Here is a 72,089-nt window from a genome sequence, read left to right on the forward strand (position 1 = left end):
ATGCAAACGGTCCCGGCTAAGGTATGGCTGCAGCCGTGGAGTTAACCGTGCGTGAGACCGCAAAGAGATGCAATGTGTTACAGGCTGGATACCTATGACTTAGGATCGGGGCCCCGACAGAATCCTCGGGTACTGTCCATACTAACATCAATCTAGGGGAGTCTTGTTTTACAGTTATGTTTTCGGTTTAAGCGTGGAACTGGGCATTCCAATTACCGGCCCCTTTATCGTGAATGATAGTGAATAAACACATGTCGACGATAACACACCTAGCATGGAAGATACCAATAGCCCTCTGTCACCACATGAGTGGTTCGGGCATGCAAAACAGATTATTTCTTGGAGGTTTAGAGAGTGGCACATACAAATTTACTTGGAACGGCAGGTAGATACCGCAAAATAGGTAGGTATGGTGGACTCTCATGGAAAAAAATTTGGGTTTATGGAAGTGGATGCACAAGCAGTATTCCGCTTAGTACAAGTGAAGGCTAGCAAAAGACTGGGAAGCGACCAACTAGAGAGCGACAACAGTCATCAAGATGCAGTGAGTTTGACTAACATTAAATGCAAGCATGAACAGGATATAAATCACCATGAACACGAACATCATAGAGTCTATGTTGATTTTGTTTCAACTACATGCATGAACATGCGCCAAGTCAAGCCACTTGACACATTCAAAGGAGAATACCATCCTATCATACTACATCATAGTCATCTCAAAATCTATGTTGGCATTCAAGACAAACCATTATAAGCGCCTAGCTAAATAAGCATGGCATCAGAAACTCTGATCTCTAAGTTGTCATTCCAAACATGGTTCTCTCACAACAAACCTGAATCTGAGTCGACAAGCTAGTCATATTTACAAAAACAGAATAGATAGAGTTCATACCAGCTTTTCAGTCTCAGTCACTTCATCATATATCATCATTATTGCCTTTTATTTGCACGACCGAACGTTGTGAACAATAATAAGGGTGCTCGTGCATTGGACTAAGCTGAATCTATAGGCAAACACAAAGGAGAAGACAAAGTAATATGGCTCTTCGAAAGCTAAACATGCATGCATGCAAGAGGCACTAAACATTGAAACCAATATCTTCTACCTTGACCCAAAGAAAAAGAAAACTATTTACACAGGAAAGCTCCTAACAAGCAAAAGAAGAAAGAATAATCTTTTTGGGTTTTCTTAAAAGGACACAAAACAAGAAAACAAGAAAATGAAAATAATCTAGCATGGATAATACAGTGGCAAAGTGTAAACACCGGCTAACAAAGTGAAAGCATAAGCATGAATGTAAAGTCGGTGAGAACACGTACTCCCCCAAGCTTAGGTTTTTGGCCTAGCTTGGTCTACTCCCATGGATGGTCCTGGCGAAACCCAAAATAAAATTGGGTGCTATACGGGAGTGCGGTAGCCACTGCATGAATAGCTTCCTCGCAAAGTCGAGCAGTCGTCGCCTACCTCTCATACTCCTCTGCCTCTCCTATGGTTATGTAGTATATTCGTTTTACCTGAAATTCAAAGAAAGCAGGAGCAGGAAGGGTAATATGGAAAACACGCTGCCGGTTAAATATCAAGCGATATAGGAGGGATCCATGATCTCTCTCAAGGAACTGGTAGCGTGTTAGAGCGACACGATCAAGGTAGGCTGTACGGAGAGGAGGTTCTTCTAAACGGTTGGATATTCCTAGAAAATTTGCTAAGCGTGTAGCATAAACTCCACCAAAGAAATCCCACTCACTGGCATTTTTATTCTGACTCCTTGCTATTATAGCTCCCATAGTGAAGCTCCTGTCACCTGTTACTACGCTCTTAAGGATACTAAGGTCAGAAGCGCATAGGTGACAATGTGCACCCTTGCCGTTAATGCAGCTACCTATGAAGAGGGCAAAGTAGTGCAAGGCAGGGAAATGGATGCTTCCTATGGTGGCTTGCGTGATATCTCTGGTTTCTCCAACAGTTATACTGGAGACAAAGTCTGTGACCGAAGACTTAGAAGGATCATTAATACTACCCCCATCGGGTATCTTGCAAATACTATTGAGATCCTCCAGATCCATGGCAGAGGATTTATCGTACAAATCAAATAGTATGGATGAGTCACGGCCAACTGAAAATTTAAATCTAGACACGAAAGAGGCAGTGAGCATAGCAGACAAGTGCATCAAACTCATCCTTGAAACCTGCTTCGATCATGAACTCATCGGAAGGCCATTCACATGGTTGCACCGGTGCGTCCCTTAGTTCAAAAGGTCCGGGCTCCCGAAAATAAAGATGGGGACCCTTCTTACTTGAGGAACCACCATGAAACTTCCTCCTGAACATAATTTCCTTTTGCTAAATTTTTTGAAGTTCAAGAGAAAAGTGAATGAATACCAACCACACCTTCCAGCAACTACTCCTGCTAGTGCCTAGAGACCGTATCACGCGCTAAAACTACTTGGGACCAGTTAAAATCAACCTTTCTAGCTCAAGAACAGAGTCACCAAGGTAGCAAGAATACGCAAAAGATAAAGCACTAGAGCAAAAACTAATTGGAGTAATGGATGAGTCACTTACCAAGGAATAATTTCCCTAAAACGGTTCGGAGAATGGTGCTTTGAGAAAGGAGATCGAAAATAACAGCCAAATGAGCAAGAACACGGGTTTGAGCTGCGAAACAATTTTTTCTGGAGGGTGGAAGAAGAGACTAGGAGCTGTAATGAGTGGAGGGGGTCCCTGTGGGCCCCACAAGCTTGCTCTCCACCACCAGGGGGTGGCGGTGGCAGGGCTTGTGGCCCACTGGTATGGCCCCCAGGCCAGCTAACAGGCCCAGTAATTTTCAAATATTCCAGAAAAAATCATACTAAATTTTTAGGACCATAGGTATGTGACTCTTTGATTCATCCATTTCATGGTCATCGAAAGAAATCCGTCAATAGGATTGATCAAGTCCTCGTGACAAAACCTTCTCGAATCTCAAGAGAGAATGGAGAATTTTCGAATAGCCACTAAGTCACCTCAATGGGGATATGTATATCCCCAACAAGAAAATCATACTTCATCTTGACACGAGGAATAGGGCATTCCAAGCTCCCAATAAGAATCGATGAAGTCTTTTCGATAGCATTGATGCAATGTACTTGATATCGTTTCTTTGGAAAGTGCACTGTGTGCTCATTACCATTGACATGGAAAGTGACATTGCCTTTGTTGCAATCTATAACAGCCCCTGCAATGTTTAAAAAGGGTCTTCCGAGGATGACAGCCATGGCATCGTCCTCGGGAATATCCAAGATAACAAAGTCTGTTAAGATAGTGGTGTTAGCAACCACAACAGGCACATCCTCGCAAATGCCGATAGGGAAAGAAGTTGATTTGTCGGCCATTTCCAGAGAAATTTCAGTGGGTGTCAACTTATCTAACTCAAGTCTACGATAAAGAGAGAGCGACATAACACTAACTCTGGCTCCAAGGTCACATAAGGCAGTTCTTATGTAGTTTCCTTTAATGGAGCAAGGTATAGTGGGCACTCTAGGATCACCAAGTTGCTTAGGAGTTCCACCTTTGAAAGTGTAATTGGCAAGCATGGTGGAGATCTCAAGTTCTGGTATCTTCCATTTATCAGTCACGATATCTTTCATGTACTTGGCATACGGAGACATCTTGAGCATATCAGTTAACCGCATCTACAGAAAGATGGGTCTTATCATTTCAACAAAGTGCTCAAAATATTCATCATACTTTTTCTTGGATGGCGTAGGAGGAAAGGGCATAGATCTTTGAACCCATGGATCCCTTTCTTTACCATGCTTCCTAGCAGTGAAGTAATTCTTATCGTATCTCTTAGGTTGTGGGTTATCAGGATTAACCGAAGGTTCAATCTCCACATCCTCATCATTGCTAGGTTGAGCATTATTATGAACATCACTGTCCATATTGTCACCAGGTTCGTGTTCATCACCAGATTGTGTTTGTGCATCAGACGCAGAAATATCATTAGGTTCTTCAGGTGCGACAGTATTTGGTGAACTGGCATGTAGGTTTCTATCATCCTTCTTCTTCTCCTTAGGATGACTAGGTGTATCAGCATTGATTCCTTTAGAATCTTGATCAATTCTCTTAGGATGACCTTTAAGATACAAAGGTTCCTGAGTCATTTTGCCTCCTCTAGTAATGGCTCTGACAAAGTTGTCATTTAATTCATTGAGCTGGTCATTCTGAGCTTAAAGTACTTGTTCTACCTGAGTAGTAATCATAGAGGCATGTTTACTCAGAAGCTTCAGATCATTGACATTTCTGTCTACACAAGCACTTAAATGGCTAAGCATACGAGTACTTTGTTCCTAGTGTCTGCTAACATAATCATTGAAACTCTGTTGTTTGGCAACAAAGTTCTCAAATTCATCAAAGCATAGGCTAGTAGGTTTGTGAAAAGGAATATCACTCTCATCAAACATACGCAGAGAATTCACTTCTACTACCTGTATCGGCTTATCGAGACCATGGATCTCTTCGATAGGTGGTAGATTTTTCACATCTTCAGATCTAATGCCTTCCTCTTGCATAGATTTCTTGGCTTCTTGCATATCTTCGGGACTAAGGAATAGAATAACTCTTTTCTTAGGAGTTGGCTTAAGGAGGTGGTTCGGGAATAGTCGAAGCATTATCGTTGATCAAGATGTTATTTAGTAGGGTCTCAGCTTGTTCTACAGTTTGTTCCCTAAAAACACAACCGGCACAACCATCTAGGTGGTCTCTAGAGGCATCGGTAAGTCCGTTATAGAGGATATCAAGTATCTCGTTCTTCTTAAGAGGGTGATCAGGCAAAGCATTCTGTAGCTGGACGAGCCTCCCCCAAGCTTGTGGGAGACTCTCTTCTTGGAGTTGAGAAAAGTTGTATATTTCCTGCAAGGCAGCTTGCTTCTTATGGGCAGGGAAATATTTCTCACAGAAGTAATAGACCATATCCTGGGGACTACTCACACAACCAGGAGCAACAGTGTAACGAGCAACAGTAGTGGCAAGGAACACCAGTAGTGACAGTAGTAGCAAGTAGCAACAGTAGCAAGTGACAATAGTAGCAACAGTAGCAGCAGGGCAAGACAAGTAACAGCATCAGAGCAAGACAAGTAAACGCAGCAGTGCAAGACAAGTAACAGCAGCAGTAGGACAAACTCGTCGGCAATGGGTCAGTGATTTGTTTGGATGATATTCGTCATGCAACAGTTATAACACGAAGAGATATGTGGCTAGCTCCCGTTTGTCAATGTGATGTAGGCATGCATTCCGTGTGTCGTCATACGTGCTTAGGGAAAAGAACTTGCATGACATCTTTTGTCCATCCCTCCCGTGGCAGTGGGGTCCAAAAGGAAACTACGGGGTATTAAGGTTCTCCTTTTAATAAAGAACCGGGCCAACGCATTAGCACTTTGTGAACACATGAACTCCTCAAACTATGGTCATCACCGGGAGTGGTTCTGGTTATTGTCACTCCGGGGTTGCCGGATCATAACACATAGTAGGTAACTACAACTTGCAAGATCGGATCTAAAACACACATATATTGGTGGCAACATAATAATTTCAGATCTGAAGTCATGGCACTCGGGCCCTAGTGACAAGCATTAAGCATGGCAAAGTAGTAGCAACATCAACCTCAGAACATAGTGGATACTAGGGATCAATCCCCATCAAAACTAACTCGATTACATGATAGATCTCATCCCACTCATCACCGCCCAGTGAGCCTACGAATAGATTACTCACGAACGACGAAGAGCTTCATGGAATTGGAGAGGGAAGAAGGTTGATGATGACGATGGCGACGATTTCCCCTCTCCGGAGCCCAAAACGGACTCCAGATCTGCCCTCCAGATGAACAACAGGTTGTGGCGGCGCCTCCGTATCGCAAACGCGACGAAATCTTCTCTTTTTATTTTTTCTGGGAGGAAAGTGAACTTATAGAGGTGAGATTGGGGGCGGTGGAGCTGTGTGGGCCCCACAAGCTTGCCCACCGCCACCAGGGGGTGGCGGTGGCAGGGCTTGTGGCCCACTGGCCCACCCCTTCAAGTGGATCTTTGCGTAGGTATTTCTTATATTTTCCAAAAATGCTCCCAATGAATTTTCAGGACGTTCGGAGAACTTTGATTTCTGCACAAAAACAACACCAAGGCAATTTTGCTGAAAACTGCGTCAGTCCAGGTTAGTTCCTTTGAAATCATGCAAATTAGAGTCCAAAACAAGGGCCAAAGAGTTTGGAAAAGTAGATACGATGGAGACGTATCAGGGATCCGACCCGAGGCACAGAAACAGCGGCGAGGCGACTCGTCGTAGGTCCTGTCGCTCAAGCTCCTTCCGGAGAAGGTATTGCTGCCGTTGGAGGATCATCACCCACCATCGGAGATGGGCTCGTCTACCGAACCGCCATGCCCGGCATCCTCCGGGCAGCAACCGACGCGATCGCCCTCGACTCAAAGATCTTGACGACGAGTGTCGCCTCCCCGTCGTACTTGAAGAGGAGGTGGCGCCTCCCCTTCAGGCCTCTGGCGCGGGCCAAGGTCTGCCACCCGCGGTTCAGATACACGTAACCGTCGGGGGTGACCTCGACCTCCACCCAGGATGCTCTGCTGCAACAGCCGTCAGCCTGCAACCAGAGACCCCAAGGTCCGCTGGCCGGCATAGCCTTCGCTAAGAAGTTCGGCAGCTGCAGCAAAGCGATTTCTGACCGGTCCACCCACGTCATCAACTTCATCACCGTATCGGCCGAGTGGAGCCGTGGGCGAGGCGGCCGGGTGGCCATCACCGACTTCCCACTCCGGCCGCTACGGGCACCCGCTCCAGTCTACACCACACCATTACCGCCGATGGAGATCCCCGGGCGGGCGGAACCACGACCGCGCCCGCTAGAGGCCGCTGCCGGCCTCGCCGCATACTTCCGGGGGCGGCCTCGCCCCCTCTTGGTAGGTGGAGCAGTAGGACCTCCGCCAGGGGCCTTCCCCTTGTCGGTAGCAGAGAATCTCCTCATCGACGCCATGCTGAGGGAACGAAGGGCTCAAGGTGGGAGGCAAAGAAGACAGGGTGACGCAAGCCTTATCACCCTCGCCGGGTTAAATAGGCAGCCCAAAGCAGGATGGCGTCCCTTCGCATCCCCGGGCCCACACAATTCGCGAGGGGACGCGCCCGCATGGTGGGCGTACAGGCGTCACCCCCAAGGAACAATGATGGCCAGTGTTGCACCCAGGCGTCACATCAATTTGACCAGGCGAGCCTCTTGGCGCCTCGGGAACTGGAGTGTTGCCATCAGGCTACGTGTCACGCGTGAAGTATGACCCGCAGACATTTAGGGCCTGTGACACTTTGGACTTCCTCCAAGGCTTCGCCACGAAGCCAGCCCGGGCACGCCTTGGGCCCAAGGCTACTGTTGGCGTTTTGGGAACGGGGTACCCAGACTCGCCTGTCTGCGGCTTAGGGCTCGCCCACTCCATTGACCAAGCATCGACAGGCTTGACAAGGCCCTGTGAGGGGCCAGGCCTCATGAGGAGGAACGACATCAAGACCCGCAGGAGGCCTCCTCAGGACCCCTTCGAAGTGGCGGACTTTCTGAGGCAAGGCCCAGCCTCGGGATTCAAGGGTGACGCCAGGAAAAGACAGTCGAGCAGCAGATGGCAGAGCGAGGCAGTTTCCCCTTTGGTGCAACGGAGGCGGGAGCATGCAGGGGCTTCAAAGGCATCTTCCAAAGGTTTCCCTTCTGGTGCAACGAAACTACCGTCGCCCGCTAGTAGGGGAAACGTCATCCTCGGGCCCGTCTCTGATGGAGCGAATAGTTACTTTGCAGGCGAAGACCACCTTTGGGCAGGGGAGCATGTTCCCCCGTTCATCTTCAAAATTCGCCCCTGTGGGATCCCTTCCCGTCGAAGCTATGAGGGAAGAGGACCCGGGCCTCCGCTATAAATAGAGAGGGTAAGATACTTGAGAAGAGGGTCACTCGAACGGTAGAACAAGACACCTAGCCACTTGGCCTCTGGAGGCTCGAGAGCACTTTACTATCTCATCCACCACCTCCGCGAGAGGCAATCCACCAAAAGCAGGAGTAGGGTTTTACGCGTCGCAGCGGCCTGAACCTGGGTAAACTACCGTGTTTCCGGTCTCCCTCACCGTCGTGTGAGTTCTTAGCCTGACGCATCGAGTGACGAGCCTGGTCAATCGAATCTGTTGAGTGGCCTCTGTGCGCACTCCTGAGTTTGAATCCTTAGGGTTTTGGGGAGCCTAAATTCTGACAAAATACAAAGCAAACACATGCATCACGATGCATGACATGGCAATATGCAGTGCTAGAGATGATCTAACATAGTGCTACATGTTGCAGACGGAGTGGGAAAATATCTGTGGATATTTCTCGGGTCTTCGGCAATTATCACACATACGATCCGGAGGGGAAAGTTCCTTGGTCATCGTGCTGGATGCATGTGCCACATGAACGGTTTGCATATTTATATTCGTTGTATTTTTCTAAGCAACTTTCATATATAAATTATTTTCATCCGACTTAAAAATTAATATATATGAATTTTTTAAGTTTTAAAACATTTTCTGAAATTTATTGGATTTATTTTAATTCGAAAAATTGCTTTACTGCATCAGCATGATGTCAACTGTCGGTAGTGAGTGGTCAAAGTAACCACGGGGTCCAATTGCCATAGACACAATAGCTAGCTTTGTTAAATTTCAATAACTAAATTAACTAATTAGCAAGTAGGACCCACTTGTTAGTGCCCCATTCGGTTAAACTAATTAAATTAATTAATGTCTAGTTAAATTAGTGGGTGGCCCATCGATGAGTGATTGTGTTGCCCAGTCAGCATAGCTGACCGAGGTTAACGGTTAGATGGGCCCTCTAGGACCCACTAGCAGTGACCCAGGCCGGCCACATTGACGGTGGCGCCGGCATTAGCACTGACGACCAAAAATAATGGCGAAGGGCCTCATGTCTCACCGTAAATTGCCTACAGGCGGCGATTTGGCACGGGTTTGGCCGCATTCGAACAGGGCCTCGACAACACGTCGACTTGTGGTGGTGGCGTAGTCGTATGTGGCCATAAATGACGCCAGTGATGAGCAGGGCAGAGGCCGTAGGTGGGGTTTGTCGGGTGTGTGGTTGCGAGACGCGGGAGGACGAGCGGTTGCGTGTTGGGCTCCATGGAACCCCAAGAGATCGATGGTGAGCTCAGGCGCGGGCTGCGGCTGATGACGAGTTGGTGGAACTATACTTCTTGTCCCTCGTTGGTTACCCCAAGTGGAAGGTTGAGATGTAGTCAGCAGCAGATTTCCCTTACACGGGGACTGTAAGGTTAATTGAACCAGGAGGACTCCAAGGATCAACAAGTAGGTGTCTGCTGCTCTGGCGCTAGCAGAAGACGTGGACCTGCACACACACAACAAATAACTTTGCTCCCAATGAGTTCAGAGAGGTTTTCAATCTCTCCGGGCATGTCGTTTGCAAAGGATCAAATACAAGCGGGAATAGAGATGGTGATTGCAACGGGAAAGTAAATAAAACCTGTAAATGGTGGAGGTGTAAACAGTGGTGGAAATATGGACCAGAGTCCCATGATGTTTACTAGTGATATCTATCTCCCAAAAGACGATAAACAACTATGATGGGTAAACAAATTACGGCTGGGCAATTGACAGAATTATAAATGCACAACAATGCTAATCATGCTACAAGAAAGTTAGAGGCTCATAAGAATGGGCAGTAAGCCAAGACAAGTAGACCGTTTATCCATCAGCATCTACTCACTAATCATCCACCTTGAGATATCTATCCAGAACATCTCGCTGGTATTAAGTTACGAGCACCACCCAAACTGTAAACTCAAAGCAATGGACAACAACATTAACAAACTTTGCGTAAGGTAAATAATCCTTGCAACCAAGGTTACAAGCACCATTGTTTTCTCCCTGCTGGCAACAACACATCCCCTAGTCTCATGTTTCTGTCACTCAAGCTACACATGAGTGGGCATGAACCCACAATCATGCATAATGCTCCCTCTTGGAGTTATAATCTACTACTTGGCCAAAGCAATATAAAGCAACGGGGAACATGCATGAAATACTCAAGAACAAAATATAAAAGGACAACCAAATATATAACTCATCACAATCTAAACAAAATCTTGTAATCCATCGGATCCCAGCAAACTAAGCGTAGCAACAACAGGTAAATTACATAGATGCCTTGATCATGTAGGGCAGCTCACAAGGGCTAAGCATTGAAGCACAAGATTGGAGAGAAGACATCACATAGCTACTGGTCATGGACCCATGGTCCAAGGTGGAGTACTCATGGAACGTCCGGGAAGCGTCCATGGTGGTGGAGAAGCTCCAAGACGTCAATCGTCCATCTGGCAGGGTGCGTGGAAGAGTCTCCTGGCGCTCCCGATCTTGGAACTGCTACAATGGCGGAATGGTGGTGAAATTCACGATGCAGGATATATCCTTTGGGTTTTCGCTTCGGGAAGTAAATATAGGCCAAAGGAGGGCGCAAGGGGGTGGACCCGCTACCCAGGCAACCTGGTGGCGCGGCCAGGAGGAGGCCCACGCCAGGTGGCCGCCTGGGCGAGGCCTGGCTCCCCTCTGGCCCACCTTGGTGCTTCCTAAAGCTTCCGTCATGTTGATTTTTATATATTTTTCTTGGGATTTTTTGGGCTGTGAAAATTGGGGTAAATTTCCTGCAATTAAAAGACATCAGCAAAGAGAAACTGGCATTGGGTGCACTTAGTTAGTAGGTTAGTCCAATATGTGTAAAAAGGTATGAAAGTGTGGCAAAACACATAACAATGTCACCCAAAAGAGCACTACTAGAAAAAGGTTGTTAGAGGCGCACCTATTTTGGCTATTAATGGCGCACTATAGGTGCGCCACTATTATCACGCCACTACCAATAAATAGTAATGGCGCACGCCAGGTGCGCCACTGTTAATCTACATAACAGTGGTACACCACCTGGTGTGCCATTACTATCCCAGACACTAATGGCGCAACTAAAGTGTGCCATTACTAGGCCCAGAAGTGCGCCACTACTGTTACTCCAAGGAGCCATGTGTACCTTGTGCTCTGGGTTACTAATGGCGCACTTTTAGATAATGCGCCACTGGGATGTTTATTTATGTGCGCCAATAAAGTGCAATATGGTGCGCCCCTACTATGATTATTAGGATTTTTTTTGCTTTTCTGATATTTGCAAAGGTTACAAAATACATTACAACACAGAATATAAACAAAACAACATATAAACAGCAGATTTATCGAATGCTATAGAAGATTAGTCTCCGAATACAATTCATCATATTAGTCTCCGAATTCAAAATACCAAACAAAGTTAGAACATTACAAGTCTCGAGACCGCGAGTAGCGAGTTTGTCTTCACATTACAAGTCGATATCTGAACTACCATCACACAGAAGAGGGTTGCGGTCATGGTGAGCATCATCGCGATGAGACTGATCACGATGAGGTATTCCACAATATCTTTTACACCGATAGTACTCCTCATGAGCCATCCTAAGTTGACGTCGGAGATTGGCCATTGTTTTATCATCTGTATCATAGTCCATATCATTTTCACCTAATCTACCACCAGAAGGCTTGAAAGATGGATCATCCCACAGCTGAAATAACATACAATCACAAGTTACCGTATTTAATCTCCGGGTTTGAAATTCAACTACAAGTAGTACTAATAATTGCTTTGGTACCATTTGAGCAACCATTCGGTCAATAATATCCGTATAAGGTCTTAAGAGGTCACACTTTGACATTTTATTTCAAGTGGCTTGAGCAACCTGGAAAAGGAACAACACTTCAGCAAATGGCAAGTTGGCAATGAGTACGGATATTATTAAGGATTTACAAATGCACTTACAACAATAGAATTTGAATACTCTTGATGAGCATTATCAAGCTTTACAACCATCTTGGCAACTCTATCAAAAAGTACTTTTTGGCAGTGAGTCCAGTCTGCGTTTTTCCACATGTTTCTTGGAATTTCACTCAATCCAAAACCAAGAAGAAAAGCACCAGTCACCAGTCCAAAGGTATTTGAGCAAGCCATTAAAAACCCCACAAGACCTCCATCCCTGTTAAAAATATTTATTTCAGGTCAAGAGCCAAGACTGCACATTACACAAGTTTAAATGGCAACGATTTTCAGAAAACTAATTTGTCAGAACTACAAGCAACACGAATGGTTAGTGCAATGGAAGTACTCCCTCTATGAACTAATATAAGAGTGTTTAGATCAATACTTTAGTGATCTAAACACTTTTATATTAGTTAACAGAGGGAGTAGTATTTTGCAGTAGTTAAGATTACATCATGTTTCTTTACCAATCAAAGCTGACTGTCCTAAACATGTAGCTTGTTCAATATTGAAATATCAAAAATGTTTCTGTAAAATATTTCATAGGTTATTGAACGACAGCTATAAAGAAAGAGCTGAAATGACTTAGTAACTAAAATGTAAAAAATATCAACATATTACACAAGGTTATTCACATATCGGGTGACGCATGGAACATGGAAGCTGAAGGGGAGATTAAAACATACCAAGCTCTATGCATGACAAAAAGAAGTATGAGTCCAAAGAGGCCAATAGCTCCCACAATTGAATAAAAGAGCAGGTTCATGTGAATACTAGTTTTTCGCCTTTCATGTGAATAATAGTGAAATCTCCAACATCTTCATAGCCTTGAATAGTAGGAACTACAGCCCTGTTTAGGGACATAGACACAAGCCTTGTGTTAGAGATAAAAATGCCAATGTAAATGACGAGTATAAAATTTATTGCATCCCATGAAAAATAATATATATGAATTGATAACTAAAGTAGTACCCTCAAAAGCTGAAAATACACTAGGTTATCAACTGTTCTACTAGAAATAGAGTAAGCCACGTCATAGTAACATCAAATCCTTAAAAACTTGAAGCCAAACAGTAAAAAAGTGTTAGGCACATAAGGGAGGTCATGACTTTTCCAGTATTTTTCCATTTACAAACCATGATTTTTCTTTTCCAAGCACAGACCTAGTAAGTTCAGCTGAAGCTGAAAGACCTGCATTGATATGCAAACAATACGTTGCTAAATCACTAATCTAGGGGAGATGAAGCACGGTACAAAATGAAGCTTTTTTGTCTTTTGAAAGTAGAGCTGACATTTTACTGTAAGAAACATCTATTATGCTAGGGCATGTGCACCAACAGTAGTCCTAGATGCCACTAAACAATCAGGAATGTTATACCCATAGCAGAAAGCAATGCAAGACATGTTGATGATGATAGTTTCATACCATGTTAGGATAATTGTACTCCAATAAGACCAGCTCTATAAAAAACCAATCCCACCTTTATCAAAGCCAGTTAATGTATGCAGGTGAGGTGTTGTAGGAGTTTAGACCGAATAAGTAAATGAAGATCATTTGACAGCACAATGCACAGATAAAGTTTGCGATAAAGGGCCTGCACTATTTATTGCCCATGTATATGTTAATATATTACATTTTTAACTTTTCAACAGTTGTTCACTTGTGCTTAAACGAATTTAAATAAAGAGGCTAAATAGCAGGATTGTTCCGTTTGGCCACAACTTTGCTCATACAGATGAATACACCAACATATATGTGAAGTAGTAGAGGGAGTGAGTGACCCATAGCCCCATACCCGAATAAGCATGGCAACAATGGAACATGTGTCTACAAATATTCAAGGCATGCTGATGTAGCTGACCTAGGATTCTTTCTAGCAAAATACTAAACCTTCTTTATAGACGCTTCGCCTGCACCTGATCTCTATGCTTTGTGGAGGTAACCAAGTTCATGCTTGGACTTTTTGCAGCTATACTTCTATAGCATTCATTCAGACTGAAGATGCATGTGAAGCTGGACTATGTAATCTGACTAAGTGTGTGATTTTGATGTCTGGGTAACATTACATCTCATCGTCTCATTCTTAGTTGCCTTGAGCTAACAGTTGCTGCTAAAGTCGTGTAAGCCGTCAACTAGACAGGACAAAATTTTTCCACCTTATGTCCTATATTCCTATTAATATAACATAATGGTGAATCCACGAATGTCCTGTGTGAACTGATGACTTGCTTGGAAAGTACGAAAACAAGCAGTACAAAAAGTTTGTCGAAGGGGGGCAAGGCTAGACAATGGAACGTTGCTACGGCTATTAGCCACAAAGGGTAAAATAGTGACTTCTCAGAAGTTAATTGGAGTCAAGCAGACCATATACAAACAACTTATGATGCCAATTTAGTTCGTCCATGTTGTTTATGCTGAATTTCTTAGAACTATAAACTAACTAATTAGTAGTAGTAATAAATAGATGTCCTCTCTAATTGACGCAGGGGCGACCCTAATACCCTGTCACCTAGACCTCATTCCGGGGACCAGAAGCAGCAACTCGAATGTAAGATTCGCCAAGCAATCTCCCCTCAAGCACCCGATACTCCACGCACTAACAGCTTCTATTACAAATTTATGTCCTAATCCCCCAAATACATCCTAATTGGCGCAAAACTAGAGCAGGTAATTAGCTCAGCCCGGGGCGGATCTCGGTGCGCCGAGGTACCGACACCGAAACCGGGTGGGATCACGAGCACGACGAGGATCGCAATTGAGGGGTCGGGCGATGCAGAGGGATACGAGATCTGACCATCTAGATGTCGGCGGGGACGAGAATGATGACGGAGAGGGAGCAGAACCAGGCGTAGCCGACGGTGGCCTGGACGTAGCGCGGCATGCCCGGGCCGGTGAAGTAGTGCAGCGTGACGACGAACATGCTCAGCGTCAGGGGCAGCGATATCAGGTAGAAGAGCCACATCTTACCGCCCTCTGCCTCGACCTAGCCGCGGCGCCGCGCCGGTCGGGAGGAGGGGGTCCGGCGGGTGAGGCGGTGGGGGCGGGGGCTGGGGCGGGGGTGGAGGAGTCCGACAGGCTGAGGAAGCTTCTCGTCACCGCGTGGAGGCGGGGTTGGGGGCACGGGAGATCAAGCAAGGTCTTTTTTGTTTCCCTGGAGAAGTGGTGGGGGAGAAAGAAGGAAAGGGAGGAAGATGGTTGCTGGTGGGCTCGGTGTTATTAGTGGCGCACCGTGGATGTGGTGCGCCATTACTAGTTAAAATTAGTAATGGCGCACTTTCCCCTGGTGCGTCACTGCTATGTCTCGGAAAGGTGTGGGGCCAGGACAAAACTAGTAATGGCGCACCACACACCAGGTGCGCCATTAGTAATATGGCCATTAATGGCGCACCTATATCTGGTGCGCCACTGCTATATAGCAGTTGCGCACCACATACATGGTGCGCCATTAATGTCCATATTAGCTATAGCCATTTTTCTAGTAGTGGAGCATGGAACAAACATAAATTATAGATACTTTTGGGACATATCAACATCCTCAAGCTTAATTCCTGCTCGTCCTCGAGTATGTAAATGATAACACAAATAATTTTTTTGGTGAAATGCTAACACACATATAAGAACTTAAAAGTAAAGCATGTAAGATATGCAACTCAATTTAAGACTATAACAAGCAAGAGTCTATATCTAGTATTGAAATTAGCAAAGTAAGAACATAAAGGTGCAAGAGCTCTTGCTGTCGGTGACTCGAATGTCTCCAAATGGTGTTTGCGTGCAAGAAGTGGGAGATGGGGTTAGAGCATAAAAATACTATATAGTTTAATTGAGAACTCAATCTACTAAAACTTCACACTTGGTCTCCTTCGGAATCTTATTTTGACTCATCCCCAGACCACTAGTCAGGTACAAGTCAAAATGATCCTCTCCCTTTTCACTTTGAGCACTCATGCAATGGATGAGCACGAGCAAGATATATTGGCACTTAGGATGGCAAAGAGAATAAAGATGGGGAAGGAAGACAAAAAAGGTGTGAAAGGCTCACATAAATGAGGACAACCATAGGCGAGAGAAAGCGAAATGATAGATATGATGTGAGGAGTAGGGATTTCCATGCAACGGATTAACATATGAGCTAAGGTAAGCTCTCCAATGGAACTAGTGGGGGTGCGTCCAACTTGCTTTCTCATGAAGACCTAGAGCTCATTTGAGGAGGCTCATCATTGGAATATACAAGCCAAGTTCTATAGTGTAAGAGTCCCCACAGACATATGAATGAATGATAATCTGTATGGAGTACAAATAAAACAATGGAGTACGAGTGTGGATCTTTCAAAAGGAATAGTAGTGTTGCCCCCTTCTCTCTTTTTTTCTTTTTTTTCTTTTTTTTCTTTCCTTTTTTATTTTTGTGGCCCCTTTGGCTCTTTCTATTTATCTCTCATTTGTCCTCTTTGGGATCTTTTCATGTGTCCTCTGTGGGATCTTTTAATTTTTGCTCTTCGAGATCTTTTCCTCACTTAAGGGCAACACTCTATATTTTACAAGAAATAAAAAAAGATCTTCACACTTTATAAGAAGTACTCAACATAAAGATAAATGAAAACTATCATGATGTATGCAAATATATGCCTCTGCCAGTGTAGCAGGATAATCAATAATACTTGCGCGTCATGTAGAAATAATATGGGCAAAGCCCAACTAGCATGCGTCTCCTCGATCAAGCAAAAGCATGTCTGACATGAAGATCAAGTCATGAGATGGTGGATGTTTCAACGACCGGATGGGTCACACTACGAGTCAAACCAAACCTTGAGTTGCCTCGCGGTGGCCTTGTAGTCTGCCCATTTGGACCAAACTCTTGAGGAGCACTGGCTCGCGTTGTTGATTAATTATCCTCGGGGTAATTATTCCCTATGCATTTTAGTATTAAGTTGTTAGCAAATGTAGTACCAAAGTTGGGCCTTGCCAGACAAGTCTTAAGCCTAAACGATTTACCAAGGGAGTCCCGATAACAACCTCGAGCGTGTTAGGAGTTCTCAATTATGGAATAAAACACCAGTAACCGAAACTAGGGGCAAAAGCGGAACAAAACATAGAGCAAAAGGCCAAGCCTTCCGTCTTTTATGAAGTTTATAGGTGCATTAATTAAATAGCATTAAATAAGATGATAATCAAGATGCCCATGTTATCACATGGACCAACCTGTACCTATAACTAGCAATGCTATAAGATGGTTGAGCAAGCGCTATCTTAGATGATCAATGTTTTGCTAGGAGGTGAAGCGTTAGAGGTTTTCATGGCAATGTTTGAAGGCTTAATATTTAGGTGGTAGGTGATAACCCACAAGTATAGTATAGGGGATCGCAATAGTTTTCGAGGGTAGAGTATTCAACCCAAATTTATTGATTCGACACAAGGGGAGCCAAAGAATATTCTCGAGTATTAGCAGCTGAGTTGTCAATTCAACCACACCTGGAACACTTAATATCTCCAGCAAAGTATTTAGTAGCAAAGTAGTATGGAAGTAACGATAACGGTGGCAAACGAAACAGTAGCAGTTTTGTAGTGATCGTAACAATAGCAATGGAAAAGTAACTTAGCAAAGACCAATAAGTGGAAAGATCGTAGGCAATGGATGAGTGATGGATAATTATGTTGGATGCCATTCATCATGCAACAGTCATAACATAGGATGATAAAGAACTAGCTCCAATTCATCAATGTAATGTAGGCATGTATTCCATATACAGTCATACGTGCTTATGGAAAAGAACTTGCATGACATCTTTTGTCCTAGGCTCCCGTGGAAGCGGGGTCCTAATGGAAACTAAGGGATATTAATGCCTCCTTTTAATAGAGAACTGGACCAAAGCATTAGCACTTAGTGAATACATAATCTCCTCAAATTTCAGTAATCACCGGAAATAATCCCAGTTATTGTCACCCTCGGGGATGCGGATCATAACTCATAATAGGTGTCTACAACTTGCAAGATAGGATCAAGAACACATATATATTCATGAAAACATAATAAGTTCAGATCTGAAATCATGGCACTCGGGCCCTAGTGACAAGCATTAAGCATAGCAAAGTCATAGTAACGTCAATCTCAGAACATAGTGGATACTAGGGATCAAACCCTAACAAAACTAACTCGATTACATGGTAGATCTCATCCAACCCATCACGTGTCTAGCAAGCCTATGATGGAATTACCGACGAACGATTGAGAGCATCATGAAATTGGTGATGAAGGATGGTTGGTGATGACGACGACATTGATTTCCCCTCTCCGGATCCCAAATCAGACTCCATAACTGCCCTCCCGAGGAAGAACAGGATGTGGCGGCGGCTCGGTATTGTAAAATGTGATGAATTCTTACTTTTGATTTTTTTTCTCCACAGATGGGAATATATAGGAGTGGAAAATAGGTCGGTGGAGCTTCAGAGGCCCCACAAGCCCAGGAGGCGCGACCTAGGGGGGTTGTAGGCTTGTGGCCTGGGGGTGGCCCCTCTCTGGTAGATTCTTTCGCCGGTATTTTTTATTAAATACAAAAATATTCTCCGTAAATTTTCAGGTCAATGTGAGAACTTTTATTTCTGCCCAAAAATAATACCAAGGCAATTCCACTGAAAACAATGCCAGTCCGGGTTAGTTCCATTCAAATCATGCAAATTAGAGTCCAAAACAAGGGTAAAAGAGTTTGGAAAAGTAGATACTTTGGACATGTATCAACTCCCCCAAGCTTAAACTTTTGCTCGTACACAAGCAATTCAGTTGATAAACTAAAAGTGATAAACAAAAACTTTTACAAACTCTGTTTGATCTTGTTGTTGTAAATATGTCTAACTTATGTTCAGATTTTCAGCTCAAATTATGGACTAACCACATTCACAATAATATTTAGGTCTCATGTGTACTTATATCAATGGCATAATCAACTAGCGAGCAATAATAATAAGTCTCGGATGTCAACAATTTTATCAAAACAATCATAATACAATATGATAAACTAGTATCTCGCTAGCCCTTTCTGAGACCGCAAAACATAAATGCAGAGCACCTCCAAAGAGCAAGGACTGACTAGACATTGTAATTCATGGTAAAAGAGATCCAGTCATACTCATACTCAATATCAATTAATAGCAAAGCATATAGATAACGAGGGTGCTCTCTAACTGGTGCATTTTAAAAGAAGAGGATGACTCAGCAATAAAGTAAAATAGATAGGCCCTTCGCAGAGGGAAACATTGATTTGCAGAGGTGCTAGAGCTCGAGCTTTTAAAACAGAGATGAATCAAAATTTTGGGTGGTATGCTTTCATTGTCAATGTAACAACTAAGAGTTATCAATATCTTCCATGCTAAATACATTATAGGCGGTTCCCTAACAGAATAGTGAAGTTTTTACTCTCCCTCCACCAACCAATCACATTCCACGGCGGGCCGCATCCACAGGTACCGTCCATAGAAACAACAATCCTGGGGGAGTTTTGTTTCGTTATATTTGATTTGACTTTTGAGCATGGAACTGGGCATCCTGATTACTAGCCACTTTCTTGTGAATGATAGTGAAAGAACACATATCTTGAGAATAACCCACCTAGCATGGAAGATACTGATAGCCCCTAGCCACCACATGAGCGATTCGGGCATACAAAACAAAATATTTATTTGAAGGTTTAGAGTCTGGTACATACAAATTTACTGAGGACGACAGGTGAATACCGCATATAGGTAGGTTTGGTGGACTCATATGGAATAACTTTGGGTTTATGAGGATGGATGCACAAGCAGTATTCCCGCTTAGTACAAGTGAAGGCTAGCAGAAGACTGGGAATCGACCAACTAGAGAGCGACAACAGTCATAGACATGCTTTGAGATTAAGCAACATTGAATGCAAGAATGAGTAGGATATAAATCACTATGAACATAAACATCGTAGAGGCTATGTTGATTTTGTTTCAACTACATGCGTGAACATGTGCCAATTCAAGCCACTCGAATCATTCGGAGGAGGATACCATTCTATCATACTACATCACAACCATTTTAATATGTATGTTGGCACTCGAGACAAACCATTATTCACTCCTAGATTATTAAGCATGTCATAAGTAACTATAATGTCTAATTGTCATTGCAAACATGCTCAATCCATAACGAACTAAATTCAGAACGATGAGCTAGTCATATTTACAAAAACAAAATAGGTTGAGTTCATACCAGCTTTTCTCCATCTCACTCACTTCATGATATATCCTCGTTATTTCCTTTCACTTGCACGAACGAACGATGTGAAAAAATAATAATAAGAGTGCGTGTGCATTGGACTAAGCTGGAATCCGCAAGCAATAATTCAAAGGAGCAGACAAGGTAATATGGACTCTCTGATAGATAAATGATAATAAATATGAGAGCCACTCAACATGTCATTGTGGTCTTCTCCTTTTGACCCAAAGAAGAATGAAAAACTATTTACACGGGGAAGGCCCCAACAAGCAAAAGAAGAATGAAAAATCTTTCTGGGTTTTCTTTTAACACTACGACTAAACAACTAGAAGGTGAAGCTAAACTATTTTTTTGGATTTTCTCAAGGTTAATGAAACTCGCAAAAAGAAGAAATAAACTACTATGGATAGTACAATGAAAAAGTATGAACACCGACAACTGGAATGTGTGTGGGAACATGAATATAATGTCGGTGAGAAATACGTACTCCCCCAAGCTTAGGCTTTTGGCATAAGTTGGTCTAAGGCCATGGTTGGAAATAACCCTATCTTGGATACTCCGGACAATACTGAGGGTTCCATTGGTTTACGAGCTCCTGCGGCTCCCACTGAAAAACTGGAACTTGATACGGATCGAGGGCTGGTGCAGGCTCAGGTGATGGGGGTTGTGACAGCCCCCAATATTCGTAAATGTCCTCGGGCATACTAGTGTACTTTCCTGCATGGATATCGGACAAAGAAGGAGTAGGCAAAGTAATAATCTCACAGGTACCCTGACTAAATACTAAGTTATACAACAACCTCCTACTATTATCTTTCTTGAAAACATCATGTGCTACCATCATATCATAATCTAAATATCTCGTAGGCAGCCACATTTCCTCTTCCTTGTTAATCCTAATAGGTATTTCAAAGTGTTTAGCTAAATGAGATGCATAGATACCTCCGAATATAATTCCCTTCGAATGGTTTAAATTCAATAGTCGAGCCACTATAGCGCCCAGGCTAAAAGTTCTATAAGCAAGTAAAGCGTGGCGCATAATAGTGAGGTCGGGAGCACTCAAGCTTCCACTCTCACCGTGACCAACTAAACATCTCCCTGCAAATAATGAATAATAACGTAGAACGGGAAAACATAAGTTGGCCGCTCTTCCTTTGACACCCCTCTTTCTTCTCCTATAGTGATTACGGGAATAAAATCCTCCATGTCTCTAGGACATGGTTCACTGATGCTGCTCCCAAAAGGTAATTTGCAAACATTGCAAAAATCATAAAGTGACATTTCCTTAGGCACATCATATAAATGAAATGTTATCATGGGAGGATTCTTCCTAGGATGAAAGTGAAAATTTTGCACGAAAGTATTAGTAAGTAGGAGATACTGGTCACACTTATCGTTGAGGAAGTCGATGATGCCTGCATTTTCTGCTAGATAGTAAAAATATTCATAAATTTCGGCCGCCCTCAAGAATGCCTCACTTGGCCATTCACATGGTCGAACTTCCACAGTGCGAGGGATATTGTATCTAGGCTTCTCATTTTCATTTTTTTTAGAACCCCGGCTTGAAGAGCATCTTAACAATTTCCTCATCTTTTCTTTTTCTGAAAAAATAAATCTGAAATTTTTAGTAACTCCAAATAAAAATGAATAAACTCAATCAAAACTTATAGCAACTACTCCCACAAGTGCCTAGAAGCTATATCATGCATGAAAGCTACTTGGGACCCTACAAATTTGACATGCAAGCTCAACAACAAGGTCACTATAGCAGCAAGATTATGCAATATATAAAGCACTAGAAGAAAAACTAACTAGACCATTGGAGGAGTCACATACCGATGAACAATCCCCTAAAATAGTTTTGCAAATGAAGCTTTGAGCAAGGAGATCGAAAATGGCAGCACGATGAGCTAAAACACGGGTTTGAGCAATGGTGAGATTTTGTCTGGAGGAAGAACGAGTGGATGGGTACTCGGATAAGTGAAGGAGCCCCACATCGGACCCACAAACCAGGGGTGTGCCTAGGGGGGGTGGCCGCGCCATGCAGGCTTGTGGCCCACTGGTGCAGCCCCCTCAGGTGTTCTTAGTACCAGAAATTCTTAAATATTCCAGAAAAAATCATACTTAATTTCCAGGGAGCTGTGAGAACTTCTATTTTTCAGGATATTTTCTATTGTAGGATAAAACAGGAAATAGGGAAATAATATTTTTTTTACTAAAATGATACTAAGCAACATAAAAAATAAAAAGTTCATACAAAAGGTTGTGCTTTCTAAATTCATCCATGTCATGCTCGTCAAAAAGAATCCATCAATAAGGTTGATCAAGTCTCATTGACAAACTTTTTTAGAATGACATGGAACCGGAGAACTTTCGAATAACACTAGGTTACCTCAATGAGGATATGCATGTCCCCAACAATAAGTATATCATATTTCTTCTTGGTAGTAGAAAGAGGGAATTCAACGTCTCCAATAATGAACGTTGGAATTTTTTCAGTGGAGTTAATCCTATGAACTTGAGATTGTTTCTTTGGAAAATATACCGTATGATGATTACCATTGACATGAAAAGTAACAATGCCTTTGTTGGTATCAATAACAACCCCTGCAGTATTCAGAAAGGGTCTACCAAGGATGATCAACAAACTGTCATCCTTGGGAATATCAAGAATAACAAAGTCCGTTAAGATAGTAATGTTTGCAACCACAACAGGCACATCGTCACAAATACCGATAGGTAAAGTAGTTCATTTATCAGCCATTAGAAGAGATATTTTAGTAGGTGTAAACTTATTCAAGTCAAGTCTACGATATAAACAGAACGACATAACTTCAAAACCAGCTCCAAGGTCACATAAAGCAGTTTTAACATAATTTCCTTTAATGGAGCATGGTATAGTAGGTACTGTGGGATCTCCTAATTTCTTTGGTATTCCACCCGTAAAATTATAATTAGCAAGCATGGTGGAAATCTCAGCTTTAGGTATCTTTCTTTTATTAGTAAGAATATCTTTCATGTACTTAGCATAGGGAGACATTTTCAGAATATCAGTTAAGCGCATACGTAAGAAAACATGTCTCAACATTTCAGTAAAGTGCTCAAAACCCTCATCATCCGTTTTTTTGGATGGTTTAGGAGGAAAGGACATGGGTTTCTGAACCTGTGGTTCACTTTCTCTACCATGCTTCCTAGCAACAAAATCTCTTTTATCATATCTTTTATTCTTAGGTTGTGGCTTATCAAGATCAACAGCAGGTTCAATCTCCACATCATTTCATTACTAGGTCTAACATCAACATGAACATCATCATTAATATTATCAATAGGTCCATGTTCATTACCATATTGTGTCTCAGCAAATCAATTATCAAAGATTAACATTACTAGGTTTAACATTATCACTAGGTTAATGTTACTAGCATCAACATTAACATCATCATCATTATCAAAGATTTTTCCTTCCACTTGCATAGAAATTTCTATAGATAATCTCTATCATTACAAGCAAGAAAGTCCCTAGCTACTTCTCCTTCCATAACATAACCCTCGGGTACATTAGGCAATTCATATCTAGGAGAGCTAGGTCTAGTAGGTGAATCATAGTGTTCAATTTCATCAGATTGAGCAATATTATCAGTTTCAACATTTACTCTAGCAATTTGTTCATCAAGAAATTCACCAAGTGGCACTGTAGTATAAAGAAAAATATCATCATAAGCATCATGCCTATAAAAAGTAGCATCATCAATTACTTGCGACATATCAGATTCAGTAGTAGGTGGTGGTGTTGTAAGTTTACTCATAGCAGACGGTGAATCAAGTGCAGAGCTAGATGGCAGTTCCTTACCTACCCTCGTAGTTGAGGGGTAGATCTTGGTTTTAGCGTCTTTCAGATTCATCGTAGTGATCAATAGATATAAATTCCAAGTGACACAGAGAAAAGAGCTATGATCCACGACAACGGCACCAGAAAAAGGTCTTGATAACCCACAAGTATAGGGGATCGCAACAATTTTCGAGGGTAGAGTATTCAACCCAAATTTATGGATTCGACACAAGGGGAGCCAACGAATATTCTCGACTATTAGCAGGTGAGTTGTCAATTCAACCACACCTGAAAAACTTAATATCTGCAGTAAAGTATTTAGTAGCAAAGTAGTATGGAAGTAACGGTAACGGTGGCAAACGTAAGAGTAGCAGTTTTGTAGTGATCGTAACAATAGCAATGGAAAAGTAACTTAGCAAAGACCAATAAGTGGTAAGCTCATAGGTAGTGGATGAGTGATGGATAATTATGATGGATAATTATGTTCATCATGCAACAGTCATAACATAGCGTGATACAAAACTAGCTCCAATTCTTCAATGTAATGTAGGCATGTATTGCATATACAGTCATACGTGCTTATGGAAAAGAACTTGCATGATATCTTTTGTCCTACCCTCCCGTGGCAGTAGGGTCCTAAGGGAAACTAAGGGATATTAAGGCCTCCATTTAATAGAGAACCGGACCAAAGTATTAGCACTTAGTGAATACATGAACTCCTCAAATTACGGTAATCACCGGAAAGAACCCAGTTATTGTCGCCTTGGGAGATGCGGATCATAACTCATAATAGGTGCCTACAACTTGCGAGATCGGATCATGAACACATATATATTCATGAAAACATAATAGGTTCAGATCGGAAATCATGGCACTCGGGCCCTAGTGACAAGCATTAAGCATAGCAAAGTCATAGCAACCTCAATCTTAGAACATAGTGGATACTAGGGATCAAACTCTAACAAAACTAACTCGATTACATGATAGATCTCATCCAACCCATCACCTATCGAGCAAGCCTATGATGGAATTACTCACGAACAATGGAGAGCATCATGAAATTGGTGATGAAGGATGGTTGGTGATGATGACGGCGTCGATTTCCCCTGTCCGGAGACCAAATCAGACTGCAGATCTGCCCTCTCGAGGAAGAACAAGAGGTGGTGGCGGCTCCGTATCGTAAAACGTGATGAATTGTTATCCACTAGTAGGAAAATACTTATAGGCAGGACCTCAGTAGTAGAGCTGGAAAAAAGAAAGTGCTGCTGCTAATTAGTAGTAGCGCTGATCCGATTAAGCGCTACTACTAACACCTTAGCAGTAGCGCTGGATATATACCCAGCGCTACTGCTAAAGGAGGCCCAACTAGGTGCACCGATGGTAGCATTAGTAGCAGCGCGCGCTTGTGTAAAGCGCTACTGATAAGTTGAATAGCAGTAGCGCTTGCCTTAAATGAGCGCTACTGGTAAGTATATCTACTCCACCTTATCCAACCGACCGCCCCTCCTACTCCCCACTCCACTCCAATTCAATCTCCCGCCGCACCCGCCGTCGTTCGCCGCCGCCGTCATTGTCGTTGCCCGTCGTCTGCCGTCGCCACCATTCCCGTCGCCCATTCTCCGCCGCCGCCGCCGCTCCTGGTGCTCCACCTCCCTCCTCCCTCCTCCTCCTCTCTCCTCCCTCCTCCCTCCTCCTCCTCTCCTCCCTCCTCCCACCCACCGTCGTTCAAGTTCATCAATGTTTTATGGAAAATTTAGAAATCCAAATGTTCATCTAAATGTTCCTATGACCAGAATGATGCAGAAGGGATGAGAAGGTCGCTCCCTGTGGTCTCTCGGACTCTCTGTTTGCGTCTGTCCATCCAAATGTTCTGTTTCAGAATGTGCATTTGATTTATTGTTTATTTGGTCATTTAGGACATAAACCAGAATAGCAGTTAGGGAAGGAATGACTAATGAGATGACCCAGGATGTAGTAGTTTCACTGTGTAGATGAGGCAGCAATATGGGAAAATTCACTTTGGCACATGGGAGCATATGGTCCTACGACCGGTAAAAACTTGTTAAATGGTCAAAAAAATTCAAACAAAAAATTGGCGCGTACATCTCAACATTCCACGTGCGCACACCAACTTTCATGAAAAACCGATGTTTTTTGTGCCCTGTCTCATGAAAAGCTCACCACATAGAAATGTGACACGCATCTGATGTCTTGTACATATCTAGAGATTTTTCATGTGTAGATTTTTCTTGTATATTCATTCGTGTGTTGCTCAAGTAGGTACTAGTTTCTCAAGTTTATCAGGTTCTTGTGTTGCTCAAGTGTTCCTGACATGGGTTGGGTGGATGGGTGGATGGGTGAATTAATACATATATCTAGCAATGAAACATTAGTAATTTTTGTCTACTGATTAAGTCGATTGATGCAAGGTGTTCATACTTTTTGCACAAAGTTACCTGCAAAGATAGCACAAGTCAGATGAACATATGTGTGTGATTGTACTGATCTTTTCCATTCTAGTTGCTTAATTTTTAGCATTAGTTGTCTACAATACAAGTAAAGTTTCTGCAAATCTGCAACCTGGAATCAGTGTTTTTTCTTGGAGATTGTACTCATCTTTTCCATTCTAATTGCTTCACATTTTAGCCACAAGTAGTTTATTTCCTTGTGCGACATTATATTTCAGTACAAATATAATGTAGTTTTTTACTGTTTTTAGCAAGTGTTTAATAGAAATAGTTTATTTAGTAAAAATAGTTTAATCAGTGAGGGAGTGTCCACCATATATGAGAGAAGAAGAATGCCAACTGTTGTCGTGGGGGTCGCTTCTCCTCCTTCCCCTTGTGCTAGATATTTGTTATGCACTAGGGGAAGTAGGAGTAGCGACCATCATCGATGGTCGAAAAATCGGTGAGGGAGTGTCCACCATATATGAGAGAAGAAGAATGTCGACTGTTGTCGTGCGGGTCGCTTCTCCTCCGTCTCCTTGTGCTAGATATTTGTTATGCACTAGGGGAAGTAGGACTAGCGACCATCATCGACGGTCGAAAAATCGGTGTGGGAGTGTCCACCATATATGAGAGAAGAGTCTCCATCATATGTCGTTTATTTAAGTTCCTCAACCATATTATTAAGTAATTTATGTCATTTATTTACAAATATTTGACAACTAATTTCTATTGACAACTTATTTCCATCCCCTCTCGGCGATTCTCATTCTCCTATGGTTATCGCCGCCGCCTCCGGCCACCTCCGGCGTCGCCACCAGCCACCTTCAACGTCGCCCCCGGCCACCTCCGACCCTGCCCCCACACGGTACTACCATGCTCTCGCTCCCCTCTAGTTCATACTACCTCAAACTTGCAAACATGCACAATCATTATTTACAATTGATATAAAAAAGGTGGGCAAGTAGTACATTGCACTGTGTTGTTGACTAGAGGATCATGCTTATGCATCCATGAATCAAGAAGAAAATCTTGTGTTTGGGTTTGGGTTACCTACCTAAGCGTTGATCCCCTGAACATGAGCTAATTAGTTTTTTTCATATGAACTTGGTTAATTTGTCATATGATGTTGCCATGTTTTCTTGAGATAGCCTATGTCATATTTGGTTAATTTGTCATTTGATGTTTCCATGTCATATTTGGTTGAAACATTAAACAATAAGAAAAAATTCTCAGAGGAATTTGTCTCGGCTTCAACAATGCCCGACCCGCATCCTCGTCGTCGAGTGGTCGTCGAGAGCCTGCTTGATAGGCACCATGTCCGGGATTGGGCTCCGTTGGGCTGGCACTGGGAGGTGCTACCTTCCAGGGGGCGCACCTTTGTGCGGAATCCGGGTCTCATCGTTGACCAGGGGCTTCTTTGGTGGCGATCATGTGGGCCATTATCGGTGCCGAGGAAGCCGGCCCCCACGGAGGTGGTACATCGTCGTGTTAGGGATGAGGATGAGCACGTCCGTCGCTACATGGCTGCGTTGGATGACAGGTTCTCCAATACCTGGCAGGTTCTCCAGGGACATCACCCGAGCTATGATCCGGTGATGGTTCCTTATCTTTGGGTTGCCACGGCCTGCACCGTGAGACGTCAACTGGATTATTATTAGTGAAGGGTTTAGGGTTTAGTGATATTGTATGATATTTAGCTACTCATAATATTCGAGATGTATTAGTGATAATATCGGTTATCTTTCGGTTTGTCGTTGCTCCTTGTATGACTTTCTTGAGTTGTTATGTAACACCCTGGTTTTCGCTCCCTGATTTTTCTCATTTGCGGGATTTAACCCCCGTCTTTTTTTCTCGGTGTTATCGGATTTGTTTCACCCTGGGAATGTGAAGATGGTCATCTAGTCTTGCCTTCCCTATCCAACCAAAGATTCTCCCCAGTCTAGCCTCTCCACCCAAGACCTTTTCTCAGGGTTTTGACCCTACCTTCGGAATTGCCGAAAGGGAAACCCTCATCTCTCCTGTTTCAAAGGAACCCCAATTTCTTTTGCCCTGTTGCCTCCCAAACCTTTTCCTAGTGATCATCCCTTATTTTTAAACCCTGGATATGCCAACAATATTGCTAAGTCATTTGCAATATTTTTTATTTATAATTAATTCCTTTTTCTGCTAGTTGAAGGAATTAAATCCAAAAAATAGCTATCCATCTCCAAAGCTTATGCAAACTTGTGGAGGTATTCTTTGTGATCATATTGAGCTCCCATAAAATATTGGTGATCATAGAATAAAGGAAAATGGTATTTTCCTATTTAATGCCAATATTGCATTTTGGGCACTTTCTAAAGTAACTACCATTTTGGTAGCCAGGAAAAAACCCAAATAATTTGACCACAACATCAAATTGCAAATTCTGTCCATATATTCCCCAATTCCATCAAGATCCCAAGCCCCATAGTTCATATTTTGAGCACAACATCAAATTGCAAATTCTGTCCAGTTGGGAGATTTGCAAAGGAAGTGCTCTATTCCTTGATCTCCTTGAGCTGAAACTTTTCATGGTGGTTTATATTCTTAAATCACTAGTGAATACCAAAAATCAGCTCAATCCATGTTATCAATGTTGTCTAGGAAATTCCCCTAAGTTTGTGCCTATTTGGAAACTCTATGAAGGAAGTACCATGTAGGCATTCCTAAATGAGCTTAAATTTATCCAAGATCTCCACATATTCAAATTAACCCTCTCCACCAAATTTGAGCCAAATAAATGTAGCCATTTGAGCCCATCTTCAAATTCTAGTTTCTGGACCAATTTTTGGTTTGTGAAGGAAGTGTAAGCAAACAGGGTCTAGATGACTTCAAATTTTGCAAGCTTATACTCCTTCCCATCATATTCCATTATGACAAAGATTGAGCTCCTCTCTTATCTTCCATTCCTCGAGAAACAACCACAAACATCTTGCTCCCAGAAGCTTCTTCAACAAGTTTCCCTCACCCAGAGCCTTCCTGTGGACTCCAATCTCATGTATCATCCTTTTGAGCAGTGAGGCACCTGTTGGACAAGGTGTGACAAGCGGACACGGGCCAGAGCGTGATGTGCCGTCGTGACCACGCAGGGAACAGACCAAAACACCGCTCTGCGCACTGTCCACCATGCCCGACCCCCTCTGGTCAGTCCCCGGCCGTGTGGTCGTGTCCATAGGCCCCACAACACTTCTTGTCACCGCAAACCGCCAGCCACGACCACCCCAAGCTCCAGAGCACGGATAATCTCGCCGTCGTGGCCGAGCTTATCCGGCAAGCTTGGCCGACTAAATATAGCTTAGCCCGAAGCTTCCCCGAGCACATGTGCATCCCCAGCCTCCTGTCCATCATCTCTGTAGCCTCCCCTGCCTCTCCGTCGAGCGTGAGGATGCCCCCTGCCCTCAACCGCCACCATGGCCGCCGCCACTCCTCTGCGAAATTCGCAGAATGCCGGCCCCCTCTCCCTATTCTGCCATCTTTAGCAGCCCCACCGGACCTCGGCGGAGCTCTCCCCCACCTTCGTCTTATCTTCCCACCAACGAAATGACGAGGCCATCGCTGCAGTAGCTGCCATCTGGTGCGGCCGTGGGCGCGCACCTTCGCGGGCTTCCGGAGCTGCACCTCCCACCGGGATCGATTCAACACGTCACACTGATCTCTGCGGTGGCTGGAGCATCGTCGGAGGTGGACGGAGCCCTCCTGGAGACCGTCGGTACCGACAGCCCTCCTCTGCTCTGCGTGCAGCGTCGAGAGGTGGAAGAAGGAGAGACATGAGAGAGAGAGGGACCCGACAGGTGGGTCCCGACGACCCACCTGTCGGTGAGAGAGAGAACGCCAGCATGGATAAGTGGAGCCGGAATCCGTGAGAGTACGTGTTCGCTTGAAAGGAAAGGTATTTCTAGGAAAGACGCGAGCGGCTGCGCTCTCAGGGACCAGATTGCAGTTATTTGAATTACAGATTGGTCCCTAATCTTCTTTCGTCCGTATCTTTTTAATCGTGAATTCGATCGAGGTGAAACCAACGCTCATGTCTTCGTCTCGTCGAGCCCCTCATGTTGGTATCATTTTCACAAGGTGGTTACACTGTGAAAATGATCGTTTTGCCGTTGTTTCCAATAAGCCTCCTTCGAGAGAGAGCGGTATCCAGCGATCCTTTCTGCGGACTTTCCGCACCTCTTCCAGGAGTATTCTTCAACCTCAGACAAGCTGACCACCTGGCATATGCCCTAAAGTTTTGCTCTGTGTTGTTCCTGCATTTTTAATTAATAAGCTTATGATTGTATGTATAGTAACGTGTGGTACGTGACTCTGACGAACCCTTGCTCGCATTTCCTTCAGTGGCGGCACCACACCCGAGTCTGAGCTGCTTTCGGCCATCCGGGGTGGATGCCGACCTTATAATTTTCTCATCGACAGCTAGCTCGTGTTTTGAGCTGCTTTTCGGCCATCGCGGGCAGCTGTTGAATTTCTTTCCGTGGCAGTGACTGGTACGTCTCAAACGTATCTATAATTTTTTATGGTTTCATGCTGTTATCTTGTCCTCTTTGGATGTTTTATGTATCTTTTATATATTTTTGGGACTAACTTATTAATTCAGTGCCAAGTGCAAGTTCCTGTTTTTCTGTGTTTTTGGCTCTTTTCAGATCTGATTTTGGAACGGAGTACAAACGGAATAAAATCCCCAAAATAAATTTTTCCCGAGTGGAAGAAGATCAGGGGGCTTCAGGGCCAAGGCAGGAGAGCTACACGGGGCCCACAAGCCCTGTAGCCGCCACCAGGGGGCGGCTACCAGGCTTGTAGCCTCCCTGGCTCCCCCCTGACCTAGCTCCTTCGCCTATATATTCGCTAAAATACAGAAAAAAAATCAGGGAATCCACGAAAACACTTTTCCGCCGCTGCAAGCTTCCGTTTCCACGAGATCTCATCTAGAGACCCTTCCCGGTGCCCCGCGGGAGGGGACTTTGGAGTTGGAGGGATTCTACATCAACATCATCGCCCCTCCAATGACTCGTGTGTAGTTCACTTCAGACCTACGGGTCTGTAGTTAGTAGCTAGATGGCTTCTTCTCTCTCTTCACTACAAGGAATATGCTAGTACACGACGCTATTTTTTCGTCGCTACATTGTCACGGTTTTTCATTTATGACGATCGCACGACGAAAAACCAAGCGTCGAAAACGGAGCGTCAGAAATGAACAGCAACGACGTTTTGGTCAAAATCTTCGTAACTTTACGACGATTCCTGGATTGTCGTAACCTTTAAGACGATCCTAAATCATCGCTGACAATTAAACCCAGTCCTACATGGCAAAATTACGACGAAATCAAAACGTCATGGCTGAAATCAGCCCAACCCATTTCAATTGATCACATGGGCTCATTTTATTTTTTTGGGCTTTTCTTATTGGGCTTCTTTTGGGCCTTGGCCTATTTTCAGCCACTTTTAGTTTTTCTTTTTCGAATTTTTTTGGGCCCTAGCCTTTTAGTGCCCAAATACATTTGGTCCAGTTTCAGTTTTGGCCTTTTTTTCATTTTTGAATTCAGCAACTTTTTTTCAAGAACTTGGTTTCATTTCTATTATTGGGCCTTTTCAACCAATTATTTGTCCAATATTAAATGCAGCACTATTTCATATTCAAATTAAGAAAACTCCAAGTCGAATTAAAATCATCCATCATATAACATCACATAATACATCTCCCAGGTTTACATAACACAATAACTCATCTGGTTCACAGTTGACAATCAGATACGAGTTTTCACAGCTGAAGCATCAAGCCAAAAGAATCTCAAAAGAAAATACAGAAATTAGCACTCGCTGTGAAGAAGTCATCCTGCTCTTGCTTCCCCACTCCTAGTTTTGCATCCCTGATACCAACTTTTATGTGCTCTTGTATACCTACATCCAAACAAAGTAATGTATTGTTGAGGCGCAGGAACTAGATGGCAATGCTAAATTGTAAAACGTCTTTCGAAGAACAAAATGTCATCTAAAGTGAAACTGTAGCGTAAGTTTAAACAAAATATGAGGTAGAAATAAAAGAAAATGTCCAGATCTTCAGTAATATGAAGTAACAGATATACTCTCGTTACCAAAGTTGCCGAGAAAACTGCTGCAGATTAATCTTCTCTGGGTTCTTTTAGAGTAGAATAAAGCTACATTAATTAATTTTAGAGTAGAATAAAGCTACAGTATGCGTACACAGCAGCACTACACCAATTAATTTGTAAGCATTGTCTGCTATTGGACTGATAGCCACTATTAGATTGATAGCCACTACAAATTAATTTGTACTACAAAAAAAAACTAGGCTCATACAGGACCTCCACGGGTAGGAACCACCCATCCATCATATGCGAACTAAAGGATTTCGTCATGCAAAACATTGTCTATCCAACACCAAGCAAATTTATTTTAGGTAACAATAACAGTGAGTAGCTAGATGAGGTGCAAGCTAGCTGAAACACCATTCGTTAAGTACCAAAACTACTCCCTTGGATAATAAGTGACCACCAGGAACTACCCATACATATATTCAGCAAGTTTGCATCAGGTAGGCCAGTGTTAGCAAACATGGTAAGCAGAAAAACGAGCAAACTTAAAAACAAATAGTGGCATGATGATTATAAAAGGACTCTAGTAGCCTAACCAGACAGCCAGGGAACGATGGCCATAGACCCACACCATAACCGTGGCTCGAAGGCCACGAGGATCATCAGAGCAACCGGGGACAGGAGGCACGGAGCAGAGGAGGGAGAGGAGCTCACCGTGCCGATGCCAAACAGCGTCGCCGGCAGTAGCTGGGCAATCCAATGGAAGACGCGGAAGTTGAGCCTACCTCCATGCACCTTGCCTGTAAGAGATGGTAAAGTAGTTTCAGATATCACATTATCGAATTGCTTGCAGTGCGACAAGAGCTAGCCAAAAGTTTGTAAGGGACTAAAAAGTTTTAGGAGTCTAGAATCATATATGCCCCTAGCATGCATCTCACAAATAGTTAATTAATCAGACTTGCACTGTTGTACTAACAAGCATGAGCGTTTAATTTGTACTCAAAACTGAACCTAGAGGATATATATGATAAATCTCACTCACATCTAGCCAAATAAACAACTAGAAATTGGTAGTGTGCTATTTAGAAGGTGAACAATGAAGACATGTTTGTGTCTTTCAAAAGAAACATGTGTACGTGTGGTGTTTTTCCCAACAAGATATAATTAAGCGGTCCAAGTAAATATACTGAAGAAATAATTCTCTGAAAAAATGATGTTTTCCTGCTGCACTTAGCCTCATTGTACAAAAACAAATGTGACTGAGAGAAGTAGGAGAAGTAGGCTGTGATCCTATAGGAATGATCTCAACTTCAAATATGGCAACACAGACCATCCATCCATCCATCATAAACACTAGAAATCAGGGAATCAGTGCTACAAAATTGAACAAAAAGGTGCCTCTCCAGGACGTCACTTTAACTCGGGTGCTAAGCTAGGAAACAAAAATTCCTACTCTCCAGGACCGTTATCCGGTACGAGCATTTCATTTGTACTTTGGATTAAACCTGGAGCACAAATCTGAGACTAGCCGGGTCAACAATACTTGTTAACTAGCAATAAATGGTGATGTGGTACAATATGTTCTCTCCTAGATGAAAGAATTAACTAAAAGTTGATTCAGGAAAATATCTACTAAGATGAAATATCTTGGTGTGATCAAGTGAACCTATATATAAGATTAACTTTGCGAACACTCCATGTCTATAAGTAAATAGACTTCAAGAATTTATAATGTTATCTTTCAGAAATATAAGATTTTAGGTATTCCGGGCTTTTTCTGATCTTAGGACCGGGCTTCACGCAGAAAACTGGAGCCCAGGCAAGGCTTAAGCTCCAGCCTTCGGCTTCGGCCCGTTGGGTGTCCATGCCAGGATTCAAAATATTAACGAAATTTCGGTTGGTGTGCTTAAAGCTCGAAATTTCAGGCTAGATTCGAACCAAAGTTATGCTGGGGAAAAAGATTCATTAAAATACGGTGAATTCTGACCAGCATACTTGCCGAACAGTGGGGTCCTGATCAGAGAGCACCAGAATCTCGATTAAGTACCTAATGGAGGAAAGGGTAACCATGGGGGTGGTCTGCGGGTGGCTGGCCCTGCAGACCGGCGACGATGGTGGTGAAGGAGCGCACGATCTCTGGGTCCTCGCTGTAGCTCTCGTAGCATCTCCCCCACCTCAAATCCCTACATACCTATACATACATCACCCACCACCAGACATCAGTTCTTTTTCTTGCAGCTCAAGGGACAGCCGGCCGGAAGGTTTCTGAGTTTGACTCACGGCGACGCAGGGGGCGAAGGTCCAGTGCATGCCGGTGGCCCGAACCTCGAGCGCCGTCGCCTCGCCAATATTTCGGACAAGCTCCGGATCCCTGCATCAATTCAACGTAGTATGCATGTAGGCCTTGCCACTACTAAAATGTGAACATGGTCGATTGGGATGTAAATGTAACGTGCGTGGAAGCTCCGAGGCCAACGTTGTGGGGGAAGATGGTGGCGCCGATGACGTTATTGTGGCCGTGGACGACATCGACGCCGTAGATGATGGGGAGGGAGAGACGGGACGAGAGGGCGAGGCGCTGCATGCTGTCGACTATGCCGGCCCAGTCGGACGGCGAGGCGCCCTCGAAGGGCGGCATGCCGCCGCCGTTGAGGAGGCTGCCGACGCCGAGCTCCGCGAGGGCGCGGGGCGACGCCACGGAGAGCCCGATCTGGGCCATCTGGCCCGCCTTCTCCTGCAGCGTCATGCGGCCGAGCAGGTCACGCACGTACCGCTGGCGCACCACCTCCGGTGACTTCGCGCTTGGTATCGTGTCGAACTCCTGGTCTAGCTCCTCCCTGTCAGGCGCCTCCACTATGGACGCTGGCACGCACGGGTGCGGCGCCGGCGCGTGCGGCCTATGCTGGTACTTCCAGATGCCGACGGGCGCGACGTGGAGCGTGAGCGTCGGCACGATGAGATCCGGGTGCCACGCCATGAGCACGAGCACGGCGTGCGCCATGGTCGTAGCCGTCGGGTTCCGCTGGTGGGTAAGGGAGGGCCATGGGGGAGGCCATGGGTAAGAGGAGGAGGACGGTGGCGAGCTCGTGACGGCGTGGATCTGGAAGGGAGGTGGTGGCGCGGATCTAGAAGGGGGGGGGTTTGTGGGGAGGGAGACTGGGAGAGGGAGGGGTTGGGTTGACCCCGTACACTCCTCGCTGACCGGTGGGCCGGGCTAGGATCTGTGGTGGATGTGGGGTGTGGATCTGTCCGCCACGTCATCGATCCAGGAGAGTTCTATTCCATCTAATAGGAAAGCTTCAAATAATTTGTGTTTGTTTAGACTATTAATTTTATCAAAATAAACATGTTAAAAATTAGTAAAAAAATTCACAAATTTTCCACGCCTTCTAGAGACTATAAACCAATACCACACCAAATTTCATAAACATGAGAGCTTGTTTACATTTTCAAATAATATGAATGGGCATACCCGTCATTTTGACCGCATTTTGAAATTGCCATTTTGACCGCAGTCGCGCCGGTTAAGCCGCCTCCGGTTGTCGCGCCCGTGTCCGTGTCGCCGCCCGTCGTAACGCCTCCTCCCGTGTCACCACCGCCCGTGAAGGCGCCTCCTCCCGTGACGCCGCCACCAGTCACCGCGCCTCCGCACGCGACGCCGCCACCATTATTTTTTGTTAGAGAAGAGCGGCAGCAACTAATGGCGATCGAATGAACGTTTCTGAATTTGTTCTTGGTGCAGAGCGGGAGCGGCCGTCAGTACGGGCGCTGGGGGATCGTCGTGCAGACCGCCGCCATGGTGCCTTTTCCACTGGAGCTGATGTACGTACATACATATCACTGGTTATTTGCGAATTTCTTTGCTCTGTCTGTGATTACTCTCCTTTTGCACGTACATCATCCATGGTGGTGCAAATTTGAGTTTATGTGTTGATGCATTACTTTTATGTCCAGGTTTTGGCCTACAAAAGGCAACCGAAGGATGAGATAGATTGCTGCCGAGATCGAGAGCATCCTCAAGGGCATCATCGCGAAAAGAGAGAACGCCTTGAGGGCCGGCCAAGCCACAAGCGACGATCTCCTCGGACTGCTGTTGGAGTCCAACATGGCACACAGCAGGGAGGGCGGCAACTCAAAGGCATGACAAGGCACGATCTCCTCGGTTCATGTTGTGGGCACGACTATGGATGGATGTAAATTCTTTGAAAAATCAAACAACAATTATATATGAAGCATAACCATCTTCTTGTAACTTGACATGTAAAACCTATGCCATATTTTCTAAAATACTATGCCATATTCAATGAACGGTCATACCCGCTGTTTTGACTGTGTTTTCAAATGACCATGAAAAATTCAAAACAAATTCAAAAGATGGAAAACCATTGCATTGTGTCATTATATGTGACAAAGTTACCACGAAAAATAATAAACTAGTAATACGACAATTATTTTAAATAAGTGTTCTTAGAAATGGGCTATCATGTGTGAAGATTCATGGCTTTCAAGCCAAATGATCAATCTTATGGCCACATTCATGACACAGTTTGTTGAAATGATATAATATTATGCACAAGGGTGCATATTGGAATGACAAACAATGTTGATTAAGGAAGTTTTCATTTTCCTTGTATGAAAAATTCATTTTCCATTTTTCAAGTGACCAAAATGAGCTTTTTTGTGAAGGATCTACCATATATTTGTTTCAAAATTGGATCAAATCATTTTTATAAAATACTAGTCCATCTTTAATGTACAACTGACAAAATGGTTGGGTGTTAAAATATTTTATCCATCTCTCGTGAAAAAGACAAATTTATGTCGATTCAGATGGAAGCGGGTTAAATTTGAACTGCAGCTGCATTATAGTTTGCTCTTTATTTTTCCCAAAAATCATTTATAGGTATATAAGTATATATTTAATCATAAATACATGGTGTGGTGCCTTGACGTCGAGGTTTGGATGGTGGTCGAGGGCCCCAACTCCAGAGCGCGTGAACTTGCAAGCCAGTCGCATGGTCACCGCCTAACCGTTGCATTGCCACGCGTTCTAGGTGGAATAGTCATGTCTGGTGGGTTGGAAAATCCCTCGATAGGTGTTACCAAGAATAATACAATAGAATAATCTCATGAGGAGACTGAACTAAGCACAAACATGAATTAGCAGCAAAGTGTTTGATTAGCGGTGCGGGTAATTCACATAGACAATGGCCCTAAATTTTGGCTGAGGATGATCATCTACTAAGGAGACTCTCTTGGCAAATTTTTATCTCAAATCGATGAATCTAGGTGGCACTTGCTTTGCAAAGTAACACATTGTGCAGAAATATGGATGTTGAAGCTAGGATCAAATGGATGAATGGATTGAGCTGAAATTTGGTGTATGATATTAATTTGGGCATATGAAGGCAGTGTATAAAAATTATACCATTTGGACATGCCAAAGTGACACTTCCTTCACAATGTGCCAATCTGGACAGAAAATGATAATTAAAACTGGGCTCACATAGATGATTGGATTGAGCTTAAATTTGGAGGAGGATGATAATTTGGGCACATTAAGGTACTGTAAAAAATTCATAAAATTTGGATAAACAAAAATTGTACTTCCTTCACAATGCTCTCTACTGAACAGAATATTGGGAAAAATATTGAGAGAAACTGGCTGAATTAAATGAGCTAAAATTTGGTGCAGTGAGGTTATATGGTCAGTATCATCCTGTGGTAAATTTTTCATCAACTATAAAGCAATATAAAACACAGTTGCTTCACAAAATGAAAATATTACCAAAAACAAAGATTGGATGATGAGCTCACATGAATTGTTAGATGTGGCTAAAATTTGACGGAGAGCTACGTTTTGGGCACATAGATGATGTGGAAAAAATTCAACTCATCAGGATATTCTTATCTAGTACTTCCTTCACAAAGCTGTTAGCTGAACACAAACTTTGAAAATTTGCTGAGAAAGATTTAGTAGGCAAATCGTTACGAAAGTTTTCATGAGGCAATGATTTGTATAGGAAAGAGTGCCCAAACAATATGAGGGTAATCAAAGAAATAGAAATAGCACTTCCTTCACAAAGTGCTATTCTGAACAGAATAGGAAAATGAATATTTTTGAATTATTTTTGAACTATGAAAGGGAGGGTTTTCACATATTTGAGAAATATATAGTCCAAAGTATTTATGAGAATTTTTCTAGAATTTTCGGAATGATAGAATAGTAGGTTGCTTCACAAACTAGGATCAGGTGGGATAGAATGGACCCACGAGTGACATGTCAACATAGTTAGAACATGTTACGACATTTTTACAATCGTCTTAAAAGTTATGACGATCTCATCTTATGCGGTTACGACGTTTTGACTCACATCGTCGTAATTTATATGTAGATTTGATCCCCTCAAACGGTTTACGACGATCTCGGATGAAATCGTCATAGATTTATGACGAATTCGTCAACGACATTTTAAAAAACATCACATATGAGCATATTTCTTGTAGTGCTTGGATCTTCAATACAAAGTTCTCCATGATCTTCATGGAGATCTATCCGATGTAATCCTCTTTGGCGGGGTGTTTGTCGAGATCCAATGAATTGTGGATTTGTGATCAGATTATCTATGATATATATTTGAGTCTTTGCTGATTTCTTATATGCATGATTTGATATCCTTGTAAGTCTTTCCGAGTCTTGGGTTTTGTTTGGCCAACTAGATCTATGATTCTTGCAATGGGAGAAGTGCTTGGTTTTGGGTTCATACCGTGTGGTGATCTTTCCCAGTGACAATAGGGGCAGCAAGGCATGCATCATGTTGTTGCCATCAAGGGTAACAAGATGGGCTTTTTTCGTAGATATGAGATTGTCCATCTACATCATGTCATCTTGCTTAAGGCATTACTTTGTTCTTTTGGACTTAATATACTAGATGCATGCTGGATAGCGGTCGACGTGTGGAGTAATAGTAGTAGATGCAGAAAGTATCGATCTACTTGTTTTGGACGTGATGCCTATAGATATAATCATTGCCATAGATGACGTCACAACTTTGCGCGGTTCTATCAATTGCTCGACAGTAATTTGTTCATCCACCGTCTACTTGCTTACATGAGAGAAGCCACTAGTAAACACTACGGGCCCTGGGTCTATTCACACCTATCATTTCCACTTTCGCTTTCACTTTGCTTTGTTACTTTGTTGCTTTCAGTTCTCACTTGGTAAACAATCTATAAGGTATTGACAACCCCTTCATAGCGTTGGGAGAAAGCTCTTTGTGTTTGTGCAGGTACTTGTGATATTCCTTCACTGGATCGATACCTTGGTTCTCAAAACTGAGGAAAATACTTACCGCCGCTGTGCTACATCACCCTTTCCGCTTCGAGGGAACACCAACGCAAGGCTCCAAGGCCACGGGGGGAATCCTTTGCATATTTTCCCAGGAAGTCCCTAAAGGTGTAGCCGTAGCAGAAGGATTCCTGGTGCCGTTGCTCAGGAGTATCAAGACAAGAATAGTCTCCCATCAGCACGTGTTTCTGGCGCTGTTGGAAGGTCTTTTGTTGCAGTAGCAGAAGTATTTCTGGCGCCGTTGCCGGGGAAGGAGAGATCTATCCAAGTAGGTCTCACAAACTCATCTCTTGCATTTACTTTTTTGACAGTTGCCTCTCATTTTCCTCTCCCCCACTTCACATTTGCCGTTTTCATTTGCCTTTCTCATTTGCCATTTTCTTTTGCCTTTTGCCTTTTTGCCGTTTTCCTTTGCCGGTTTTCCTGCTTGCTTGTGTGCTTGTTTGTTTGTTGAAGTCATCATGGATGAAAACACCAAACTTTGTGACTTCTCGAGTACCAATAATAATGATTTTATTAGTACTCCGATTGCTCCCGCCACTAGTGCTGAATCGTAAGAAATCGACGCAGCTTTGCTGAATCTTGTTATGAAAGAGCAATTCTCTGGCCTTCCTAGTGAAGATGCCGCATCTCATCTCAATACCTTCATTGAGCTTTGCGATATGCAAAAGAAAAGAGATGTGGATAATGACGTGATTAAGTTGAAGCTTTTTTCCTTTCTCGTTGTGATATCGCGCAAAAACTTGGTTTTCTTCTTTGCCTAAAAATAGTATCGATTCTTGGGATAGGTGCAAAGATGCTTACATATCCAAGTATTTTCCGCCGGCTAAGATCATCTCCTTACGTAACGGTATCATGATTTTCAAGCAAATTGATCATGAACACGTTGCACAATCTTGGGAGAGGATGAAGTTAATGATTAGAAATTTTCCCGCTCATGGCTTGAGTTTGTGGATGATTATTCAAATCTTTTACTCTGGCTTGAATTTTGCCTCTCGAAATATCTTGGACTCCGCCTCAGGTGGAACGTTCATGGAAATCACGTTAGGAGACGCTACAAACTCCTAGAAAATATCATGACAAACTACTCTCAGTGGCACACTGAAAGGTCACCTGCTAGCAAGAAGGTACACGCTATAGAAGAAATTAACTCGCTTAGTGATAAGATGGACGAGTTGATGAATTTGGTTGCTAGTAGAAACGTTCCTTTAGATCCTAATGACATGCCACTATCTTCCTTGATTGAGAGTAGCAACGCTAGTTTGGACGTTAATTTTGTTGGTAAGAACAATTTTGGCAACAACAATGCTTTTAGAGGAAACTATGTTCCTAGGCCTTTTCCTAGTAACTCCTCTAACAATTATGGCAATTCCTACAACAACACTTATGGAAATCACAACAAATTACCCTATGATTTAGAGAGTAATATCAAATAGTTCATCAACTCTCAAAAGATTTTCAATGCGTCCATAGAGGAAAAACTACTCAGAATAGACGATTTGGCTAAGAGCGTTGATAGGATGTCTTGTGATATTGATGCTTTGAAAGTTAGATGTGCTCCTCCCAAGGTCAACTTGGATGAAACTTTGAAAGTTATGCGTGTCTCCATGAATGAGAGCAAAGAAAGAACTTCCCAAATTCGCGCTAGGCATGAATGGTTTAAAAGGGTGCGTTCTAGTGATGCAAATCACGAAGATCTTAAAGTGCTTGGTGTGACTCCTCTTGAATCTTTGTTTTCGCGTGTCAAACCTATTGATGAAGGGGCTGGATATGAATCCACTTTGGTTGAAAAACGCCCCAATGATTCGGAGTCTACCCATCTTGATGATAAAGGTGTGGAGAGTGGAGTAGAAGAAATCAAAATTTTGGGTAGTAATGAAACTCCCACTTTGGATTTCAAGGAATTCAATTAAGATAATTGCTCCTTGTTTGAATGCATTTCTTGGATGCAATCCATTGCAAACTCTCCACATGCCTATAGCCAAAGCAAAGCCTTTACCGCGCATATCGTAGATGCTATGATGAAATCTCTTGAAGAGAATCTTGAATTAGAAGTCTATATACCTAGAAAACTTCATGATGAGTGGGAACCTACTGTCAAAATCAAGATCAAAAACTATGTCTGCAATGCTTTGTGTGATTTGGGTGCTAGTGTTTCCGCAATTCCAAAGTCTTTATGTGATATTCTTGGTTTTCATGAGATTGAAGAGTGTTCTCTTAATTTGCATCTTGCGGATTCTACTGTCAAGAAACCCATGGGAAGGATCGATGATGTTCTTATTGTTGCAAATAAGAACTATGTACCTGTGGATTTCATTGTACTGGACATAGATTGCAATCCTTCATGTCCCATTATCCTTGGTAGACCTTTCCTAAGGACTATTGGTTCTATCATCGATATGAAGGAAGGGAATATTAGATTTCAATTTCCTTTAAAGAAGGGCATGGAGCACTTTCCTAGAAAGAAAATAAGATTGCCTTATGAATCTATGATGAGGGCTACTTATGGTTTGAGCACCAAAGATGACTATATGTGATTCCATCACCTTTTGCCTAGCTAAGGGCGTTAAACCACTAGTAGAAAATAGGGCTATCGTTCGACCATGGCCAGCCCATTAGTCCCGGTTCTTGAAGAACCGGGACCAATGGGGGGTATTAGACCCGGTTCGTGAGCCCAGGGGGCCGGCCGGGGCATCGTGGGCATTGGTCCCGGTTCGCGTGGAACCATTTGTCCCGGTTCGAGCCACGAACCGGGACCAATGGTCCTTGCTGCTGGCCCACAACCATTGGTCCCGGTTCGTGGCTTGAACCGGGACAGAAGGGTTGGCTTTAGTCCCGGTTCATGCCACGAACTGGGACAAATAACTTGCCTACATATACCCACCGCCGCGGCAGAGCACTCCACAGTGCTCTGTTTTTGTCAAGCCGGCGAGGGGAGGGCATTTGGGTGCTCTAGTTCACCTCCTATGCACACGATGTGTTCAATGAAATGCCCGAGCCACACTAGTTAAGCTTTCTCCTCTCGAAACTCGACCTCCGAGCTCCATTTTCAACGAGATTTGTCTAGATTTAGCGGTCCGTAACGCCCCGTCCCCGCCCCGTCTTCACCGTCGTCGATCGCCCGCGCCGATCTCGTCGCCGACACCACCGTGGTGAGCCTCTTGTTCTTATCTTCTTTCTGAAAGAAAAAACAATTCTAACTTCAGATAGATACTTGTCTAATTTTCTTTCTTTTATTATTCCTTGTTATTATATAGTGCGATGGTTTTGGTATCCGCCCCCGTCGGCCCTCGTCCTGTCTACGATTCAGATGTGGTATATATTATCTTTTCATAACTATTTGGTTCATTTATTGTTTATGACAATTATGCCGACCAATGTGACATATAATTTATTTATCTAGGAGGTTGTTGAACCGGAAGTTCCAACCAACCCTATTGTGGAGAGGTTAAATTTAGTTGAAGAAGAAAACAATTACTTGAAGGAAAAAGTAAGAAAAATTGAGGAGGAGAAGATGATATTGGAGTTGCATGTTCCGGATGTCGTCGATGATCACAAGATCAAGATTGATGCAATGTGGTTGAAGATTAAAAAGATTAGAAAATATGCCATTCATACCGAGGCTTGGTATCATTATGAAGTTGGATCAGTTGTTACCTTGGTTGCGGTTATGATCGCATTTGTTTTTGCATTGAAATGTTTTACATAATTTCAATGTATGGTTTAATTAGATGCTCTCGAGAGCTATATGTTGTTCAATGCGAACTATGTATGTACTTTGGTTTTAATGCTCTGGAGAACTATGTATGTACTTTGGTTTCAGAGTTCATTTCAAATGCTTTTCAACTTCATGGTCTTACAGCTTCGAATGGTGCATTTTGAACACAGAAAAACAAGGGAGTTCAAATAAGTTCAAAAAAATTGAAATCCCTTTGTAACAGACGAGTTCCCGTATGAAACCCTGATACTTCGAAAGAGATTGTCTGTTTTGTACACGAAGTGCATCCAGTTCTTGCCGTAAGCCTCTCTACTTTCTTGCACATGCTTTGTCAGTGAAATGATGATACCATGCCAACATGGAACCTTTTCACAGTTCATTTCAAATGCTTTTGAATTTCATGGTCTTATAGCTCAAAATAATCAGTAAATGCATGAAAAATAACAAATGAAGTCAGAAAGGGTTGTAAATTGATGATGTGGCTTTGAATGGTGCATTTTGAACACAGAAAAACAAGGGATTTCAAACAATTTCAAAAAAATTGAAATCCCTTTGTAACAGACGAGTTTCCGTATGAAACCCTGATACTTCGAAAGAGATTGTCTGCTTTGTACATGAAGTGCATCCAGTTTTTGCCGTAAGCCTCTCTACTTTCTTGCACATGCTATGTGGGTGAAATGATGATACCATGCCAAGTTGGAACCTTTTCAGAGTCCATTTGAAATGCTTTTCAATTTCATGGTCTTATAGCTCAAAATAATCAGTAAATGCATGAAAAATAACAAATGAAGTCAGAAAGGGTTGTAAATTGACGATGTGGCTTTGAATGGTGCATTTTGAACATAGAAAAACAAGGGGGTTCAAATAAGTTCATAAAAATTGAAATCCCTTTGTAACAGACGAGTTTCCATATGAAACCCTGATACTTCGAAGGAGATTGTCCGTTTTGTACACGAAGTGCATCCAGTTTTTGCCGTAAGCCTCTCTACTTTCTTGCACATGCTATGTGGGTGAAATGATGATACCATGCCAAGTTGGAACCTTTTTAGAGTTCATTTCAAATGCTTTTCAATTTCATGGTCTTATAGCTCAAAATAATCAGTAAATGCATGAAAAATAAAAAATGAAGTCAGAAAGGGTGGTAAATTGATGATGTGGCTTTGAATGGTGCATTTTCAACACATAAAAACAAGGGGGTTCAAATAAGTTCTAAAAAATTGGATTCCCTTTGTAACAAACGAATTTGCGTATGAAATCGTGATACTTCGAAGGAGATTATCCGTTTTGTACACGAAGTGCATCCGGTTTTTGCCGTCAGCCTCTCTACTTTCTTGCACGTGCTATGTGGGTGAAATGATGATACCATGCCAACTTGGAACCTTTTCAGAGTTCATTTTAAATGCTTTTCAATTTCATGGTCTTATGGATCAAAATAATCAGCAAATGGATGAAAAATAACAAATGAAGTCACAAACAAAATAAAATAAAATAAACAAAATAATATAAACTTTAATAAAATAGATAAGTAGAAACAAAAAAACTTTAATAACATAAATAAAGTTTTTGAAACTAAAATTATCAAAGTATTTTATGTTCAAAACATTATAAGCAACTTCTAGTATTATTGAAACTAAAATTATATAAAATTCATGCAACTAAAATTATCAAAGTATTTTTTGTTCAAAATCATTAAAAGAAAAAAGAATTGTCATAAACAACTTTTTTTGTTAGAAACTTTAATAGCAAAAAGAATTATCATAAAATAAAATTTAAAAGTAATTATAAAAAAAATAAAATAAAATAAATAAGTATTTTGTTGTAAGTAGAAACAAAACAAAATAAATAAAGCAAAAAAGAAAACAAAAAAACTGGCAAAAAATAAAAAAATTGCCACCGACTAGGCCACCACAGCGTGAATACGACTAGAAACCCATCCATGGGCCAGTATTCAGGCCCGTAGTAGGCCCAAAAGGCCCATCAGGCAAAGCAGTAGCAAGTAGGCCCGTAAGAGTGCAGTGGAGAGGAGCTCGAGAGGGGTGCGCCAGTGGGGCTTAAAAACCACTGCGCGCCCTCTCAACTAGCGAGGTGGGACTAAACTTTGGCCGCGACGCGGGCAGCACAGGGGCCGTTGCTCCCGGTTGGTGGCACCAACCGGGACTAATGGGGGTGCATTGGTATCGGTTTGTGGCACCAACCGGGACCGAAGGCCGCCGCTTCCCGCCCTTTGGGCTGCTGAAAAGTGACCTTTAGTCCCGGTTGGTGCCACCAACCGTGACCAAAGGCCGCCGCTTCCCGCCCTTTGGGCTGCTGAAAAGTGACCTTTGGTCCCGGTTGGTGGCACCAACCGGGACTAAAGGGGGCATTGGTACAGGTTGGTGGCACCAACCGGTACCAATGGCTTTGCTATATAAGCCAGCACTTGTGAAAATTTCGTCAGTTTTTCGATCCCTCCGACGACGCCGCCAGCCTGCCCGAGCTCGCCGTGCCTCTACCGCGCCCCTGACCACGCCGTCGTTGCCCGGCCCGACCACGCCGTCGTCGCCCCCGCCCCCCGACCACGCCGCGCGCACTCACCGTGGCTCTACCGCACCCCTACCCGCCCCGTCGACGCCGTCGCCGCCCTTTGCCCCGTCGATCGCCATCGCCCCTGCCCCGACCACGCCGCCGTCGCCCCTGCCCCGACCACGCCCCCGTCGCCGCCCTCTACTTCGACGACGCCGTCGCCCCTGCCCTGACCACGCCGCCGTCGCCCCTGCTCCGACCACGCCCCGTTCTCTGTGCATATAAAAGTTAGATTTTTAGTACATTTGGGTACATTTTAGGTTAGTTCTATCTATATATGTTCTCTGATTTAGTACATTTTAGGTTAATTTTGTTTTTAGAAAATTTTTATATATTTCGAAAAGAAGGAAGAGAAGGAAGAAGGAAGAAGGAAGAAGAAGAAAAAGTTTTATATATGCAAAAGTTACATTTTTAGAAAAGTATTATATATAGCTACGAAGATAACGAAGAAGAAGAAAAAGAATGAGAGGAGCAAAAGGAAAATAAGAAGAGGAAGAAAGGAGAAGAAGATGAGAGAAAGAAGAGGAGAAATAAATAAGAAGAGGAAAAAGAAGAAAAAGAAGAGGAGAAGAAGAAAGGAATAGAGGAGAAAGAAGAAAAAAATAGAAATTTTCTATTTTTTTGTTCTTTCTCCTCTATTCCTTTCTTCTTCTCATTTTTTTCTTCTTTTTTTCTTTGATTGCTTCTCTTCTATTCCTTTATTCTTCTCCTCTTTTTATTTCTTATTTTGTCTTCTTATTTTTTATCGGGTATGTCGTTGTCGATATACCCCCTCCAGATCGAACTTCAACACGAGGGGGGTACCGATATACCCCCTCCCTGATAACATTATTTCCCATGTATATGTATGTCGCGTCGTTGTCGATATAACCCCCTCCCGGATAACTTCGACATGAGGGGCGGTCGATATATATACCCACTCTCGACTGTGATAACTAATACCATGGGAGCACCCCCCTCGGCCCTCTTGCTCGACCAAAACTCTCGAGGACACCCAAACCCTAGAGAAGAAAACGATGTTGGTCTCCTACACCCTCCCGCCGCGACCCTACCCGACAAACTCTCTCGAGGCCACCCAAATTTACCAAGTTAAAAGAGCATTGTCGTCGAGGCCACCCCAAACCCTTGAAGCGTTGTGTCGAGGCCAGCCCAAATCCTTGAAGCGTTGTCTAGGCCACCCCAAACCCTAGAGAAGCAGCGTCGAGGCCACTAACATGATTCCTTATTGTGATTAGCTAGCTAGTTCTACGTTTGCCACTAATATATATATCCATCTGTACCATGTTTGAATAATAATAGACATGTTGTAAATATTTGCAGAAACTATGGATCACTCCCGAGACGAAGCAACAGAAGCGATGTTGGAGGAGATAATCGCACAAGGAAGTGATGTCGTTGCGTCGTTTCTCTACGACACCGATGGTCAGGAGGGACCGGGTGAAGAAGAGGGCTATGTTCATGATGGCTCCGATGACCCATTAATGCCGGTACAAGAAGAGAGCTATGTTCATGATGGCTCCGGTGACCCAATGGAGGTACAAGAAGGAGACCGTGATGACGGCTCCGGTGACCGAATCGAGTCCGGCCAGGTATATATATATTAGTTAAGCCCGTGCTGACTAGTTAATTGATGCATTCATTGTTTTCATATGTACACGTATTAATTAACTCTCCTCTTTCTTCTTTTTTCTCTAGCCCTCCAGATCGAGCTCAACTTCGGTAAAGAAACGAGTCCCGAAGAAAAAGTTGCGCTCGGATGAAAGGTTTGAGATCACAACAATCGCGCGCGATGGCAAGCCGATTGAACCCATCCAGACAAGGGATGCATTTCGTGCTCAGTGCAGAGTTCTTGTTAGGGACAAGATCCCGATTAGTATCCAACAATGGTTAAAGCCAAAGAAGGAAGACCCTGAGGTGCCGACGTCTTATGTCTCTGATATGCAGAAAGATGATCTTTGGACAACGCTTAAGGAAAATTTCACCCTACTGCGAGAGGAGGATCCAGAGAAGCCAGTTAAAGAGGAATTGATCAAGTCTCATGCTCTTAAGAAGATGGCAGAACTATTCAGGAGGTGGAAGAATGAGCTAAAAACGTTTGTCGACAAAGAAGAGACACCAGAATTCACCAGCCGGTTTGAGAAGATCAGAGATCAATGGCCCGCATTTGTGGCCCACAAGACATCGGAAAATAATAAGAAGATGTCAGCGACAAACAAGAAAAATGTTGCGAAGAAGAAGCATCACCATCGCACGGGGTCAGGTTGTTACCTCAAAGCCCGACCTTTCTGGGACAAGGCTGAGAATGACCTGATTGCTAAAGGGGTCGAACCAGAGACATTGAGATGGCCAGACCGTTGCCGGACTTGGTTCTGCGGGGTTGGCGGAACCTTGGACCCTGTATCAGGGAAGTGCATTTGGACAGAAGAGCAACTGCGAATACCCATCATGAAGCTTCGGCACTATATCGCCGCAGCACAGGAAGGGACGTTCGTTCAAGATAGAGAGAATGACGAGCTCACAATGGCCCTCGGGAATCCTGAGCACCCTGGACGGACACGAGGCACGCCAGACTCCCTTCTGTGGAATGCTGGGTTTCTGGACGGAGGGGGTTACAAAACCCAGGAGAGGAGGAAGAAAGTGGAGCATAGCCAACTGCACGCACTCCATGAAAGGGTACAAGGGCTAGAGAAACAAGAAGCAGATCACAGCAAACGACCTGCCGAAGTTTCCCTTGAAGCTACCCCGCCATCTCAGTGGAGAAGCGGCGTGTCTTCCACCGAGCTGACTCAGCAGCTGGAGCCTGTCTTCACGGGCTACCCCGTGGATGCTATCACAGAGTCTCAACATTGCCACCTTATGACACGACGGATGACATTTAAAGTCAAGGCGGCTGTTGGCTCTGTTATACCTAATGAACATGGCTCAACCTACCACGGCCAGCCGAATCCAGAAGGATATGCTAGGGTGATGGTGGATCAAATAACAGACGGATTTGAGGACCATGAGCTTGACCACCCTACGATTGAAGGGGAGATTCGGCTTTGTTCTTCTCGGAAGACTACATGCCTATGGCGGAAGGAGCTCATCAACCTTCCGAACTGGACGCTTCCGCCTCCTCCTCCTCCGGCGAGTCAGGGCACTCCGCCTCCTCCTCCGCCTCCTCCGGCGAGTGATCAGGGCACTCAGCCTCCTTCTCCAGCGCGTGGCGGCACTCCTCGTCCTTCTTCGCCTGCGCCGGCACGCCCGAGCAGCCAGATGCCTCCTCCTTCTTCGCCTCGTCAACAAGGGCGGAAGAGACCCGCCGCCGCTCCAGCTCCTCCGGCGGGTCGTCCTTCTCCTTCACCTCGTAAGAAAGGAAAGACAGCCGCAGCCGCTCCGTCTGCTCCGGCGTCTTGCAGTACAGCCAGAGGCAGGCAATACAGATACGGTCCTTCTCTGAAGACTCCAAAGAAGTTACCATACGAGAGGAGCCAGGAGGAAATCACGAAGATCGTGGAAGCCGAAGTGAAGAACTTCTTTGAAGGGGTGAAAGCAAAAAAACATCCACCTCCGGAGAAGAAGATAGATCCAGTAAAAGCAAAGCGTACTCTGGCTGCCCTGAAGAAACCACCAAAGTCTACGGAGAAACGCAACTATGAGCGCATTCTTACAAAGTCATTTATCAAAGTGGAGCGGTCGGGAAGTACTATAAGTGATCAAAGGTTAGCAAAAGTACGAGCTGGGAGAAAAGTTGCCCAGCTCAGCGAACAAGTGAACCAATCGTTCCCCCGCTCCAGGTGTCGAGCGTCATCGGCAATCATCCGGGCGTGATGGTGCCCGGTTATAACGATCTTGGAGATTACCTGCCCGACGATGCACATTTTGATTTCTTGGAGGAGGACGAACACAGATACGTGTACGGGAAGCCTCTCGTCAAATATGAAAAATCTCTAACAACGATGATGCGAACATTCCATGATTGGTATATGAAAACCTGCAGAGAGTCTGGGGGGAGGAATATTTTGACGCTCAGTGTTAAAGAGGAGCATGACCTCGTTGGAATTGATCTGTTGAATGTTCCATTTGAGGAGTTCTTCAAGTTTTTCAATCTAAAGGCCCTCGATAAGTCAATTATCACTTGCTACTGCCTGTAAGTAGTACTACTTCTGTCATTAAGTCTCTATATATAGGTCAGCTCTTTCAATGCATGTATCTTTAATTATTCTCACTATATTATGCAGATTGAAGATCGCCGAATTGAAGAAAAGACAAATCGGTGATATTGGGTTCATTAACACAAATCTCATAGATGCATATATGGTTAAGTTTAAGGCCAAAGATACCGAGGCCAAGCTGCTACAATCGTTTATATTAAATCAAAACAAAGCTATAATACTCTTCCCTTACAACTTCGAGTGAGTGTTACTGTCTTGTGCATATTCGGTTTCCCTTATTAGTCGAGGTTATAGTAATGTAAATGATGAGTTATGCATGCATGCGCAGGTTCCACTATATTCTCCTAGAGATTACGCTTGAGCAGGGACTAGTAACCGTCTTAGACTCGAGACGAAAAGATCCCAAGAAGTACGCGAACATGACTGAAATTCTAGAGAAGTAAGTTAAATCTATCATTATCGCACCATATCGGCAACTTCAATTTGTTCATTTCCAGATATCAAGTAATTGTTTTCTTTGTCTGGCAGGGTTTGGAGTAAATTCACCTAAAAAACTCCGGGACTGCCAAAGAAGCTGCAGTTTAGACACCCTAAAGTAAGTACTATAGTAGCATATATGTTCCACGCATCTCCTAGTGATTCAAGCGCTAGTTTCATCAATACCATTTAGCATGCTTGCTAATTATCAGTTTGATTGACCTCTATTTCTTGTAAAGTGGTTGTGGCAGGAAGAAGGGACTAATTACTGTGGATACTACAGTTGCGAGTCCATCCGCCACACGACGTGTGAGCGGGGCTACTCCGAGAAACAATATGAAGTGCGTAAATAATTATATTCACAATTTTATTTTATTACCATCATTTGTGTTCAGTTTCATTTATTCATATTTATGTATTGACCCCCTTCTTCAAATTAGATATTTCGGTGAACTCCTAGCACCAGATCGTATGCGAGGAATTCAAGAGGAATTGGCGGCATTCTTTCTTGACCACATGATCGCTAAAGACGGAGAATACTATGTGGACCCTGCAGGGTTCAATTTTAATTAGGAGATTATATTGTAAAAGATACTTATATTGTATATATGTAGCCACTAGCGTCGGATAGATATACGAGAACTTGTTGTTCGACCAATCTCTCAGAGAAGGAGAGGTGGTCGATATCACTTCTCTTTGTATGCATCTGTTCTTGACGATCTTCTGTTTCCTTCATTTACTTAACTAGCTAGCGTGTCTAGTCCTCTCTATACGTATAGTACGTAGCGTCGACCAAGCACGGAGATAAGAAAGGACACTTCTCTCTATTAATTAGCATGCTAACACAATATAGGAAACACCTAAATTAACCCCCCCAAAACTCCCAAACCCTCCCCCCCTTTCAAAAAAACAAAACCCCCAGCACCTGAGATACTAACGCGTGGATGCCTATTGGTCCCGGTTGGTGACACCAACCGGGACCAAAGGGCCTCCTGCCTGGGCTCACCGCACCGGCCACGTGGAGGCCCATCTGTCCCGATTTATGCAAGAACCGGGACTAAAGGTTTAGGGCATTAGTACCGACACTTCAGTCCCGGTTCAAAAACCGGGACAAATGGCCCTCACGAACCGGGACAATAGGTCCTTTTTCTACTAGTGAACAAAAGCGCTTGTTGGGAGGCAACCCAACGAATCTATCCTTTTTTTTCTGGTTTGTGCTTTCCACACTTTCATAATTTTGTTATTATTGTGTTTTTTGTGTTTCTTTTTGCGTTTGTGCCAAGCAAAACCGTTATGATTAGTCTTGGAGATGATCGTTTGGTCATGCTGAAACTTTCAGCTCACGAAAAGAATTTTATTTTTTTTCTATAAGAGATTTTGAGTTGATTCTTTTTGCTGCTGATAGCTACGGAAATTCTTAAGACTGTCTTAATGTTTCATAATTTTTGAAGTACCATAAGTATACGAAGTATATAGATTGCTACAGACTGGTCTGCTGTTAATAGATTTTGTTTTTGTTCAGTTGGTTGCTTATTTTGATGAAACTATGGATAGTATCGGGGGGTATTAGCCATGGAAGATTGAAAATACAGTAACCCAATATCAACATAAGTAGAATTTAAGTTCGCTACAGTACCTAAGGAAGTGGTGGTTTGCTTTCTTATACTAATGTTATCATGCGTTTCTGTTTAAGTTTCATGTTGTGAAGTTTTCAAGTTTTGATGAAGTTCTGATGGAAAAAGAGATAAAGAGTGGCAAGAGCTCAAGCTTGGTTATTCCCAATGCACCCCAAGAGATTCAAGGATGTTGTAAAAGCCTAAGCTTGGGGATGCCCCAAGAAGGCATCCCCTCTTTCGTCTTCAAATCTATCGGTATCGTTACTTGGGGCTATATTTTTATTCACCACATGTTATGTGTTTTGCTTGGAGCGTCTTGTATCGTAGGAGTCCTTTATTTTTGTTGTGTCACAATCATCCTTGCTGAACACCTAGAGAGAGAGACATGCACTCACCATGATTTTGTCGAGCTTCACTTATATCCTTTGGTAGACAATTCAGCTCACATGTGCTTCACTTATATCTTTTGATCTAGTTGATTTTGCTCTATCTGCTTCACTTATATCTTTTAGAGCACAGCGGTGCGTGGCTTCGTATTTAATCTATGCTTTGAAAGTAGTCTCAAAAGGGGTAGTTGTTGGGGAACGTCGCATGGGAAACAAAAATTTTCCTACGCGCACGAAGACCTATCATGGTGATGTCCATCTACGAGAGGGGATTTCCGATCTACGTACCCTTGTAGATCGCACAACAGAAGCGTTAAGAAACGCGGTTGATGTAGTGGAACGTCCTCACGTCCCTTGATCCGCCCCGCGAACCGTCCCACGAACCGTCTCGCGATCCATCCCACGATCCGCTCCGATCTAGTGCCAAACGGACGGCACCTCCGCGTTCAGCACACGTACAGCTCAACGATGATCTCGGCCTTCTTGATCCAGCAAGAGAGACGGAGAGGTAGATGAGTTCTCCAGCAGCGTGACGGCGCTCCGGAGGTTGGTGGTGACGTAATCTCAGCAGGGCTCCGCCCGAGCTCCGCAGAAACGTGATCTAGAGGTAAAACCGTGGAGGTATGTGGTCGGGCTGCCGTGGCAAAAGTTGTCTCAAATCAGCCCTAATACCTCAGTATATATAGGAGAGAGGGGGAGGGAAGAGGCAGCCTCAAACCCTCAAGGTTTGGCCGAAATTGGAGTTGGATTCCACCTTCCCACTTGGAAACTCTTTCCACCTTGTGTTTTTTCCTTCTCAAACCTTATGGGCCTTAGTGGGAACTTATTCCAGCCCACTAGGGGCTGGTTTATCTCTTCCCTTATCCCATGAGACCCCTTGGGGCGTGACACCCCTCCCGATGGTCCCCGGCACCCCTCCCGGCACTCCGGCACACTACCGATGAGCCCAAAACTTTTTCGGTGACCAAAACAGGACTAAAAAATATATCTGTCTTTACCTCTCGACCATTCCGGAGCTCCTCGTGACGTCCTGGATCTCATCCGGGACTCCGAACAACATTCGGTAACCAACCATATAACTCAAATACGCATAAAACAACGTCGAACCTTAAGTGTGCAGATCCTGCGGGTTCGAGAACTATGTAGACATGACCCGAGTGACTCCTCGGTCAATATCCAATAGCGGGACCTGGATGCCCATATTTGATCCTACATATTCTCCGAAGATCTTATCGGTTCAACCTCAGTGTCAAGGATTCATATAATCCCGTATGTCATTCCCTTTGTCCTTCGGTATGTTGCTTGCCCGAGATTCGATCGTCAGTATCCGCATACCTATTTCAATCTCGTTTACCGGCAAGTCTCTTTACTCGTTCCGTAATACAAGATCCGACAACTTACACTAAGTCACATTGCTTGCAAGGCTTGTGTGTGATGTTGTATTACCGAGTGGGCCCCGAGATACATCTCCGTCACACGGAGTGACTAATCGCAGTCTCGATCCATACTAACTCAACGAACACCTTCGGAGATACCTGTAGAGCATCTTTATAGTCACCCAGTTACGTTGCGTCGTTTGATACACACAAAGCATTCCTCCGGTGTCAGTGAGTTATATGATCTCATGGTCATAGGAACAAATACTTGACACGCAAAAAACAGTAGCAACAAAATGACACGATCAACATGCTACGTCTATTAGTTTGGGTCTAGTCCATCACATGATTCTGCTAATGATGTGATCCCGTTATCAAGTGACAACACTTGCCTATGGTAAGGAAACCTTGGCCATCTTTGATCAACGAGCTAGTCAACTAGAGGCCTACTAGGGACAGTGTTTTGTCTATGTATCCACACATGCACTGTGTTTCCAATCAATACAATTATAGCATGGATAATAAACGATTATCATGAATAAAGAAATATAATAATAACTAATTTATTATTGCCTCTAGGGCATATTTCCAACAGTAGTTATCCAAAGTTTGATTCATCTCAATTAGTTTTGAGTTGTGGTTGCGGTAATATTGAAGTTATGCTAGTAAGGTGTTGTGGATCTAGAAATACTTGTGTTGAAGTTAGTGATTCCCGTAGCATGCACGTATCGTGAACCGCTATGTGATGAAGTCTGAGCATGATTAGTCTATTGATTGTCATCCTTTGTGTGGCGGTCGGGATCGCGCGATGGTTTATACCTACCAACCCTTCCCCTAGGAGTATGCGTTGAATGCTTTGTTTCGATTACTACTAAAACATTTGCAACAAGTATATGAGATCTTCATGACTAATGTTGAGTCCATGGTTTAGATGCACTTTCACCCTCCACCATCCACTACTAAGAAAAGGCCTGCTAGTGGCACACCTATTTTGGCTACTAATGGCGCACTATAGGTGCGCCACTATCATCACGCCATTAGATTTTTTACTAATGGCGCACGAGGCATTGCGCCATTAGTATAGCTCATGGTGCTCCATTAGTATCTGGTATGCTAATGGCGCACCAAGAAGTGCGCCATTAGTATAGCTCATGGTGCGCCATTATTATCTGGTATACTAATGGCGCACCAGGAAGTGCTCCATTAGTATAGCTCATGGTGCGCCATTAGTATGCCTCCGAGGGCCATATTTACCCATGTGCTCTGGCTTACTAATGGCGCACTAGTTGACGATGCGCCACCGGTGTGCTTTTGCAGTGCGCCACTAAAGTGCTGAGTGGTGCGCCACTAGTATGAATATTAGGTATTTTTTCCTGATATTTGCACAGATTACAAAACATATTATTGCACAGAATATAGAGAGCACAACATATAAACAATAGATTTATCGAATACAATAGAAGATTAGTCTTCGAATACAATTCATCATATTAGTCTCCGAATTTAAAATACCGAACAAAGTTAGAACATTACAAGTCTCGAGACCGCGAGTAGCGAGTTTGTCTTCACATTACAAGTCGATATCGACCATCTAAACTACCATCACATAGAGGAGAGTTGCGGTCATCACGATGAGCATAATCGCAATGAAACTGATCTTCATCCGGTTCCTCCAACGCTCCCTCCTCTCTCCCGCTAGATAGCACGCGTATCTAACTTCCGCCTGCGCCCTTGTGGTGTACCCTTTGTAACTGTAACCGCTGAATCGGTGAACCTATCTCCGACACTCCTCCCAGTCGTCGTAGACTCCGAGAACCTTACCCTTGTACACGACATACGACGGCATCTCTATGCACTAGCCAAACAAAACGTTAGTAGCAATTCACAGAGACATACAAGTTCATTAAAGTTTAATATTACAACTATAACATCACGATTCATGGTCCTACTAATAAATAGCATCAATTACATATAAGTTGAACGACTGTCCAAACCAAAGAGACATACAAGTTCATTAAGGTTTAATATTGCAGCATGAATTAGTAGCAATTCACGGGAACGTGGATGAAACCGCCGTCTATCGTGATGGTCATGAAATCGCGGTCGTTGTCAGCCTGTATTTGTAGCGTTGTATCTATCTCGCTATTGGATAGTTGAGATCTGAGGTAGAACTGCCCTGAGGTACGAAGGACATCTTGATGGATGATTTCCGCAAACTCCGACTGGATGCGAAATAATTCTTGTGTGATGTCCGCATCCTGGATTGCCGACAAGCGTGCGGCCCAATCTTTGAGATTATTTGGTAGCCGAAGGTGATTACTGTCCCGTATGATCGCCCGCATGTGATGGAGGGCATAGTAGGCATCCTTCTGACTGCCAGGCAGCTGCTTGACGTAGGGGAACATCGTATTGTGGGTGAACATGTGCTTGCCGTGCCTAAGACTTGTCCTGCTGAAGGTGCCTCCAGATATGGCGTAGCCGGGAAGAGCTTCATCAAGAACTTTCTTGATATTTGTGTAGTCTTTTTTTGACTGACGGGCTAAGTCGAAATACGTGGCCGTGGAATATTTCGGGCTTAAGAGGATGAGTGTGCAACATGTGTCACTGCACAAAACACGGAATGTTAGAAAAATAGGATGATGAAAATCTAAGAAATCATATGTTACGGGGCGATGAGGGGATAACTTACCAGGGAAAGTAAGGCACGAGGAAGTTGTCCTTATCTGAGTTTGCTAGAATGACGCCTTCGAGGTATGAACTCGCGACTTGCCGGTCCCCAGCGCTGCCCAAGATCTTGGCACGCATATAGAAGGGGTCGACTATCACTAGGTCCGGGGTCTTGTCTCTAATGATCCGCATCTCCATACTCAGCGAAAATAGCGAAACGAAGGTGTAGTGCAGCGGATGAAGGTTAAACATAGCGAAGATGTCAGCAAACCGTAGGACGATCATACCCCCGATGGCGCTATCGACAAAGCCCTTGCCCTCTGGCACCTTGGCCACGAAAACCGGGTATGCCACATTATTCTCGGAGAGACGCCGCTTCTTCAAACAAAGAACACTGTCATGCAGACTCCGCATAGCACCGGTTGCAGCATTGAGAAGATTAGTCGGTAGCATCGGCCTACCCGCCATGCACCCTCCTCGAGATATCCTTAGGTGAAGGTGGCTCGTCCAGAGCATGGATTGTACTCGGTGCCAGCTGGCTCGCACCCTTGTTAGTATTTATTTTCCGTCCCTTCTTCTGTTGATGTAATGGGATCGAGTTCTGGTCAGAGACCACCTTCTTGAGTGTGTTGGGGCTGATAATATTTTGCACCTCGGCTATCTGAGGGTCGGTGAAGGCGGCAGCTGGAGGCGTCTCCTCAAAACTAAACGCCAGACAACGCCTGTTGCAATTGGGGTTCTCCGCGGTACCAGCTAGATCGCGGTCGTCTTTTGCAGGGTTGGGTTCTTGAGAAGGAGGCCCCAAGAATTCCTCACCATACCCATGTTCGGCAAAGTACTTATCGACCTTGGTAAATGTACCGTCGTCGTCGTCATCGTCGTTCGGATCCTGTGCCATATGCATGCCCGGATCCTGTGCCATATGCATGTCCGGTAGCGTTGCGGCGGTTTTGCCATGGCTTGGCGCCGACACGACTGGCGGTGTTGTCTGTGGGGTGGTGTCCCCCGCCCCCAAACGAATCTCGCTCTTCGGCCAACGCAAGGGCTAGCTTAAGCAGGCGCTGAGGGTCATCACATCATCTTTGTCGGCCCCAGCGGGGTGGAACGGAGGTAACAAGTCGTCGCAGCCTGGCAGCACCCGAACTAGTTGAACCCTATACGTGGTGGGTGGCATCGGTTTACCGTGGAACATGGGGTTGCCCGGTTGAACGATTCTTCCCTTGGCGACATCGACCAATTCGCCGTCCACGAAGTGCAGGAGAGTGCATGGAACGTCAGCGTCGGCGCCGTGCGAAAACATGTAGGGCGTTAGGGGATGCCCAGTCAAAGGCAAGGAGATGAAGTCATCGGTCGAGAGAGGCTTAGTCATCGTGATGGCGTCGAGGTCGGCTAATGTCGAGGCACCACCAACGGAGGGCGTGCAAGTGAAGGAGGGGCTGCTTGCTGCCGAGGTGCCAGCCGACGTATTCTTCGCACACCCGGGTGCATTAATAAGGACCAATGCCCGTGCCGGCGCCGGAGACACTAATGGCGCCGCCTGCGGGTTGTGCGAGTTGCTGGCCGTGAAGCTGGGAATCGGGGGCGGCCCATGTTGGCCGCCCGCAATCCACGCGTGCAGCCCCTCAATCAAGGTAGGCACAATGGCGGTGATCACCCCTCCCACTTGGTGTTGCACTAGCTCTTGGACCATCTCCGGAATCCGCGCCACTTTTGCCTTCAGTTCTTCAACCTCGCGCGACTGGCTTTCCAAGTTGGTATTTCTCTCCTTTCGCCCACCACCATTATAGTATGACGACCCTTTCGTGGACAAGACATTGCCGGCCACACGACCAGCTTACGACGGCTTACTGGACTTATCCTTGTTTTTCATTACGTTAAATGCCCTATTTAAATTGGTGTCCCAATGGGAGCTCTGAGACGACCCCGCGCTACTGCTTTCAGTGTCCTGTGGAAGGAATGAACCATTTAGAAATTTGGCTTCATTAATTAGAATGCAACCATATGGAGCTAATTACGTGGGGGTGTATTCCTTACCAGAACAAGCTCAAGCGCCCTGGTCTTCGCATCCGTAGTAAGCTCCTTTGTTACCGGGTCCACCTTGTACCGGGCCCTGACATAGTTCCTGGTCTGCTTGTCACCGTATTTCTCGAAGCGGGGTGGTAGGCCTTGGTCGGCACGCTCCACGTCCTCCTTGTTCCATATAGGTTCCGCCACTCCGTAACCATCGGGACCGAGTTGGTGGCCCCCTAAGTTCAACTCCCGCATTTCTTTCCCCCACTGACTTGATTCCATGGTTGCCTTGCTCTCACTCATACCTCAAAATCCAATCTCTGATAGGAGCAGAGACGCCGGCACCGGAGACGAGCGGACAGGGAGCTGCGGAGCAAACCCTAGCGCCGCCAGAGCTTGGCCATGGTTGGGTCGAGAGGGGAAAATGGCTGCGTGGATGACGGTGGGGGAGGGGGAGGGCGGCGGCGGCAGCGTCTCCGTGGACGAGGGTGGGGGAGGGGGAGGGCGGCGGCGGCGTCTCCGTGGGCTGCATGGATGAGGGTGGGGGAAGGGGTTGGCGGGGTCTACTGGACGAGGGCGCGCGAGGGAGGGCAGATCGAGTAGAGGCGTGCGAGGGCAGCCTGGTTAGGAATGGCGCACCCCGAGCGGTGCGACATTATAATGTTTTTTTATAGTAATGGTGCATGTACATGAAGTACGCCTTCTCTACCTTGTTAATCTCTGAAGTAGTAGCGCAGTGGTGTGTGGGTTTTGGTGCTAGCAGGAGGTGGCGGGCTCGATCCCCCCTCAGCACCCTTTTTGGGGTTATTTCCCTTCGGCACAGTAGCCATCAGAGAGTATTCCCTGCTCTCTTGCACTTTGCTGTCGAGCAGATGCTTCTCAGCCCGGTGGTTTGATGCAGGATTGAGTACCAGGGGGACAGGGTTCGAATCCTCTTCCCCCTCCTTCTATTTTTTTCTATGCATTGTTTTCTTGTGCTGGTTGCACCTTGGTTTGAGAAGTTGATGCTGTGGTGTGCATCACACCATGAGGGTGATTTATCTTCCCTCACAACAACATCTAGTGCCTAGTATATTTTTTTTGATGTTTGCAAGTAGATGTCTATGAATAGGAGTTGAATCTTGTGAATAGGTGTTCTAGTGGTAAGTATGCCGACGACGGCAGCGGTGGAGCGGGGGGCGGGGGATCTTGCGAGGGGGATAGCGATCGAGATGGAGGCGGATCGAGATCGAGTGTCCTCATGAATATTCAATATTTTTTCATATTGAATACGAAAAAATATCATCAAATTTGAAAATGTCGAAATACAATCGAGAAATGAAGGCTACAATTTAAATACAATCGATCCTAGCTAGCTATCTGTTTACAATATTCTTGCCCTTATTTTTCGTAAATGGAGTTCTTCTCTTGAACGGACGTCCTTTAGGTAGGGTGGTCCTACTTCTTCTTGTGGTGTATGTTGGTACTTCATCATCGTTGTCATGTTCCATCTTCGGGTCGCCGTACTTGTCGAAGTCTTGCTCATTGGCGACTCCATCCATTCTGATGATCTTCCTTTTGCCTCTCCTCACGACAACATGACTGGGCTTTGGCGGTTCGGTAATGAAGAAGCATTGGTCCACTTGGGAAGCCAGTACCCATGGCTCATTTTTTGCGGTGACGTTTGTGCCCGCGGTCTTGGATTTGGCTTCGGATATAACCATGGTGGTGAAATACCGGTCTTCTTTTATGACGCTCTTGGCCCATCTGACACGGAACATCGGGACCTTCTCTCCAGCGTAGCTCAACTCCCAGATCTCCTCGATCCTTCCGTAGTATCTTTCCTTGTCGTTACCGGTGTAGGATTCCATCGTTACCCCGGAGTTCTGATAACCATCGCTCTTCATGTCCTTTCCCTCGGTGTAGAATGTGTAGCCGTTGATATCGTACGCCTCATACGTCATCAGGTTGTGCTCGGCGCCCTGTGACAAGGCGAATATGAGTTGTTCTTCCGCAGAAGAATCCTCATGTAAAGGGTACGACAGAAGCTTCTGCTTGAACCAACGCGTGAAACATGAGTTGTGCTCTTTGATTATACCTCCATCCGTCCTCTGTTGGCCTCGGTCATTGTACGTCTTCTCAATAAAGGTTTTGTGCTCTATGACCCAAGGATCGACCACGTCTATGTGTTGTAGCGCGACTAGGTTTGCTCTTTCAAAGTCGGCGTGTCGATCCTCGAAGTCGACATGCATTTCGCGGCGACCCACACGGCGACCCCATCCAGTGAGCCCGCCAAGGTGCCTATTGACGGGCAGACCAACGGGGTTCTCGATGCCTAGATAATTCATGCAGTAGGAGATGCACTCTTCGGTAAGAAAGCCCCTGGCTATGCTTCCCTCTGGACGTGACATGTTGCGAACGTATCCTTTGATGACACCATTCATCCTTTCGAACGGCATCATGATGTGCAGGAACGTCGGCCCGAGTTGGATGATATACTCCATGATATGGACCAGGAGATGCACCATAACGTCGAAGAATGCGGGCGGGAAGTACATCTCAAGCTCACATAGTATCACCACGATCTCTTCCTGTAGCCTTCTGAGTTGCCTCACACCAACCGACTTTCGAGAGATGACGTCAAAAAAGTTCCATAGGCCAAATAGCATTTCACGGACGTGCGCGTCCATGATCCCACGGATTGCAACTGGAAGCATGTGCGTCATCAGCACGTGACAGTCGTGAGACTTCATCCTGCTAAACTTCTGCTTCGCTGAGTCTAGGTATCTCCTTATCTTCCCCGCGTAACCGTAAGGAAGTTTTAGTCCTACGAGGCAGGTGAAAAACTGATCGATCTCCTCCTGACTTAGAGTGAAGCACGCGGGAGGGAAGTCATTTCCGGTCTTCTTGGCCTTTTTGCCTTTGCGAAGACTTTCCGTGTCCTGCTTCGCCTCATCATCATTATTAGCGTGAAGCTCCTCCCTGATGCCCATTGATTTCAAGTCTGCCCTTGCTTTCGGTCCATCTTTGGTCCTCTCTGGCATGTTGAGCAGGGTACCAAGCAGACTCTCGCACACGTTCGTCGTGATATGCATGACATCAAGGCTGTGAGGCAAACGGAGGATCTTCCAGTATGGCAAGTCCTAGAAAACAGACCTCTTTTTCCATACCTTCAGCAGCGGCTCTGGCGCCTTTCTCTTCTTTCTCGGCTCTGGCGTCTTTCCGGCGGTGGGCACTCTTTCCAATTTTTCAACAGCTCGTATATTTCCTTGTTGCTCCTCATAAGGGGGCGTCTTCGGGGTTCGGTTGCACCATCGAACAGATCCTTGCGTTTTCTCCATGAGTCATCGTCGCGAAGCCACCTTCGATGTCCCATGAACACGGTTTTTGAAGACCCGGGATCTCTATCTAGCTGGCGATACATTGTGTCATCCATGCACCTGACGCATCGAGAAAATCCGTGGACCACCTGCCCCGCGACATATCCGTAACAGAGATAGTCGTGCACCGTTGTGAGCAGTGCGGCTCTCATAGGGAAATATTCTTTCTCTGCGGCATCCCACGTATTGGCTGGCGTTTTCCACTGCGTGTCTAGCTCCTCTTTCAGCTGCCCCAGATATAGATTGATGTCGTTCCCTGGTTGTTTCGGCCCTTCAATTAGCATACTCATGTGAATGTACTTCCTCTTCATGCACAACCAGGGGGGAAGGTTGTACATCCACACAAACATAGGCCAGCTGCTATGTGTGCTTCTCTGGCTGCCAAACGGATTGACTCCATCGGTGCTCGCGCCCAACACGATGTTCCTTGGATCGTCCCCAAATTCTGGGTATTCGAAGTTCAATGCTTGCCACTGGCTCACATCCTTAGGGTGACTCATCATCTTGTCTTTTTTATATATCTCCGGATCATTTCCGTCATCTTCTCGCTTTTTCTCCTCCCTATCCGCGTGCCAACGCAGGATCTTTGCTACCTTAGGGTCCGCAAAATACCGCTGCAGACGAGGAGTGATCGAAAAGTACCACACCACTTTTCGAGGAGCTTTCTTCCTCTTCTTGTATCGACTGGCGCCGCACACCGGACATATGGTAGACTCCGCGTGCTCGTCCCGATAAATGATGCAATTGTTCATGCACACATGGTATTTCACATGTGGCAAATCCAGAGGACACACGATTTTCTTCGCCTCCTCGAAACTGGTCGGGCACTTGTTCTCCTTGGGAAGACGTTCGTGCCAGAATGATATGTTCTCGTCAAAGCATGCGTCGGTCATTTTGTGTTTTACCTTCATCTCCAGAGCCATGAGCATTACTTTCAGGCGGGTATCCTCGGGCCTGCATCCTTCATACAATGGAGTAACCGCGTCTATCTCCAGTTGATCCAGCTTGGCTTTCTCTCGGGCGATGGCTCTTGTGTTATCCGTCTGCTTGAGAAGCAGCTCTTGAATAAGAGGGTCCTGCACCCAGGCCATCGATGGTCCATCGTTGTCTGCTCCGGCATCTTCATCTTCATGATCATGCCCTTCGTCTGCTCCGGCATCTTCCTCATCATCATGTCCGACATCTTCTACATGATGACTGTGTCCTGGAGATTCTTCGTCTTCTCTCCCGCCCTCGCCGCGGTTGTCTTGCTCATGCCCTTCCTCATTTCTTTCCCGGCCCCCATGGACGACTTCATAATCATCTTCATCGCCTTGCCACCGATAGCCATCCATGAAACCACGCAAGAGTAGGTTGTCCCGCACCTTTGCGGAATCCGGGTCCATAAGGCTCTTCATCTTGCATCTTCGACACGGACATCTTTTCTCTGTCTCGTTCTTTTGAAGCATCTCGGCCTTCCGGAGCTCAAAAACCTGTTCACGATGCTTTCGGTCATCGTGCGGACCATGGTCGCCTGCGGGGTAGAGCAAAATGATATTTTAGAACCAAAAAAAAATTGGCATGACTTTGCCTAAAAATAGGACAAAAAAGAATGCATAGTGCCAAATTCTCGCCGAAACGGAAGTGAATCAACATTCTGGGAAAATATTGGCAACTATCGCATTTCAAATACCGGTACCTGCAAACACAAACATATATGCAACACCACAAACATATGCAACACCACAAACATACGTAGATCCAGCTAGGCCATAAAAAGTGCATGTGCACGTTGTTGGAGGGAGAAAAAAGTAGATCTACAACATAAAAGCTTTCCCCTTACTTACCTATCAAAAAAGGCAATTTAACCACTTAATTTGGGTGAATCTATGATGCAAATGAGGTGAGGCGGAGGAGGCACCCGAGACAATCTTGGAGGAGGAGGAGAGAATTAAAGTGGGGAAAGTGAGTGTGGTAGGTGGCTGTCCAAAATATCTAGCTGGTCCCAGGTTACTAATGGCGCACCACCTACATATGCGCTATTAGTAACCCTGGTTACTAATGGCACACCTTCTATGGTGCGCCATTAGTAGTTTTGCAAAAAATAAATAAATTATAGTAGTGGCGCACTACCAACAAATGCACCATTAGTAACCCTGGTTACTAATGGCGCACCAGCTGTGGTGCGCCATTAGTAGTTTTGCAAAAACAAAAAAAAATTTATAGTAGTGGCGCACCACCAACAGATGCGCCATTAGTAAACCTTGTTACTAATGGTGCACCAGCTGGTGGTGCGCCATTAGTAGTTCTGCAAAAAAAATATAGTAGTGGCGCACCGAGAGCGTGGTGCGCCATTAGTGTCCATCACACTAATGGCACACCTGCACATGGTGCGCCACTACTATATAGTAGTGGCGCACTACTTGTCTGGTGTGCCATTAGTGTCTATATCATCTATAGCCCGTTTCATAGTAGTGATCACTATCTTCTTAGTGACCTGCAACTTTCGCCGGTGCACAAAACCCACCATTAGTCACCCTCAAAACAGCCACCATACCTACCTAATATGGCTTTTTCAAAGTCATTCCGAGATATATTGCCATGCAACTACCACCATGACATGTGCCACCACTTCTACATTGCCATTGCATGATTGTAAGATAGCTAGCACGATGTTTTCATTAATGTCTATGCCATGCTAGATCATTGTCATGGTACACTACCGAAGACATTCCAAATAGAGTCATCGTTGCTCTAAGTTTTGAGTTGAAAGTGTGATGATCATCATTGATGGAGCATTGTCCCATGTGAGGAAATAAAAGAGGCCAAAGATGCCCACCAAAATTAAAAATAAAAATAAAAAAAAGAGGCCAAAGAGCCCACCAGAAAAAAATGATGAGAGAAAAAGAGAGAAGGGACAATGCTACTATCCTTGCACACTTGTGCTTATTAAGCACCATGATCTTCATGATTGAGAGTCTCTCGTTTTGTCACCACTATATAGCTAGTGGGAAATTTTCATTACATAACTTGGCTTGTATATTCCAATGATAGGCTTCCTCAAATTTTCCTTAGGTCTTCGTGAGCAAGCAAGTTGGATGCACACCCATTAGTTTTCTTTAAGAGCTTTCACATACTCTTAGCTCTAGTGCATCATTTGTATGGCAATCCCTACTCATTCACATTGATATCTATTGATGAGCATCTCCACATCTCATTGATATGCCTAGTTAATGTGATCATCTTCTCCTTGTTAGTCTTGCAACCTCCACACCACTTATAGTGATAAAACCATGGCTCACGCTCATGTATTGCGTGAGAGTTGAAAAGGTTTGAGAGAGTAAAGGTGTGAAAACAATTACTTGGCCAATACCGGGGTTGTGCATGATTTAAATTCATTGTGCAATGATGATAGAGCATAGCCAGACTATATGCTTTTGTAGGGATAAGTTTCTTTTGGCCTTGTTATTTTGAAAGTTCATGATTACCTTGATAGTTTGCTTGAAGTATTATTGTTTCCACGTCGATAGCAAGCTGTTGTTTCACATTTAATGGATCTGAACGTTCAGGTCACATAAGAGGAGTTACAAAGGACATCTATGCTAGGTAGCATGAAAGCATCAAAAATTAATTCTTTATCACTTCCCCACTCGAGGACGAGCAAGAGTTAAGCTTGGGGATGCTTGATACGTCTCAAACGTATCTATAATTTTTGATGGTTTCATGTTGTTATCTTGTCTTCTTTGGATGTTTTATGTATCTTTTATATCTTTTTTGGGACTAACTTATTAATTCAGTGCCAAGTGCCAGTTCTAGTTTTTTCTGTGTTTTTGGCTCTTTTCAGATCTGATTTTGGAACGGAGTCCAAACGGAATAAAATCCCCAAAATAAATTTTTCCCGAACGGAAGAAGATCACGGGGCTTGAGGGCCAAGGTAGGAGAGCTACACGGGGCCCACAAGCCCTGTAGCCGCCACCAGGGGGGCGGCAGCTACCGGGCTTGTGGCCTCCCTGGCGCCCCCCTGAGCTAGCTCCTTCTCCTATATATTCCCTAAAGTACAGAAAAAATCAGGGAATCCACGAAAACACTTTTCCGCCGCCGCAATCTTCCGTTTCCGCGAGATCTCATCTGGAGACCCTTCCCGGTGCCCTGCCGGAGGGGACTTTGGAGTTGGAGGGCTTCTACATCAACATCATCGCCCCTCCAATAACTCGTGAGTAGTTCACTTCAGACCTACGGGTCTGTAGTTAGTAGCTAGATGACTTCTTCTCTCTCTTGGATCTTCAATACAAAGTTCTCCATGATCTTCATGGAGATCTATCCGATGTATCCTCTTTGGCGGTGTGTTTGTCGAGATCCGATGAATTGTGGATTTGTGATCAGATTATCCATGATATTTATTTGAGTCTTTGCTGATTTCTTATATGCATGATTTGATATCCTTGTAAGTCTCTCCGAGTCTTGGGTTTTGTTTGGCCAACTAGATCTATGATTCTTGCAATGGGAGAAGTGCTTGGTTTTGGGTTCATACCGTGTGATGACCTTTCCGAGTGACAGTAGGGGCAGCAAGGCATGCATCATGTTGTTGCCATCAAGGGTAACAAGATGGGCTTTTCTCGTAGATATGAGATTCTCCATCTACATCATGTCATCTTGCTTAAGGCGTTACTCTGTTCTTTTGGACTTAATACACTAGATGGCATGCTGGATAGCACTCGACGTGTAGAGTAATAGTAGTAGATGCAAAAAGTATCGGTCTACTTGTTTTGGACGTGATGCCTATAGATATAATCGTTGCCATGGATGACGTCACAACTTTGGGCGTTTCTATCAATTGCTCGACAGTAATTTGTTCACCCACCGTCTACTTGCTTTCATGAGAGAAGCCACTAGTGAACACTACGGCCCCCGGGTCTATTCACACCTATCGTTCCCACTTTCGCTTTCACTTTGCTTTGTTATTTTGTTGCTTTGAGTTCTGACTTGGCAAACAATCTATAAGGGATTGACAACCCCTTCGTAGCGTTCGGAGCAAGCTCTTTGTGTTTGTGCAGGTACTTGTGATATTCCTTCACTGGATCGATACCTTGGTTCTCAAAACTGAGGGAAATACTTACCGCCGCTGTGCTACATCACCGTTTCCGCTTCGAGGGAACACCAACGCAAGGCACCAAGGCCACGGGGGAAATCCTTTGCATATTTTCCTAGGAAGTCCCTAAAGGCGTAGCCGTAGCAGAAGGATTCCGGGTGCCGTTGCTGAGGAGTATCAAGACAAGAATAGTCTCCCGTCAACACGTGTTTCTGGCGCCATTGGAAGGTCTTTTGTTGCAGTAGCAGTGCTCCTATGCACTGAGCTGTTCTTCGGCCATCTTAGGGAACTTCTACATTCTTCTTATCAACACCACCTCATGCTGTGTGCTGCTTTCAAGCCGTCTTGAGTCGGGGTTAAGTTATTCTGGTAACGAGCCATATCTGTGTTGTAAAGACCGTTCTGGTGGCTACCGATTTATTTGCCGATTTTATGCGAGGGTTCCAAGGGTCAAATATACAGTTAGTAATTGTCAAGTAATAACTTGTCATTTACATACTGTCTTAGTAATGACTCATAACATAGAGATATGTTGTGGTGTTTCTACCGTTTTTATTTCATGCATAATCATCATCATGTTAAGTCATTGTTGACAACAACGATGCTTGATAAATATGTTGTTAAAACCAACCTAATGGGTTGATATCGAGTTACCTGTCCGGGCTTATCAGTGGAACCACATTGCCGATAGGGGACGACCTTGACTTGGGCTGATCGCGTGACCTTTCACCGGTACATCCAAAGAGGGGGGATCATGCATGCGTGCTACCCTGATCAGGTGGGCGGTAATAATCCTGTGAGCCCAGTTGAGTAGTTTGGGGTATCCCTCCCTGGTTGGGACAGTTTAGTTTGGCCACGATGGTGGCAGGTGTCATGAGGACACACGGCCACCCAGGGAAGGACTCGGGGGGAGGATGAATGTCGGTAGTACGATGAAAGAGTCACGGGTCAGGCAGGTTTCGTTGGAGCAATGCTGGTCCACCCGAATGGGATCACGAGGTTAGTGCTCCGTAGTGTGGGTAAAGTGTGCAATCTCTACAGAGTGTCAAACCTATTCGAATAGCCGAGTCCTCAGTATTGGACAGCCCAACCAGACCTCAGTAGGTGATCAACCGTAAGAGTAATGATAATGATGAAAGAACTCGTCTTGTGTAGACATCGGAAGATGTCCGGTATATGACATATTAGCCATGGGATGGCTATGAGATGAATGGTCGATGACCACATGAGTTGGATTGGATTTGGATCAGATTCAGACCGGATCATGAGAATAGTCGGAGTATAATTCATTTACCTAATGTGCTTTACTTTATCGCATTAACTTTAGAAGTTATCTTGCTAGATAACCCTGTTATACCTTGATAGTTAACATTGCTAGATAGGTTTGCTATGTCATGATGATTAATATTGTTTTAATAACGAATACATGCTTGAATGACATGGATTGCTTTGCTTAGTGTGTTAGTTTGGTTTGCTTGCGAGTACATTCAAAAGTACTCAACGGCTTTTAATATGGCCAGGTTCACATAAGGATCCGTCATACGCGAGGAGACAAAGTGTTCCCGTGCTAGGAGCGTAACCGAGTCAGATCCCTGTGGATTGGAGCTGCATCAAGACCATGCTGCCTTAGGTAGAGCTTTTCCGCTGCCATCACCCTCGTAGCTCATCTCGTAAAACTCTTATATTCATTAATAGAAATGCCTATGTTCATGATACTTGTTGTAAACGTGCATGCCAGAATGATTTCCTGGGCTGGTATGCACTGCCACCGTCTGGCTACAGTGGTAATTAGGCGGAGCGCCACATGTTAAATGAGTATGAGTTATATGAGTATGAGCTACCGATAATCCCATGTTGTTGATATAGATGATGATGATGCTAATATTGTCGATCATGATGATGATGATGCTAAATCCGTAGAGCTTGAAAATATTCTGAATACTGCTAATATTGTCGATGATGATGCATTTTGAATATTCTGAATATTGCTAATATTGCCGATGATGATGATGCATTCTGATGATGCAAATCTGTGAAAGCAGTAAAAGTTAGCAGCAGCGCTTGAAAATATTAGCAGTAGTGTGGCTTAGCAGCAGCGCGCCATACGAACAATCGCTATTGCTAATACTACTTATCAGCAGCGCTGCTCGTACCAGTGCTAGTAGTAGTGTTTGGCTGTAGCGCGATAGCATTAGCGCTTGGACAAGTGCTACCGCTACACATATTTCCAGCGCTACTACTAGGGTTTTCCCTAGTAGTGGCAGATATATAAGTCGGTGGAGCTTCAGGGGCCCCACAAGCCCACGAGGAGCGGCTTAAGGGGGCGCGGGGGGGGGGGGGGGGCGCTCTGCAAGCTTGTGGCCTGGGGGTGGCCCCTCTCCGGTAGTTTCTTTTGCCAGTATTTTTTATTAAATCCAAAAATATTCTCCGTAAATTTTTAGGTCAATCCGAGAACTTTTATTTCTGGACAAAAATAACAACAAGGCAATTCTGCTGAAAACAGCGTGAGTCCGGGTTGGTTCCACTCAAATCATGCAAATTAGTGTCCAAAACAAGGGCAAAAGAGTTTGGAAAATTAGATACGTTGGAGACGTATCAGTAGGGAGTGATAATTAACGACGGAAACGATTCATCTAGGCATAACAATATTAGAACCCATATCAAGGTCACAATCATCTTGCTTGTTGGATCTTGGTACTGATACAGCTCTTGCTCTTCCTGAATGTACTCAACGAAATCCTCACACTCGTTCTCAGCACCCGATGCTAGCCAAAAGAAAATATATATCTAATGAAAACACAACACGTAAGAATGCTTCAAAAAACATGATGCATGAGTGTGGCATGAAAGTAACATGGCATTGCTACACTAGTCATCTTTTCATGCATTTATTAAGTTATAAGCATTATGGTCAGAACCTCAAGTTAACTTATTTGTACATGCATGAACATGGAATAAATGGATGCATCATGAGAAAATAGTGCAAAACCATATAAAGAACATCGCGAATAGAGTTACAGATCTCTCGGAACTCACAAAACAAGATACGGAAGGCAACGGAGACAAACCAGAAATATACCAAAGGCTATGGATTTTCCCTAGTATTCCAAGGATTCCACTGAACTGGGCACAAAATTCTAGGTGGAATAGACCTAAAAATCATGCAAAAACCATAAAGAACAACCCACAGAAAGCACAAAACAAATCTACAACCAATCTGTCCATTAACAATAACATTCCACTTTGAACATGTGCAAACTAGTAGCTACATGGACTCAATGTATTCAACCAAGACATGAATATGAAGCTATCAAAGGTCACAACAATCTCTAACTAACAACAATATAGATAGGTGCATGAATCAATGGCAATCAAGCTCTAAACATGGCAAAATATTACACATTACGACTTAGAGAAAATTACAGTTTGCACTTGCAGTTTTTAATCTGGTGACATGTAGACACCAAGAAATCACCATGCTATAGCAAGTTCCGTGGCATGAAATTTAGCAGGGTTGTAGAGGGAAATGTTACAGCGCAAGAAATCGGCACGTTGACGGGAGACTATTCTTGACTCGATACTCCCCGGCAACGACGCCAAAAATCCCCGGCGGCCTCTTGAGCTTGTGTTGGTTTTTCCCTTGAAGAGGCAAGGGTGATGCAGCACAGGAGCAGTAAGTATTTCAATCAGTTGAGAACCAAGGTCTCAATCCAGTAGGAGAATCAAGCCAAGTGTCCAGAGTACCTGCGCAAACACAAACGAGCTTGCATCCAACGCTATAAAGGGGTTGTCAATCCCTTCAAGATTGATTGCAAAGTGAGATCTGAAGGCGGAAAGTGCAACGAAGTAAAAGTGTAAGGCTAAAAATATGATGTGGAGTAGACCCGGGGGCCATAGTGTTCACTAGAGGCTTCTCTCAAAATAGCAAATATTACGGTGGGTGAACAAATTACTATCGAGCAATTGATAGAACCGCGCTAAGTCATGACGATATCTAAGGCAATGATCATACATATAGGCATCATGTCCGAGACAAGTAGACCGATACTTTCTGCATCTACTACTATTACTCCACACATCGACCCCTATCCAGCATGCATCTAGTGTATTGAGTTCATGACGAATAGAGTAACGCCTTAAGCAAGATGACATGATGTAGAGGGATAAACTCAAACCAATGATGTAAACCCCATCTTTTGACCCTTGATGGCAACAACACGATGCGTGCCTCGCTACCCCTTTTGTCACTGGGTGAGGTCACCGCACGGTATGAACCCAAAACCAAGCACTTCTCCCATTGCAAGAATCATAGATCAAGTTGGCCAAACAAAACCCACAACTCGAAGAGAATTACAAGGATATCAAATCATGCATATAATAGATCAGAAGAAACTCAAATAAGATTCATAGATAACTGATCATAAATCCACAATTCATCGGATCTCGACAAACACACCGCAAAAGAATATTACATCGGATAGATCTCCATGAAGATCATGGAGAACTTTGTATTGAAGATCCAAGAGAGAGAAGAAGCCATATAGCTACTAGCTATGGACCCGAAGGTCTATGGTGAACTACTCATGCATCATCGGAGAGGTCATGGTGTTGATGAAGAAGCCCTCCATATCCGAATGCCCCCTCCGGCAGGGCACCAGAACGTGCCCCAGATGGGATCTTGCAAAGACAAAAGCTTGCGGTGGCGAAAAAGTGTTTTCGTGGATCTCTCCCGTGGTTTCAGATTTTTAAGGAATTTATAGGCGGAAGAAGTAGGGCAGGGGAGCCACGGGGAGCTCACAAGCCTGCCAGGCCAGGCCCCCCTAGGCCAGCCCTGGTGGGCTTGTGACCTCCTCCGAGG

The 72,089-nt window shown here is 44.3% G+C and overlaps 1 protein-coding gene and 1 pseudogene across 1 annotated transcript; both read right to left on the reverse strand.

The window, feature by feature from the left end:
- Window positions 1–11,421: 11,421 nt before the first annotated feature.
- Window positions 11,422–14,875, reverse strand: LOC123405158 (annotated as a pseudogene).
- Window positions 14,876–34,537: 19,662 nt separating this feature from the next.
- Window positions 34,538–35,491, reverse strand: LOC123405159 (beta-glucosidase BoGH3B-like). The gene is made up of 3 exons (XM_045098958.1): window positions 34,947–35,491; window positions 34,771–34,861; window positions 34,538–34,681 (listed from the first exon to the last, which is right to left on the reverse strand). The coding sequence occupies exons 1-3, from the start codon at window positions 35,489–35,491 to the stop codon at window positions 34,538–34,540; spliced, it is 780 nt and encodes a 259-aa protein (XP_044954893.1).
- Between the last annotated feature and the right edge of the window lie 36,598 nt (window positions 35,492–72,089).

The sequence above is a fragment of the Hordeum vulgare genome, chromosome 6H (assembly GCF_904849725.1).
Source record: "Hordeum vulgare subsp. vulgare chromosome 6H, MorexV3_pseudomolecules_assembly, whole genome shotgun sequence".
In the NCBI taxonomy this organism is placed as follows: domain Eukaryota; kingdom Viridiplantae; phylum Streptophyta; class Magnoliopsida; order Poales; family Poaceae; genus Hordeum; species Hordeum vulgare.

Excerpts from the sequence above, each read along its gene's own strand:
- LOC123405159 (XM_045098958.1), bottom strand. The coding sequence starts at position 35,491 with ATGGCGCACGCCGTGCTCGTGCTCATGGCGTGGCACCCGGATCTCATC. Across the intron at positions 34,862-34,946 it reads GTTGGCCTCGGAGCTTCCAC|GGATCCGGAGCTTGTCCGAA; the intron begins GCACGTTACATT and ends GAATTGATGCAG. Across the intron at positions 34,682-34,770 it reads CCTTCGCCCCCTGCGTCGCC|GTATGTAGGGATTTGAGGTG; the intron begins GTGAGTCAAACT and ends ATGTATGTATAG.